Source organism: Lygodium microphyllum, chromosome 13, assembly GCF_053477565.2.
Source record: "Lygodium microphyllum isolate KBCC chromosome 13, Lygodium_microphyllum_v1.1.10, whole genome shotgun sequence".
NCBI lineage: Eukaryota > Viridiplantae > Streptophyta > Polypodiopsida > Schizaeales > Lygodiaceae > Lygodium > Lygodium microphyllum.
In genome coordinates, this window is record NC_141147.1 from 19786227 (window position 1) to 19858315 (window position 72089).

At 39.0% G+C, this 72089-nt stretch overlaps 1 protein-coding gene across 1 annotated transcript; it reads right to left on the reverse strand.

Moving 5' to 3' along the window:
* Positions 1-38427: 38427 nt before the first annotated feature.
* LOC148026396 (uncharacterized) lies at positions 38428-39844 on the reverse strand. The gene has a single exon (XM_087690441.1). The coding sequence runs from the start codon at positions 39744-39746 to the stop codon at positions 39096-39098; it is 651 nt and encodes a 216-aa protein (XP_087546567.1). The 5' UTR covers positions 39747-39844; the 3' UTR covers positions 38428-39095.
* Positions 39845-72089: the final 32245 nt, after the last annotated feature.

Here is a 72089-nt window from a genome sequence, read left to right on the forward strand (position 1 = left end):
GAAAGAGTAGAAGCTTATGTCTCACTAATGGAATCCATCCTGAAGAGATGGACTAACCATAATTTAGATGATGGTATTCAGAAGGGGGTGTTTCTTAGAGGATTACAACCAAAAGTCCATAAGTTTGTGGAGCTGCAAAGACCAACCACACTGCAAGCTGCAACAGAAGGTGCAAGACTGTACGATGAAGTGGAAGCTAGATTAGTGATGAATACAAGAAGAGGAGTCCTACCTCCTCTGATGCCAGGAATGATGTATCCACCAAATGCAGTCCCAGGGATTGTTCCTTACCCCTACCAACAGATGCCCCTAGTATCACAGTACAGTGCACCAAATCCACAGTGGCCACAATCCATGCCTCAAATGATGGTTCAACCACAACAACAATGGTCCCAACCAATTTCCTCAATGCCAAATCAGCAGCAACAGTGGAATCCTACCAACTGGAGCCAACAGCCAACAGTTCAAACAAGAGCTCTGAATCAGAATCAGAACAGAGATTCCTCTGCACCAGCCCAACCTGTTTATGTAGTGATTACAGAGACTCCTCAAAACCCTCCTGCTAGTACATCCGGAGGAGAAAGCTTAAAGGATTACTTATCCAACTCAGTTGCCAACATCAAAAAGGAGTTGATGGATGTGATTACAGAGCAGCTACATACGCTGAAAGTGAATACTGCTAGCATATCCAACGTTGCAGGAGCAGGAAGAGATGTGATGCGGTCAAATACTTGGTGTGGTAAATGTCATCAAGCAGGCCATTTAGCCACCGAATGCACACAAAAACCAACCATTCCTGGAGCCTTCTGTTCCTACTATTTGCGAAAGAACCATACAGAGGACATTTGCTCTCTGAAGGAGATGCATGATAGGAGAAGGAAGGAAGAAGATGCAAGATTCAACTTGCTGGAATCCAAAATGACAACACAAGATATTGGACCCAAGCATAGAGAGTTTGTTCCTAATTTCGGACCCATAAGATTTCCTTCTCAAAGTTACAGAGGAAGACAGTCTGGCGGTGGTCAGAGAATAGAAGTGGAGTGTTACAGATGTGGAGAAAAGGGACACATCTCACCAACTTGTCCAAATCCCAGAAGGTCAGTGGATTACAAGCCCTTATGCAGTCGATACAAAGAAGAAGGCCACACTGCAAAAGACTGTCCAAGCTCAGCCCCAGTGAAAAACAGTGATACTGATAGTCCGGCCAAGGCCCAAGAGCCTACCTCCAATTTAGTGGAATTGGAAGTTGCTGCCATCACACGTGCAAAGAAGAAGGAACCACCTATCCAGAAAGAAAATAACCCTCCTGCCAGAACAATGAAGTTCAATCTTCCACCAGAAGAACATAACAGAACAGAGCCTGACAGTGCCATACAGAGCACTACAGTGCCACAGAGAGTTACAGAGACAGTTCTAGAGACAGGACCAGAGGTCCAGGAGATAGAAGAGGAGGAAGTGCCACAAGTGACAAAAGAGGTTCCCATGATTCCCCTGTTGGAAGAAAGAGGGAAAATGAAAATGGGTGTTGCTCCATTCCCTAACCGGTTAGAGAAGCCAGTGGATCCTATTAAGGAATACGATCTGGTCAGAGATCTAGATACCTTTAAACCAAACCTCACATTCCGACAATTATTGATGTTGTCTCCCAGTTTCCAAAAAAGGTTGAAAAGTATACTGACAAGAAGACGTGGATTAAGGATTGCTCCCTCAACAGCAACAAAGTCCAATAAAGCTCCAAAGCCTGTCAAAGAAGTGGACGTAGCTAACACCTTCCTAGATCCGGGTACCCCAGAGACTGGCGTGTGGATAGAAGGCTGCTTCATTGCAAATGCACTGATTGATGGTGGTTCATCAGTAAAGATTATGACGAATGTGACAATGAAGGATCTAGGCTTACAAGGTGTGCAACCAACCCAATGGCTCATCAGACTGGTGGATCAGAGCAGAATCAAGCCTTTGGGCATTCTCCCATATGTGAAGACTACAATGGCTAGAAAAGATTATTGGCTAACCTATCTGGTAGTGAAGCCAAACTCTTATGGTACATCCTACCCTCTGCTACTGGGTAGACCATGGCTTTTTGAAGCCCAAGCAAGGACGGATTGGTTCAAAGGAACCTTGACCTTGGGTAGAGGACCCAACAAAGTGGTGCTGAAACTGTATGGTTCTCAAAAAGGACATGGATCCACCTCCTTGGAATTATCTTATGACTCCCCTAATGAGGCTACAGATGGAACATCAGTAGACGAAGATGCTGTCAAACAGATCCTTCCCAAGAAAATAGTGGCACGTTCCTTAACAGTGGATACTGTAAGCCGACTTCCAAAAGATGCAAAGTCATTATCAATGGGAGAATACTTCCTGCTTGAACCAGGATTTATTTCCGAAATCACTTCTGACAGTGAGATAGAAGCATGGATGTACTGCTCTCCCTGTTACATGGCCATACCAGAGCTAGAGACAGAGGCAAAATATGAAATAGAGAACCTGTTCTTCTCTTACAGAGCTCCTACAGAAACAGAGATAGAGACAGAGACAGAAGGAGAAGCAGAGACAGAAGCAAAGACAGAAACAGAGGCAGAAGATGAAACAGAGAATATGGAAGAAGAAGGTTATGAAAGTGAACCAGAAGAATCTATCCCACCCGAAGTGAATATATATAAAGAAGAAGTTCCAGAAGCATCAGAAGCAGATGAGCTCATGCTATGGGACAGAATGATGATGGTACCATTTGGTCTGGTAAATGGATCTTCTCATATGCAAAATCTTTATAAGAAATGGGTTAAGAAGAACAAGCCGTCTTTCAGCAGTGGCTCATGCCGTCCTAACCCATCTTTGCCAAGAAAAGATGATGATGATGCACCGTGCCAACAAGCACCAGTCCCACAAACCCAACAGAAATCAGAGGGTCCCTGTTATGTGACGTTCCTAGATGTGTCATCTTCACAAGAGAAGTCTTCAAGCCAAGAGGTAATTAATTTTGAAACCAAACCCGAAACGGCTCTAATCCCATTTCAACATCTCAAGAAGTACCTTGAGTCTCCACCAAAAGAAGAAGTTGGTTCTAGTGGGACATCAGAAGAGGATACCACTCCTTTGAAGGAGTCGGATCTTTACCCAGAAGCAGTCCATGGGACCTTCATCCGTGAAGTAGAAGGTGAAAGGCAATTAACCTTTGTGGATTCAGATGGCACTGAACGCCACTTGAAGGTGGGTAGCAGCCTCCCAGAAGAGGAGTTGTCAACCTTGTACAACTTGTTGAAAGAAAATTTGGACGTGTTTGCATGGTCTTACAAAGACCTAAAGGGGATTGATCCCACAATATGTCAACATCATATTGACTTGGAGCCTGATGCCAAGCCAGTACGGCAATGACAGAGGCGAATGAACCCGAATTATTCCACATTGGTGAAAGCAGAGCTGTTGAAGCTTCTGGAAGCCGAGTTCATCTATCCAGTGGCAAATAGTGAATGGGTTTCACCCATCGTGGTTGTACCCAAGAATAATGGCAAGCTTCGAATATGTGTGGACTTCCGCAAGTTGAATTCCAAGACGAAGAAGGATCAGTTTTCTATCCCTTTCACAGACCAACTGTTGGATACAGTGGCAGGACATGAGCTTTATTCCCTTTTGGATGGATTCAGCGGATACAACCGAGTGCAGATCGCAGAAGAAGACCAATCCAAAACAACCTTCACTACAGAATGGGGGACCTACGCTTACCGAGTGATGCCATTTGGGCTCTGCAATGCCCCTGCTACTTTCCAATGAGTCATGATGGCCGCATTTCAAAATCATCTGCACGACTTTATTGAGGTATATTTGGATGACTTCTGTGTCTATAATTTGATCTGTGAACACTGGGAACACCTGGAACAATGCTTTGACCGATGCCGGGAGTATGGGATTTCCCTCAATCCCGACAAATGCATCTTTGGGGTCTCTTTTGGAGTTCTGTTGGGCCACATTGTTTCTGCACAAGGGATATCAATAGACCCAGCAAAGATCGAAAAGATTGTAGCTCTGACAGCACCCACCAACCTCAAACAGTTAAGGGGATTCCTAGGCCATGTGGGTTACTATAGAAGGTTCATAGCCCATTTTGCAACAAAGGCAACGCTTTTGAGGAAAGATGCAGAGTTTACTTGGATGGAAGAATGTGACAAAGCCTTCCACACTCTGAAGCAGTGTCTGATTGAGGCACCCATTCTGCAGCCTCCTGATTGGACGAAAGAGTTCCATGTACATACTGATGCATTAATTGAAGGCTTAGGTGCAGTTCTCTGCCAGAAGGGTTCCTCGAAGCTGGATCGACCGATCTATTATGCAAGCCGAAAAGTCACTGATAGGGAATGGAACTACACAGTGATAGAGCTAAAGTGCTTGGCAATGGTGTTTGTCCTAGAAAAGTTCCGCCACTATCTCCTCTCCACCCACTTTAAATTTTATGTGGATCATGAGGCCCTATCCTTCCTGATGAACAAAGCGGATGTGAAAGGATGAATGATGAGATGACTCCTTCTATTTCAAGAGTTCGACTTTGAGGTAATTACCAAACCTGGTCATTCCCATGTTTTGGCTGATCATCTGTCGCGTATCCCACAAACTGCAAACGAGGAGCAAGATGATCCAGACCTCCCTGATGCTTCCCTATTCTTGGTAGAAACTGTAACTCCCTGGTATGCAGACATTGCCAATCTACTAGCAACCCAAGAGTATCCTCCTGGTATCTCTAGTCGGGAAAGGAAGAAGCTTATGCTAGAATCAGCCCCCTACACCCTGCTAGGCGGCGCACTATACAATAAAGGCAAAGATGAAGTGCTTAGAAGATGTGTTGCAGGAGATGAGATTGGGATTGTTCTGAAGGCTTGCCATGATGAGCCATGTGGAGGTCACTTTGCAGGAGAACCCACAGCCAGGAAGGCTCTGCTAGTAGGTTACTGGTGGCCGACCATTCATATGGATGCCTATGATTACTGTAAAAGATGTGATGCTTGTCAGAGAATGGGGAAACCCACCAAGACAAGTGCCATGCCACTGCAGCCTATTCTTCCTTTGAAGCCGTTTGAGAAGTGGGGCATTGACTTCGTAGGCCCAATCGATCCTCCCACCAGAAGGAAGCAGAATAGATACATCCTCGTATGTACGGATTATGTCACAAAGTGGTGTGAGACTAAAGCCCTAAAGCGGGACGATGGTAACAGCGTGGCCCTGTTCATGTACGAGAATATCATTACCCGTTTTGGCAGTCCTTTAGAGCTGGTAAGTGATAGAGGCACTCATTTCCTTAATAAAGTCATGGAAGAGTTGATAGGGTTGTATAAGATCCGCCATTGCAAGTCCACTCCTTATTACCCCAGAGCCAATGGCCAAGTCGAAGTCATGAATCGCATCCTCTACTCGATTGTGACAAGAACAATTGCCGCACATCGTCGTGATTGGGACAATCGACTTACAGAGGCCCTCTGGGAGTATAGAACCTCCCATAAAGCAGCAACAGGACAGACACCCTTCCAACTGGTGTATGGTACAGAAGATGTTTTCCCTGTTGAACTGGAACTACCCTCTTTGAGAGTGGCTATCAAAGAGCGTTTGGGGGACAATGATTCACTGCAACGCGGTCTCCTGCACTCGGAATGTTTGGACAAAACTCGTAGGATGGCTCTACAGTGCATGGAAGCCATGCAAGCTCGACGCAAGGCTTACCATGATAGCTTCATCAAGCACAAGGAGTTTAAAGAAGGTGATTTGGTCCTAGCCTATGATTCACGATTTGGCAAGTTTCCTGGCAAACTCCAACAACGGTGGATGGGCCCATATAAGGTACTTGCTGTCAACCCTAATGGCTCTGTCCAAGTGCAGACCATTGATGCTTCTGATGATCCCTTCATGATCAATGGATATCGCCTGAAGAAGTATGTCCCTCCTTGGGGATCTTGACAATTACGGTCACTTGATCCTTTCCCTCGTTGGCGTGGCACTGTACTTCTTATGATGCTACTTTTGATAGCCGTTCTTCCGTCACTTCTGATGAGATGGACGCAACCCTCTGTCCCCTCAACTCCACCTTCTAGCCTTGATCTCTTATCCTCTATTTTCCACCAGCGACAATGGCGAGGTTGGTTCTGATACATGGTCTTTCTACCATTCCCTTGCTTAATTCGAGAAAAAAGAAATATACATATCGGTCATGGGAGAAAAGGACTTAGGTCCCTGTCATGCCGATCTATTCTTTGAGAAAAGGTGGAAACACCCTCAGGAATAGGGGGAAACAAAAAAAAAAGAAGAAAAAAAAGGGAAAAAAAAACAAGATAAGAAAAAAAAATCTGTTATGAGAGAAAAGGAATTCCCTGTCATACCAGGCCTCGTTCCAAGAAAAGGTGGCACACACCCTTACAGTGCAGTGTACAGAACAGGGTGACGTGTCCTGTATTGATAATGGTAGAGACCCATCCCGTGGTGCATAGGAAAACGGAAACATACCTTACTCCAAGTATCGTAACATCCCTCAATCTCATCTCTCGGTAATTGATTGAAGAAACTCCAGTCACACTCAGCCCACCCTCTGTCTCACGCTCGGTTGATAGATACAGGAGGGTAGCCTTTTCCTAAAACCCATTGATGTAATCCTCATAGTCACGTGTGCAAAGGTTGTATGCCTTGTGCGCATTGGATGGTGCAACTATGCATCCCGCCCTGTGTTGGCATACGGTGCGAGAAGGAAGGCCAGGGAGCCTTATAGTGCAGTGCACAGAAACAAATTGTGCTTTGTGCATTGAGAGGCCCATCCCGTGCGTGCAACACTTCATTCATACTACTCACCTCTCATTTGATTTGAAGGGAAAAGACTGGTCACTCGCCCCACCCTCTGTCCTACTCATTGTTGAAAGTTACAGGGGGCAACCCATACTCACGTCCCCATCCGGTTAGGATGAAAGCTCACGTCACTCAATTGTTTGTCGATGAAGACCGCGTCGTCAGTTTTGTTGAAGAGGCGTACCCAGGGAGGTAGCCATTAAATCGAATGTTGTGTTGGACAGGAACATGTCGTCTGCTAGAGGACATGTAGACACTTTGCAGAGAGACCCAAGACATAGCGTACCAAGGGAGGTAGCTTCGGAATTGGATCCTGGGGATATCAATTAATGAATCCACTTTCTGGACTGTTGGGTGTTGCCACCTTTTCCATAGCCAGCTTCTCACGTCGTTAGTGATCGTGACTCTCTCTTCACATCACACTTCTGGAGGGCTACTTAGCATCCCCAAACTCAACTCTATTTCAGTACAACTTACCATCCCCAAATTGATGGTCAAACAGAATGAGTCAATCAAGTCATTGAAGATATGCTTAGGGCATACTGCTGTCGCAAACCCAAAAAGTGGATTTAATATTTATCACTGGTTGAGTTTGGCTACAATGCTTCTTACCAACACAGTATTCAGATGACCCCTTTCTAAGCATTGTATGGGCATGATTGTCGTATCCCTTTGAACTTCTCGGATCCAACTTTGAGGGTAGAAGCTTCTAGACAGATGCTAGAAGACATGGATGATCAAATCAAATCAATAAGACAAGACATTCAAGCTGCCAAGGATAGACAGAAGGCCTACGCTGACTTGAAACGGCAAGACAGATCCTTCGTCGAAGGTGATATGGTCTTCATCCATGTACATCCTAAAAAGAGTTCACTATCCTTGGGAGAGTACAAGAAACTAAGTCCGAGGTACTGTGGACCTTATAAGATCACCAAGTGCCTAGGGCCTAATGCTTACAGACTACAGCTACCCGCAACTCTAAAGATTCATAATGTATTCCATGTTAGCCTATTGAAAAAGTATCTACCTAATCCGAATCATGTACTTGATGATCAGCAAATTGTAATGCCTAGCCAAGGAGTCCTTGAGCTACAGCGGCCTGATAGAATCCTAGATGTTAGGGAGAGGCATTTGAGATCACAGATCTTGAGAGAATACCTCATCTAGTGGAAGGATTATCCAGAAGAGGATGCCACCTGGATGGATGAAAATACTCTCAACCAACAATACCCCTAGGTCTTCTCGAGATGAGGATATCTCGACTCCTCTAAGGGAGAGAGGATGTAATATCCCATGTGCCTCCCCCCATGAGAACCCCCCCTTTAAAATAATTTTTTAAAATTTAGGATAAATTTTTTACTCTCCCTCTCTCTCCCCGCCGACAGCATGTTAGGGAGAGAGAGAGAGAGAAAGAGAGAGAGAGAGAGTAATGAGAGGGGGGCATGCAGCCCCCAAGGTGGAGGGTGGCGGCCATTAACGGCATTCTCCCTCCCCTCATGAAGCCCTCCTCCTTGGTTGTCAGCACACAGCCCTAACCTCCCTTGTGAACGGTGCCCCCCCTACCGTGATAAAAAACGCCGCCCTGTTGTCCTGAGAGAGAGAGAGAGAGAGAGAGAGAGAGAGAGAGAGAGAGAGAGAGAGAGAGAGAGAGAGAGAGAGAGAGAGAGAGAGAGAGAGAGAGAGGGGGGAGAGAGAGAGAGGGAGAGAGGGAGAGAGAGAGAGAGGGAGAGAGAAAGAGAGAGAGTGAGGGAGGGAGAGAGAGAGAAGCTTATGGAACCTTCTTCTTCCCCATCCTTAAAGAGAGGTCACACATCCCTCTTGATATTTCTGAGAATACGCCCCTCCCCCTTCATTATCTTTTCTCCACTCAAGGAGAGGCGGTGAGAATTTTGCATAGGAGAGTGTGGGAATTCAATCTCTCGTACATGCGTCTTCGAGTATGGCCCCGAAGCGTAGTTCCACAAGGATGGCCAAAAACCCTGCAAGTGTGGATGGAGGTTTGAATCAAGATGGCACCGCAACCATGAATGCTTCATCAGGCATCAATACCACTGGAATCAAGACATCGCTCCAAACCTAGGTTATTCTATTACTAAATCATGGATTATAATTATCATGGTGAAAATCATATTCACATGCAACACATTAATTTCATGATTGATAATTTCCTAGGTATGAACTTAGTTGTGATGTATATAACAAACAAGATAATTTTCGTTGTAGGATGACATCATAATAGGTGAAATTGATTAGATAATTGCATCGTAAATTACCAAAAATGTCTTGCGTGAATTCTTGCATTAAGTGCATTGCTCCTTGCACAAATTCTTGCTTAAAATGCATTTCAGAGGACATTTAAAGAAACAAAAGTGCCTCTCCGTATCACAAGAAGGATTCTAAGGTACATGTAATAATCTACAGAAAAGATTAAAGTGCAGCTAGACTCATACAATGATCACATAACGTTAGATCACTCAAGAAGGTTATAGATTGTGTAAATAATTACTTAGAGGATCATGGTAAGATTGCATGCATAGAAAGTACCTTCGCATGTGTGGCATAAAATAACACATGGATTATATTAAAATTGTAAGCATTGATAGGCACAGCATTACGTTGTGTGCATTAAAGTCGTTATGAAAATTCAACATTGTTGGTAATTTACCAAATGGGATTGAGATCCATGGGATCCATGTCAAAGTCCTTGGTGACTTCAAGAGGGATAGGTAAAAGCTTAAGCACTTGTGAGTATTATTAAGAGGGCTTAAGAAGATTATACTTAAGACGGAGTAGGACTGTTTTAAACAGAACCATCTTGACCAAGGGGATAGGCAATCTTGATCAATTAAGATCAAAGATAAAGGTACGTAGGTACTACAAGGGATCTAGGAGATAACCAACAAGTTGACCAATTGAGGATGATGGGGTTGTCCATGATTTATATTACAAGGAGACCTAAGGTAAGGATAATTAGGGTTGGTAGGGTACAAATCCTAAACCGAAGATAAAGGGGAAACAAGAAACCTAGCTTGCCAAGCCCTTGGAATCTCTCCAAGTCACGAACGATCCAGGATTGAATGCAAGGAGCATCCGAGAAAAATGAATCACACCTTAGCAGTTGGTCATACGAACAACCATTGAAATGATCGTGATTGTACACTTAGATACATTGTTTGAACTTCTTTACTCAAGGAACTAATTCAAGGAAAAATACTTAATGCTTCAGGTTAAAGGCATTGAGGGAGTGGCAGGTTCAGTTACCTTTGACTGCCTGTCTGGCCCTATCTAAGGGGGTTGTTAGCCGCGCCGGGTATATGGACCGAACCCATTGCAAGAGGTCTCTTTGTGGGTGCTGCTTGGAGCGGGAGGACACTTGGGTGCCAGGGGAGGCTCTGGCTGTAAATTCCTTGTCTCTGATCCCGCACAAGAGGTCGACGTGACTCGAGATGGGATCTCGAGGCCCATATACTAGTCTACAGGCGAAATTTGGAGCAGCAATCCTGTTGATTGCTGGGATAGCCTTCGGGCATGATACTTGATGTATTCCGGGACTATGATAAATAAAGATAAGATATTTGGAAAAAGGAACTTTCTTGACATTGTTTTTGTGTCGGTGCCTAAGTTACATGAAGGAACCTATATTTAAAACCGATTAATTAAGGAAGCTACTTTTGCATGTCAAACATAATGTGGTAGGTAATTAGATAACTAAGCAAACTGAGGAAAGTGCGGTGGACGTGACTTGGGTCTGTCCTATGAAAGGGTGGTCCCGGTTAGTTGGGAACTTTTCTCAAAAGATGTGAAAACGATACTGTGAAGACCCTAGAATCAGTGGAGTTAGAACCCCCAATTTATGCTGTTTTAGGGGAGCGGAATGGGACTATGTCTTATGGGCAGACAGGTCGAGCTTCGCATCCCTCTCGTTTCCCATTCTCCATGAACCAAGTGCAGCATAAATCCGCTTTGACTATGTTGTTCTTACCCAAAGTGGGTCATCTGGAGCTCGACTATAGCTACTTCCTAGAGACTTTGCTGATAGGAAAGAAACCCTAACTTCAGGTCGATCCTAAGTGGGAACGACCGGATACTTCCACTCGGGGCAGACTCAAGAAGACCTAGATCGCAAACCTTGTGACATTCCTTGTGAGTGCCAAGTGGCGCTTTCTAGACTCTCTTCCCAATGGGTTGCTATGTCGTGTCCCACAGGTGGACAAGCAGACACATTACATGTAATTCTTCTATTCTTTGACTACAATAGTAAGATTTTGATTTCAACTTTGCTTTCCCTTTCTCCTACTAAAGGAAGAATGGTGGCTACAGTTCTTTGTTGCAAGTGTTTTTATTAATAAGAGAAACAATATGAGAGCTATTTTCTCTATATTGTTAATGGTATATGCAATGTGTTAGATGTTTCTCATTAGTTAGAGAAGGAAAATGGGAGTTTTGGCAATCGAAGTATTGGTATGTTGTACTACTCTATTGAAGGTTGAATAGAGCTTGGAGAGTTAGAAAAGAAGGCCAAAGGGTTGTTACAATTGCTCATGTTAAGGCCTAGTAATTATTCTAGAGTATTTGTTGACATATGGAGGCTGCTCATATGTTGATTTCAAGAGAATATAAAGATGGTTTTCTTGAGATCGATGAGACTTCCTAGTTGAGGCCTCCTCAAAGGATTAGTGAGGGCTTCTACTTGCCCACTTTTCTAGGTGTAGTTGGAGAGGATTGTGATGCTCATCCTATGAAATTACATGCCATGGGTCAAGAATGTAGAAATTACATGGCACTACAATAGATAGAAATTACATGCCTCAAGTTACTACCAGCATAACTGCTCTATCTAACCCTCGAGGAGACTAGTCATAAATATATGTATGTATCAAGTGGATTCAACATAAGGGATTTTTAAACTACCATTTTTACATGTTTTTTTACATACAAAAGGTTCCCATATATAAAGGGTTACTTATAGATTAAATAGAAAAGGGTTATGTTCTATTAAGGGAAAATTCACAGGTAAGGATATTTATAAATAGGTTTTGAATGCATGTGATATAGAGGGTATACATATAGTGAATTCCCCGAGATCTAACCCAAATGCTAGATCCACAAAGGTTACCTTTTGCTATCTAGTCACATAGACCTCATTTGACATACAAGTCAAGGACCCACCCAATGTTCGTGCTCACATATGGATTCTCCTCATAATGGGGGCCTTGCAACTTTAAGCACCATGGATCATTGGTGGTACCTTACAAGGGTGGGGGATTGAGCATATCTAACAAAGAATATTGTATGCTTGGAGGAGTATGAGTATGAAGGAGCTATTAAGTCTAATGATGAGAGTTATTTAGTGATAATAATACTTGATGTGAAGCCTAGTATTAAGATTTTAGTCCCAATGTTATAGATATTTATGTATTCTTATTGGTGAATATGTCATTATACACCATGCTCCATTTTATGTTGGTAGGTGAATTGGGTGGTTTGCCTCAATCAACTCCCAAGACTATAGGACAAAAGCCAATAATCTCTCTTAGTAAATTTTTTAGGAATGACATCATGTAAGGAAAAACAAGGTTTTTCGCATCAATTTATTTCGATGAGAGCTCAATTTAGTCTTACAATAGCCCAAATATTGAGATTTACTAGTCTTCTTATTTTTAGGAGTGAACTTGCAAGTAACTGCTACTACTAGGTGAGTACCTCTACATGTACTTCAATATTGCAAACGATACAAGATTTCAGGTAGAAAATTATTTCTTTTTGTTTCAAATATATATTTAGAATGAAAATACATATATTTCACCACACTCTTCCCAGATACATACTACAGAGCTTTAGAACCTACTATGGAGTGGTAAATACCGCTGCACAGACTATGGAACTACAAAAATGTGGGCTTGTGGGTGACAAATTGTTGTTAATGTCAAATCTATATATCAACATGGAAAAACATGTATTTTAGTATACTCTTGTGTAATGAAACACCACAAAGCCCTCAAGACTTGCAAAACCTCAACAACTAATAGAAAACTTGCATTATGCGAGTATGAAACATAGCCATAGGAAAATGTATTTTCATTCCCAAAGAAGCCTAGTATGATTTTGTTAGTTTTGTTACTATGAATTTTACAAAGTTTCGATTAACTCAAGTCATATATTCAACCCTCAACAAAGCATTACATGGTTTTTGCAATGTACCAATCCTTTGATCACCAAAACTCCCATTTCCCTTCTCTAAACTGATGAGAAATGTTTGACGCATTATATATACCATCAACAACATAGAGAAAAACAATCATCTTGCTATTTCTCTTATTGACAACACCACCTCTAATAAACTATAGCCACTGCACTTTCTTCAATAGGAGAAAGGGAAAGGGAGAATGAAATGAAAACCTTGCTATTGTAGTTGGAAAACAAAGGAATTACAGTAGTAGAATTTATCCCACAACTCCATTCTTCAACTCGTTGCCATTATTTTTGAAAACCATGCAATCTTCTATCGCCATCAAACACTTAAAAATTTCCACCCAAGATCCCAATACTGCATCAAGACTGCAAATTCTATTAGTAGGTTTGCACTTCCTATAGTAGGAATGTATTTCAAAATTCAGTGACAAAAATACGTGGTAAACATGTGAGTTACCACTTAAGGATCCCCTTCATTAACATGACTCCCACTATGGGAAATCTTTGAAAAGTTAATTGAGCAACATTTTCATTACTTGTCTAGTTTGTTCGCATGTGGTGACATGCCCCCAATTAAGCATTTGCACACACCATGAACCCTTGGTTTGAAACACAAAATGTAAACAAACCTTTATTTGAAAATCCAAATCAACTTTGACAAAGATGTGCTTTGACTTTCAAAATCTTGTCAATCACGATACCTAGGCACAAAATTGATCATAACTTTTGATCCATAACTTAGATTTCCAAGTTTTTTGACGAAGGAAAGTTGTAGTTCCAATTCCAAACTTGAACTTGAAATCGAGATATTCTCATTTGAAAAAAAGGGTATTTTTTACAAGAATTACTTGAAAACTACGTAACTTTGTACATGAGTGACAAAATTTAGTATCGCACGTTTTGTCCTTGGTATATACCTTCTAGATGGTACAACTCATTTAGGTATAGTTGATTAAAGGTTTTGTTACATAGTACCTAAGGATATCTTAGGGTTTTAGGACAAGATCTTACAACTTTTAGGGGTGGGATTTTTTTCTGACTCTCTATTGGTAGCCAACATTTATCATATATTAGGTATTTAATCCTCTCTTGGGTTTTGTTCTCGTTCTTGCTTCTCCTTCTCTTGAGAACAAGTAGGATAGTTAGTCTAGAGGTGTCGAATCTTGTTACACCCACCACTAGTAACATCAACTATTGAGACTTTGAGTTGTTAGAAAAATTATCTTGGAGGTATCTCATCATGTTAAACTTAAAGCATTGATGATAGATCTATTTCTTTGATTATGTCTTGTCTTGTCACATTTGGAGCAATTGCAATTATGGTTGCATATAGTGCCATGGACCTTCTTTGTAAAACAATAGAAATATTTCTGCATAAGAAGTGTGGCATTATTACTTACACAAGGTGATTCACAGTCAACATCATAATTTTAGTTTATATTGCATTACATCTTTAACTTCTCTCTGACAAAGTAACATTTATCATATTTTCTTTGATATCATGCGAGCCTGGGAGGAAGAGGATGATTGATAGTTTCTCAAATGCCTTCCCTAAGCAACATTGTAAGGATCCCTTAGGATTCAAATGCTTGGATGATTAGTTGACTTTCAAGTCTACATTGTAAAACAATGTCATGGTCTTGTTTGACTAGGATTAATGTAAGAACCCTAGCTAAGAAAGGATTTTTTGCAAGAAATGATCAAGGCTAAGAGTGAACTGATACTATACTTGGTTCAAAGAGAATGATGAGCAAGAATTGAGCATTAACCCCTCTTCCTTGGCACAATATCACTCCAATCCCCCTAAAATGGTATATTCAGGATTAATGAATTGACCTTGGGTACCATTGTTGTTGTTTATATGTATTGCATCAACACCTATTTTTTGCATAGAGGATTGTTTAAGTTAGCCAATATTTTTCTAGAAGAGGACTTCCACACCTTTCTTGTAAAATCTTTCAGCCATATCTTGCAGTCCAAGGCCAAATCCAATCCTTGTAACTTTCAAATATGCATTTTATTTCACACTTTCAAGAACTATGAATGACATATATGCACCAATTGACTCAAAAAAAAGTGATTCATTTTTTATAATCTATAATTACTCTCGTGCTTGCATGTTTTGCCTATGAAAGTTTGGTTGTTGGAATAGAAACGCCAAAATCATCCTATGAGACAAACCATGCACCCTAATGGAATGCTCTATACTGCCATAAAGAAAGCTAAGTTTCCAATGTTGATATCTCACACTCCATGGCCAAAAGTTTCTCCACTTTTTACCACAAGTGTTTATGATCCTCTTGGGAAGAAGGACATATACATTTTTTAGTGTGCCTCACCATGCTTGCTCTCAATGGAACACAATCTCCTTTCACTCTTTGGCACTCTCTTATTAGTATCCTCGAAGTACATTGAGTGAACAAAAATACAATGAGCATTGGCCTCATCTACCATAAAAACTTTGAATTTTGTTTTTCAAAGCCCTTACTTTCACCACAATCATTATTCCAAGACAATTTGTACATATCTATCCTCCATGAACTCACATCTTGCTATGGACAATAGCTCTCACATGTATGGATCATATATGTGTGCAAACATTGTTGGTCAATCTTGAGAACCCTATGAGTATGATGAAAATGCAACGACATGCCTTGTAGATTTCCATTGGGCCACATTCTATTGATCAAGTCCAATCCACTTGCATGATCAAGAGTAGACATTAAATATGTGGTTGTTGGCTATCTCACCCCAATTGCCTTAGGAATAATATACTTTAACTAAAAGGGTAGCTACATCTATTTTTGAGATCCAAGATTGCCTTAAAACTCTTTGATATAATACTTGGGTCTTTTGGCATATTCCGCATATTTTACAATTCTTTTTCTACTTGACAGTGGTGTTATATACTTAATCATGTTGGAAAACTCATCATCACTAATTTTTTATATCCTTTTATATCTAGTCTCCATAAGCATGTCCAAAATAACATCTTTAGCCATGATAGCTGAAATGGGGAGGAAAGGAGTAAGTAGGCCAAGGAATATTTCTTCTATCTCCTTGGATATTTATGGCTCCCAAACTAACACACTACATACTATTAGTAGAGTGCTTGAGACCGATATTCATGATGCTATGGACACTATACTGGAGGCAAAGAGTCGATGTGATGATGAGTTAGGAAGTGGCCTTAAAGCAAGAGAATGCTTGCAAATTGTACTCATATTGTGCAGAGCCTAAGGTTGCACTATTGAATGATAGTGAAGAGGAGGTCAGTATATGCATGGATAAGGGAGAATTAGGTTTTTCAAATGTTTCAACCATCCTCCCATTCCTTTTATTAGATTTATACCCTATGCTAGAGCCTTGCGGGGGTCACATAAAAAAACGTAAAAAAACATAAGTGTACCATGTATGATCAACAAAAAGGTATTTTATTTAGTAAAATTTATAGGCTTATACTTAGGGATATTTAAATTACAATTTGAAAAAAATCCATAAGATTCTTAAAGGAAAAGGAGTATTATGTTTAACATGCAAGGAAAGTGTATTTTCTAATATTTAACACACATGATATGGAGGGTTTACATCTAGTGATCAGAACCTATCATGCCCCCCCTTAGAGGCTAGAGCTAGGGGTCTGAGAGAAGATATAAATGGTTTACAAACCAGTTTTGGAAGATAGGGGTATGTGGTAGAGAAGGGTGCATTTATTGACTTTGTATGGACTTATTCTAGTGAGGAGAGAGTAGTCACAATGAATGTCATTCTACAATAGGATGCCAATTGTCAGGAGGTTAACATGAAATTTTAAGAGAAGCTACACAAAAATAAGAACTTCAAGTTTTGTCAAGAAAATGGTTTACTGTCTATAGGAGGGCAGTCATTGCATAGTAACATGGACATAGACTATCAAGGAGTCATATGGAAGAAATAAATATAAATAATATGGAGTCCTTTGCATAGTGACTAATTCCACAATAGTGAGTGAAATCTTTCCTCCATCAAGCTTGCAAAGGATGGGGATGTGTGTGTTTTTAACCTTATTCTATGCTTTGAACTTTGCTAAAAATGGAATCTTCATTTTTTCATGGCTCATTAGGTCTACTTGGTTGAGTACTATAAACATGCATACATTACTTAAAACAATCTTGAGGGACGAAATTGTCAATTGTGCAAATATTTGCAAGGCAAGAATAGATGACTATCTAATAGACTTGCTAGATAGAGATCATAGCAAATAAGGATGAAGAACACAAAAGCTAATGATCCATGGTATCCCTTGACAAGGAATTACCTCTAGCAAATTTTGTTTACAATGTAAGTATACAACACATATTCCCATGTCCTCATTGCTTGACAAGGCATTACCTCTAGCAAAACTTTTCTATAATGTAAGTATGCAATACATATTCCATGTCTTCATTTCTTTCAATCATCTTGCTTCTTGAATGGTCTTCCTTGTTCTAAAAAGGTTCAAATAAGTTAGGCTCTTGTGAGTACAATGGATCAATTGAAGTGTAGTTTATCTCAAAGTGAGTTGAAAAGGTAGAAGAGACCCATGCCAATGAGTTGGCCTCATGTTATGGGTAGAAAATATCAAAGGTACAAATTTCTATTGTTTGTCACATTTCAATTAAGTATGTTCTTCTTTCTTGGTAAATTGATCTGCTATTCTTGTTGATGTCTCTTTTCTTGAACAATAAATTGAAGATTCTTAAAATTATTGATCCCAAGCTAGGAGGTGAGTGGCGAGAGAGACTATTATCTCTCAAGTGGGATACAGATAGCTATGTCACATTGAAAAAGTTAAGCACACTTTCCCTTTACTATTTTTGTTTGGCAACAAAGACATATTGGATGTGTTTTTTTGAATCAAATAAGGCTATGAGAATCTCATTGGGCCTTCTTTGGGGTGCTCATCACTATTGATTATATATGCTATATGTTTGCTTTGAAAATATTAAAGATTGTGTGTTTTACATTAATAGTTAACAAACTAAGGATATGTTAATTAGATGCTTTGAAGACTCAACTCAAGAAGAGCTTTAAGTTGAAGGACATGGGGCATGCCTCACAAGTACTTGGTATGTGCATCATGCGTGATTGTTCTAAGAGACTCTTATACTTGTCCAGAAAGAGTACATATAGAAGATACTTGAGTGATTCCATATGTAGGGTTGTAGGTTCTATTGGCTATCCTTTACCTTCTCATGTGAAGGTCATTGAGGAGAATAATCTCCAGTCACATGATGAGAAGGCTAAGATGGCCAAGATCCCTTATGTATCCATGTGGGCTGTTTGATGTATACCATAATAGCCACTCAACTTGACATAAGATTTGCAGTAAGAGTTGTGCCTCATTATGTGGTGACACCCAATTGGTGATATGGGGATGCCATGAAGGGTATTGTGAGATACCCTAAGGGCATTTCAGATATGTAGACATTAGGAAGTCCACCTCTAGGTATGTCTTCACTTTTGCTAGAGATGCTATTTCTTAGATGTCCAAAGTGTAGAAATGTATGTCATTTTCTACCACCAAGGCTAAGTACATTGTAGCCACAAAGGCTTACAAGGAGGGCCTATCATTTGGAAGTCTGGTGGTAGATCTTGGAATTATTGATAGGATTTCTACATTGTATTCAGAGTCTCTAAGTAACATTCAATTACACTTATAGATTGCCATTTGACTCCTGCATTGTATTCAGACTCTATGAGTACCATGCAATTGGCACATAATCTGGTCTTTCATGTAAATACTAAGCATATTAAGCTCCATTACCACTTTATTAGAGAGGCGGTTGAGGATAAGAAGATAGAGATTGTCAAGATCTTGACTGACAAGAATCCTATAGATCTACTCATTAAAAGTCTCTCGGTGGAATGATATACCTTCCTCACAAAGTTGATGGGTGTAATATGAGATTATGTCTTTCCTCATTCTATTGTACTCTAGGTACATGTTGTACTATTCTTTTTTTCTTAAAAAGATCCTCATTCTTGCACATTCACCTTTAAGTGGAAACTTATAGGGGGTAAATGTGCCTATGTCTTAGCTGCCTTATATTTACTCTATACATTGTACCTCCACATCTATACACTACAAGTGGTGGGTGCCCATCATTATCACTTTATTTTTTATTCTTTACATGATAATAGACTAAGAGGAGGCCAATCACACATTGTGACTATTGGAATTTTGACATAGTGTGTCTCTCTCTTTTCATCTCTTACTTAAACCTCCATAGCTTCTACTTCTCTCTTGCTTCTAGTTATGCTTACACTCTTGCTTCCACTTTTTTAATAAGAATATTTATATGAAATAGTCTAAGGGCTTTGTGGGAAAAGGTAAGGAACACCTAGTGTGTAAGTTAATAAAGAATCTCTATGTACTTAACTAGGCACCTAGGGAATGGTACCACAAATTTGATACTTTTATGCATTCACAACATTATTACCATAGTGGTATGGATCCATGTCTTTACATGAACAAGGCCCTCATGGTAGCCTTATCGTTTTGGTACTATAAGTGTAATTAAATGGCAAACATATAGCATATATAATCAATAGTTTGGACATACATTTCTACACTTTGGACATCTAAGAAATAGCATCTCTAGCAAAAGTGAAGACATACCTAGAGGTGGACTTCCTAATGTCTACATATCTGAAATGCCCTTAGGGTATCTCACAATACCCTTCATGGCATCCCCATATCACCAATTGGGTGTCACCACATAATGAGGCGCAACTCTTACTGCAAATATTATGTCAAGTTGAGTGGCTATTATGGTATACATCAAACAGCCCACATGGATACATAAGGGATCTTGGCCATCTTAGCCTTCTCATCATGTGACTGGAGATTATTCTCCTCAATGACCTTCACATGAGAAGGTAAAGGATAGCCAATAGAACCTACAACCCTACATATGGAATCACTCAAGTATCTTCTATATGTACTCTTTCTGGACAAGTATAAGAGTCTCTTAGAACAATCACGCATGATGCACATACCAAGTACTTGTGAGGCATGCCCCATGTCCTTCATCTTAAAGCTCTTCTTGATTTGAGTCTTCAAAGCATCTAACTCAACATGAGCTCTCCTAGTAATCAAAATGTCATCGACATAAATCACCAAGATAATAAGGCTAGCATCATGAGCCTTCTTCATGTAAAGACATAGATCCATATCATAGCAGGAATAAGACTACGATTTCATAAATGCATCAAACCTATGATACAATTCCCTAGGTGCCTACTTAAGTCCATAAAGACTTTTCCTCAACTTGCACATTGGGTGCTCCTTGCTCTTTTTCACAAAGCCCTTAGGCTACTGCATATAGATGTGCTCATGCAAGTCTCCATATAGAAAAGCTATTTTCACAAACATTTGTATAAGTCCACATCTATATGTGCAACCAATGCCAATACCAAGCATAGAATAGTTATCTTGACCGCATGATAGAATATCTCATTAAAACCAACTCCCTTCTCCTACTTAAAACCCATAACAACCAATCTAGCTTGATATGCTCTCTTGGAGCGACAAGGGTACTCTTCAACTTAAATGATAATGCATGTTTTCCAAGAGGAAAAGGAACAAAATCCCATGTATGATTTTTTTGTAGTGAATCATACTCAGATTGCATGGTCCTCTCTGAAGAGTGAATATTGTTAAGACTTCAAGATCTATCTATTTGTCTATGTGAGCATCCATTGGCACATAGGTGGAGGATGAAGACCCGGTTGTAGTTGCATTAAATGGATTGGGACCTGAATATAATCTTTTGATACTTCCATATCTGTGCGGGCTGAAATGTTGGATTTTAATGAGCTTGTGGCATTGCTCATTCATGAGGAAGTCAAATTGGGATTGGCTCTATTAGTTCTAGCAGCTTTAAGACCAAGGATGCTATGTTTTACTCGAATCAACACGGCTATGGCAGCTGTGTTAGGGGATTCGCTAGTGGTGGAGGAGCACCACATAATATGTCTCATGGCTGTAATACCCAGCATGGTTCAAATGCACGAGGAGGTGGCAATTTTAGAGGCAGGGGGAGATCTAGCCCTAGGAGTAGAGGCTCTTGGCCAGCCACAGCGTGTCTCTGACAATCCTAACAAGGATAAGGATTGTCATTATTGTGGAAAGTACAGACACATTCCCCATGACTACTAAAAGAAGTAGGGCAAGTACGAACACATTATCCACCGTCTAACCATACAGAGGATGATTCCATAGATCAGTTGTTTACCATGACTTATGTGCAGAACAGGGCTACTAAGAAGTCAAAAGTAGATGATGTTTGGTATATTGATTTGGGAGCATCAAATCATATGACACCTCATGGTGACTGGTTCAAAGATATGGTGCTTGACAAGAGTGGCTATGTATGCATAGGCGACGATACGCAACATAGCATTGAGAACAAAGGCATAGTACCTCTGGTGATTCATGATGGCAAGAAGAAGAACCTACATGATGTGTTGCATGTCCCATCCATTACAAAGAATTTACTATCTGTGGGTTAGATGATTGAGCAAAATTTGCAGGTTTGTTTTAATAAGCATGGTTGCTTCATTGAAGGGTTTGGTAATGGCTACAAATTGATTGCTCGTGGTCATAGACATGGCAGGATGTTCACATTAGATGCTACTTTACCACATTTGAAATCAATAATGTTTGCTCATGGTTCACAAGCACAGTCAAAGACCTAGAAATATGGCATAAGAGAGTGGGGCATGTAAATATTCATGGCTGCAATTGATGCAGAAGAGACATCTTATTATTGGCTTACCAAAGTTTACCTACACTAATCTTGGTCATGTATGTGATGCTTATCAATTTGGTAAAGAGACACGATTTCCTTTTGTCAGGGCATGTATGAAACAACATGAGACCTTTGCAGTTGGTCCATTCTGATGTGTGGGGGCCAGCCCATAATGCATCTATGAGAGGTTCTAAATACTATGTGACCTTCATAGATGACTTTGGCCACTATACTTGGGTTTATATATTGAAAGCAAAGGATGAGGTGTTTGCTAATTTTTAGCACTTCAAGAAGCAGGTTGAGAAAGAATTTGATTGCTACATCTCTTGTCTAAGATCTGACAGCGGTGGGGAGTATATATCATTTTGACTGAAAATGGTATTCGTAGGTAGCTTACATGCAGCTACACTCCACAGCAAAATGGAGTAGCTGAATGGAAGAATAGGGTATTGATGGAAGCTTCTTGTGCTATGATGAATGAGAGGAATATGCCACTTTCCTATTGGGCTAAGGCTGTTATGATAGCCATGTACATTTTGAACAAGACTCCCCCTGCAAGCATTTATGACGCAACACCCTTTCAGAAGTTGTATGGCTACAAACTTGATGTTAGTCACATGAAAATATTTGGTTGTATTGCTTATGTGCATATTCCTGATGAAAAGAGAAGAAAGTTGGATCCAAAAGCACATAAGTGTGTCTTTATTGGTTATGCGCAAGAAAATAAGGCATATAAATGTTTTGATCCCTCTATCACGAGACACTTGTGAGCAGGGATGTTATATTTGATGAGATGGCTACTTGGTATGCATCACCTACAACAATACCATTTGACATGCCTTCTGCGAATGCTTCTACGGTTGTGGTTCGTAGCAAAGTATTGCATTAATAGGTCCTAGTGTTACGAATGTATCATCCCTTGTATCTCTATGGACAAGGAGATTGTGGAGTTCTGTCTCATTGTCCACTGACACTACTATGTCAGTGAGGGGGAGATATAACTTGATGGACAATAAAGGGAAATAAAAAGTTTTTGATGATACATTAACACCATTATGTCAGTGAGGGGAGATATGACATGATGGAAAATAAAGGGAAAGAATTTTTTTTAAATGATACACCTGGCATGGTGACTTCAGGCTATGACTTGGCTGATAGTCTTGACAGTGAACTTGGTATTCCTATTGTGTACATGCTTGGTACTCAGCAAAGTAGGTACATTGCATCTCATGAGAGAGGGGAATCTAGTAGTGCACAGCTCAGACACTCATAGAGGGTTAGGTATCCTGTGGATAGATTGACTTACAGTGGTTAATCTATGAGGCATTATGCTTATATGACAAAGGTTATGGAGGTTAAAATACCTGACACTTATGTTGAAGCAATGATGGATAAGAATTGGTGCAGAACCATGAATGAGGAAATGGCTGCCTTGGCTGAAAAGAGCACTTGGGATCTTGTTCCATTACCAGATGGGAAAAAGACCATTGGCTGTAAATGGGTTTATAAGATCAAATGTAAGTTGGATGGCAGTGTAGAGAGGTACAAAGCCAGGCTGGCCGCCAAGGGATATGCTCATCAGTATGGTCTAGACTATGAAGAAACTTTTAGCCTTGTTGCCAAGATGGCAACCATACGAACAGTGTTGCAAAAGGCTGGAAATTGCAACAAATGGATGTTAAGAATGCTCTCCTCAATGGTGACTTGGAAGAAGATGTTTACATGGATCAGCTTGAAGGGTATGCAAACCCTAAGTTTCCACACTATGTCTGTAAGCTAAAGAAAGCTTTGTATGGGCTGAAACAGGCTCCTAGAGCATGGGATGCAAGGATGAGTAGTTACTTGCAAAGTTTGGGTTTCATGGTTGGTAGGGCTGATCATAGTATGTTCACAAAAAAGATAGATAGAGGATTGGTAGTACTGGTTATTTATGTGGATGATTTAATAATCGTAGGTGATGATATGACTTTGGAATACAAAATGTCATGAGTATGCTGAAATTTGATTTTGATATGAAGGATTTAGGTGAGCTGAAATTCTTCTTGGGTATTAGGGTGATAAAGGTAAATAATGGTTTATGACTAATGCAAAAACACTATGCCATGAAAATATTGAAAAAATATGGTATAGTTGAATGTAAACCACTTGATATATCTTTGGATCAGAACGTTAAGTTAAACATAAACAATGGAGCTGAAATTGATGATGTCACTATGTATAGGGAAATGGTTGGAAGCTGTTAGACGGATTATGCGGTATGTAAAGTCCACTGTAGATCATGGGCTATTCTATGAGAAAGATAAGGCCCTAAAACTCATTGATTACACTAATGCGGATTGGGCAGGATGCTCATATGATTGTAGGTCTACAAGTGGTTATGCCTTCAGATTTGGAAGTGGGATGACCAACTGGAGTAGCAAGAAGCAACTGACTATTGCATTGTCTAGTATTGAGGTAGAGTACAAAGGTGTTGCCTTGGTAGCCTGTGAAATTGCATGGTTGCTTAAGCTAATGTGATTGATTCAGGCATGCAAGTGGATGCTCCAGTGACTTTATTTTGTGACAATCTTAATAGTGTACTTCTATCAACAAACTCAGTTTACCATGCCAGAATGAATCATATTGAGGTACACTAGCATTTCATCCGTGAGATGGTTCTTGTAGGTAGAGTGGATCTTATGCATGTGAAGATGGATGAGCAAGTAGCAGATATCTTTATCAAGTCTTTAGGTAAAGATAAGTTCAGTCGATTCCCATAGCTACTTGGTGTACAGGTGTTATCTTAAGCTTGAGGGGGAGTGTTAAGACTTTAAGCTCTATCTATCAGTCTATGTGTGTGACTGACAGTCTAACTGTATGTCTAGCTGTACATAGCAAGTGTAGGACATTTAATACGTTGATGTTCTTTGACTTAACCATAGTTAGTACATTGGCTAGATGGCCTAGTTGTAACTATTCTACTCTTTTAATTACTTGAGGTAATAATGAAAGAAATGGGATGAGCTGGCTGCTCACTCTCTGTTGCTCCAAAACCTACTCAGTCATTTAACAACTATTACCTCTATGCATAGCCTCCACAAAAGTAAAGGAATCACAAAAATCTCTCACCATAATATAATCCATAGAGGGCTCAAAATGATCAACAGGATGAGAAACTCTAGTAGAGCATCTGAAAATAAGTTGTGGAGCTAGTTCTCTATATCCAACATCATGATCCAGTGCAATAGGTAGATCTTGGGTGACTGGAGCACCAAATATAGGTTGTCTAGCTCTAACTATACTGTAGCAGGAGGCATCTCCTAAAAAATCACACTCCGTATCTCAACTATTTGCTTAGGTTGCTTATGCATCTTATCCTCATGAAACACAACATCATAGCTACAGATAACCTTCCAAGCTTATGGATCCCAAGGTGATAGCCCATCTCACCTGCATCACCATATCCAAGAAAAATGCATTTATAGACTTAGAATCTAGCTTGTTGCATTTATCTTTGGGAATGTGACAAAATGCATGGGGACCTATTAATGAGAAATAATAGTAGTAGCTGCCTTAATCCAAAATGATGTGGTAAACCTGAGTGAGTAAGCATACTATGGAATCTCCTCTAAATAGTCCTATTCATGTGCTCTACAATACCATTCTGGAAGGTCAATTAATGCTTGATATCCCTATCATCCCAAAATTTCTCAAAATACTTGGAGACATATTCAACCCCATTGTCAGACTATAGAAATTTTAACCTATACCTTGATTAGTTCTCAACCATAGCAAAAGAGTATTGAGACATATGAAAAACATCTATTTTCTCCTTAATAGGATAGACCCAAACTATGTAAATAATCATTTATGAATGTAACAAAGTACCACTCCAAAGGGTGAGAAAATGTAAGTCAATGATCTCGGGGGAATTTCCAACCAATTCAAGAGCATGTAGTGGCTAATATCTATCTTGAGGAGCACTTGGAAAGACTCAACCAATCTTTGAGAAGCCCTAGAGTAGACCTCAAATAAGCTTGGAGAAGAAGGAAGCTCAATAGAGCTAATACATACCTCGAAGGGATAATAAAATGGTTACAATGAAAATAGGGAATGATGCTTTTGAAGTAACAAAATGCCTATGAATATCATTTAATTCCCATTTTGATACGAATTGAAAGGTGGGAGAGAAAGTAAAAGTAAGTCAAAAGTAGAAGCTATGGAGATTCAAGCAAGAGAGTAAAAGAGAAAGACACAGTATGTGGGAACTCCAATGTTTAAAATGTGTGACTGGCATCCCCTTATTGATCTATTACCATGTAAATAATAAATAATAAAGAATAAAGTGACAATGATAGGTGCTCGCCACCTACAGTGTGCAACTGTGCAAGTACAATGTATAAATACATAGCACCTAAGGCACATGCATCTTTACCCCCCACATTCATGCATGTCTCCATATAAGAAAGATTTCTTCACATACATTTGATAAAGATCCAAATCTTATTATGCAACCAAGGCCACAACCAAGTGCAAGGTAGTCATCTTAACTATACGAGAGAATTTCTAATCAATGTCAACTCCTTTTTCTTATTTGAAATCCTTTGAAATAAAATGGGCCTTGTATGCTAGCTTAGGGTGACTAGTCCAACTCTCTTTAACTTACATATCCATTTGCACGGCAAGGTTCTGTATGATTTGAGTCTATGTGGCCTATTACTTTAGTATCCTAGTTGTCATAAAAAATACACATATTAGTAGTGCCATTAAGGTATCTCATGATACCCTTCACATCACCCCAATGTCATTGGCTATGTGTCACCATATAATGAGCCATAACTCCCACTACAAATGCTATGTTAAGTCTAGTGGCTATCATGGCATACATCAAGCTATCCACTACAAATGCATACATGATCTTAATCATCTTGGTTATTTAACTAGGGAAAATTTGGTAAACTAACCTTCATATGAGAAGGCAACGAGCAACCAATGGGCTTACCATCTTGCATATGGAATCGCTCAAGTACTCTATGGATGTACTCCTTATATTAAGACAAGTAGAGAAGTCCCTTAAAATAATTGTGCATAATACATATACCAAGTATGTGAGAACATGCCCCATGTCCTTCATCTCAAAGCTCCTCTTGAGTAGAGTCATAAAAAAATCAAAATTTTTATGAGAGTTTGTATTTTCCTACCATAAAGACAATGATCACATGAATCAAAATATGAGTAATCAAGAGACGAAGATACTACAAATGAGTAAGTGATTTCATTCTTTTCAAAGACATGCGTACAAGGAGACAATGCCATAAAGATACATGTGGAAGATCGATCCTAGCAAAACAAGGTCAATAGATCTAGAGACAAGCAAGGGATAATGGCTGCCAACCTTGGCACCTCAAGCAACATCAAGACTACCAACAAGTAACCTTCCATGTAGAACAAAAAGAGACATGATACTTCTCATCATCTAGTTGTCTTGTGGATATCAAGATTTTAGTCAAAGCTAGGGATATGGCATATGTAATGTAGAATAGAAAAGGCACTAGTATCAAACTACAATCATGCATCACCTATTCCAATGATATCTAATGCAATGTCACCTTCTAGTCCAACCAAACCAAAAATATTACAGTAGCTATAAAATCAAGCATGATGTGGGGCAACATGAAATGAAGCCCCCGAATTAAGAAGCCAAGACTAAGAGTAAGAAGATTGCACATAGGTCAATTGAGTAGCATCAAGTGACGAAGCTACAAATATGTAATCGTCTAAACTATCTTCCAATGCATTTAGCTCCTCTATCTTCAGATTGAACTTAGGTACAATCTCAATGGACTTTACATTTTCCTATATTTTTTTCTTACCTTTCTCATTATGCTTATCATTGTGCATTTTATAGCATTGTGGCCCAATTTGACTCTATTTCTCACAATAATGACATTTCAAATAGGGCTTACAACCATGGGACTTATTGCAAGACTATCCATGAGACTTGAAGTGAGACTTTTATGACTCTAAACCATGGCAGTTATTTACTACTCTTACCATCATGTCTATCTCTAATAGTAAGTGCATAATTAGTGTGGGTTGCATTAATATTTCTCCTATTCACTTCCTTTGTAAGTATAACTTGTCCACTTGTTTGCTCGTAGGACACGTCTTAGCAGCCCATCGAGAAGAGAGTCCAGAAAGTGCCGCCCAACACTTCCACTGAATGTCACGGGGTTTGCGATCTAGGTCTTCCCGAGTCTGCCATGAAGCGGAAGCATTCCGGCCATTCCCACTTAGGACCGACCTGAATCAGGGTTTTCCTAGTGGTCAAATTCCTAGAACAACAGCTAGTGTCGAACCCAGGCGAACTACTTTAAGTAGAAACGTCAGGGTCGAAGCGGATTCATGCTGCACTTGGTTCAAGGAGAATGGGAAACGAGAGGGATGCAAAGCTCGACCTCTCTGCCCATAAGGCATAGTCCCATTCCATTCCCCTAAAAGAGCATAAATCGAGATTCTAGTATCCTAGATTCTAGGTCAATGTTCCTTGCTGTTCATTTCCTTTGAGAAAAGTTCTCGGCCAACTAGGACCACCCATCTGTAGGACAGATCCATGGCCACATCCACCGCACTTTCCTCAATGTTGCTTTAGTTATCTAATTACCTACCACATTTAGTTGGACACGCATAAAATAGCTTTCTTAATTAGCCCATTAGTCACCAGTCCCTTCACGTAATCTTAGCACTGACATAGAAAAACAATGTCAAATAAGTTTCTTTTCAGCTAGTTATCTTATTAAACAATCTTTGGAATACATCATAATAAACTAGCCTGAAGGCTATCCATAATCCACGCGAAGGCAATCCAGCAATCCACAAGGATTACTAATCCAAGAAATATTTATGGCCAGAGCCCCCCTCTGGCACCCAGGCATTCTCCTGCTCCAAGTAGCGCCCAACAGAGAGACCTCTCGCGGTGGGTTCGGTCCATGTTCCCGGCACGGCTAACAACCCCCTTGGTTAGGGTCAGGTAGACAGTCAGGGGTAATTGATGCTGCCTCTCCCTCCAGGCCTTCAACCTGAAGCAATTCATTATTTTCTAGCCTTAGATTCCTTGATCAAAGAGTACAAACAGTGCTCCTAACTGTACAAGCACAATCAATCTAGTGGTTGTTTATTTGGCCAACTGCTAAGATGTGAATCCTTTTCTCAGAATGCATCCAACATTCAATTCGGGATCAATTGCGACTTGGCAAGATCCTGAAGGGTTTCTTTTTTTACCCTTTTATCCTTGGGTTAGGGCTTATACCCTATCAACCCAATTAACAAACACCTTAGGTTCCTTAAATTAAGACAATAAATCTTGGGCAAGCTGGTCGCCCAACTTGAATGATCAATTTCTTGCTAGGCAATACATAACTTTCCCTAACTTGGCAAATCAGCCCAAGAAGGGTGATGTAACAGGATGACTACTCATCCTCTTGCAAGTTAGACTTGTGCTAGAATCCTGCCAACCTTGTTCCAAGGAGTGGCAAATCTATCTTGTGATTTCAACACGAAGCCATGCAACTTTGCAACTTGTGCACAAGTGTCACACTTAACTTGTGAGATCATTTCTCCCATCAAACGGCTTTTCTTGGTCAAGATATATGTTTGGCCAAGATGTAGGGTTTGGGAGCCCTCTTGACCCAACCCAACCCTAATCTTACTAGGCTGACAATGTTTGGGTCTAGGGTTTCTAAACTCAATCGGAGTTTTAGTATTAGGTTGATCGATCCTTAGGGTAAAACCCTAGATCGTTATTGTATGGGCGTCCAATTAACCCAACATTCCCTTAATGTGGGTAGGACCTTTGGGATCAAAAGTCTTGACTTGGCGTCCCAAGTACGATACTAGGCAAAATTTTCAACGTGCTAAACCCTACCTAGCACTTTGAAGTGTTCATCGTACCATCTAGTTAAGCTTTTACAAATCCCTTGAGGGTTATAACATTACAAATGATGTACCTAAATGATCTAATTGTCTTGCAACAAGAATGATCTTTGCTCAAAGAGATGCAAATACTTTTTCTAAGAGATGCAAATAAATAGATTCAGGATGCAACGTTCCATGTAAATATACAAATCATAGACTTTTCCTTCAATGCAACTATAGGGTTTGCAATTGACCATTTTCTTTCCTTGCTAGAATCATAATGATTGACAATTTTGGGGGTAACTCACATAAAACCTACTTAGATTTACACTAAGAACTTTGCCTACAACCTTTCATTTAATGCAATTGAATTCCATGCTTTAATATGACATGCAACCTTTCTAGATACAACTTTGATAAATGAAGTTCATGCATAACTAATGCCATAAGACTATGCTGACTTAATCCGTTCTATGGCAATTAATCCGACTTAAAATGCACGTATCCTCGCATGTAATAGGCAAGTTCATGGTTTCCTTTTCATGCCATGCAATTCTTTGAACAACATCTAACGGATGTTAATGATTTTCTCATGCGAATCATAACAAGGAAGTTAATGCCTAAATGCAAAATACACTTGTTCCTTCTTGCAAGGAAGACAAGGGTGACTTTAAACAAATTTTCATTCTTTCAACCTATGCAATATGCGTCTAGGAATGTCACTTTGGAAATGCACGAAAAGGGCAACATGCAACTAAGCCCGTAAGACGAATAAGTAATTTACATTCATAACTTTGGGAATGCAGGCAAAGGGCAACATGCAACTAAGCTTGTAAAAAGAATAAGTAATTTACATTTATAACTTTCCCATGAATTTTAAGCGTGCCCAATGCGGAATTAAACTTCTAAGAATGTGGGTATGAGGACTCGCAGCGATGTCCACGTGTAAACTTGGGTTCGAGGCTCCCGCACGTGTGCCTTGCGTCTTTGGCTTTGGAGCCATCGTTGATGTAGTGGACTTGAACTCCAAAATTTTTCCACACCTTTACACGATTCTCGAACTCCCTCCAAACTTGGCAAGTCAGCCTCACAAACCTGTCTACTTTCCCCTTGCACACGAATTGGGCTTATGAGTTCGGTTTTTGAAACCGTGGAGGCACGTGAAAACGAGGCTTATGGAAGCCCAACCTTAGAAGCTTCTACTTTTGAACAGGATTACGTGGAGGGGGGGGGGGGGGGGTAATGATTGGAGGAGAGGAGATTGATGACAAGAGGGGGGAGATTATGACGTTGATGGCGGTGGATAGGCGACTGCAGCGTGGCACCCGGCCGGGAGCAAGCGGACCTCAAGGCGGCAGCCCCTTGGCGTGGCGATGGTGATAGCACGATTGGCAAAGTCCCCCTTTTCTCTCTCTTCGTGCCTCCCCCCAAGCTTAAGGGGGAGGTTATATAGCCTTTGAGGGGGGGGGGGGGGGGAGCTTAACACACATGGAGGGCTTTCATGCCTTCTCCCTTCTCCCCATGCACTCCACCACTACGCCTTCCTCTCACACTCCCTCTCCCCCTACCATGCATCGGCTGAGTGGAGGGGGTAATTATTAAAAAAAATTTCCTTAATCTTACCCATTATCCAATTTTCCCTTTTTCCAAGAAGGGTGTTCTCACACGGCTTTGCAGTCTTCAGAAGGTGGGGTATTTAGCCCAAGTTTCTTCTAGTCATGGGGAGAATATTTTAAGTTGCTTTTGTGCGGGCGTGTAGAGGTTAAAATTCATTAATATTTATTGTGGAAATATTACATTCTCTCCCCCTTAGAGGAATCGAGATGTCCTCATCTCGAGAAGAACTGGGGGTATTGTTGGTTGAGAGTACTTTCATCCATCCAAGTGGCATCCTCTTTGGGATAATCTTTCCAATGGACGAGATATTCTCTCAAGGTTCTGGATCTCAAATGTCTCTCTCTAACATCTAAGATCCTATCAGGCTGTAGCTCAAGGACTCCTTGGCTAGGCATTACAACTTGTTGATCATCAAGCACGTGACTAGGGTTAGGTACATACTTCTTCAATAGATTGATATGGAATACATTATGAACCTTTAGCTTCTCAGGGAGTTGAAGTCTATAAGCATTAGGCCCTAAGCACTTGAGGATCTTGTAGGGTCCACAATACCTTGGACTTAGCTTCTTTCATTCACCTAAGGACAAGGAACTCTTCTTTGGACATACGTGAATGAAGACCATGTCTCCTTCAGTGAAGGATCTATCTTGACGTTTCAAATCTGTGTATGCCTTCTGTCTATCCTTGGCAGGTTGGATGTCCTGCCTTATTGACTTCATTTGGTTATCCATATCTTCCAACATTTGCTTTGAAGCTTCAACTCTTAGGGTTGGATCCGAGAAGTTTAAAGGACTTCGACAGTCATGCCCATACAATGCTTGAAAAGGGGTCATTTGAATGCTTTGTTGATAAGAAGCATTGTAGGCAAACTCAACCAGTGGCAAGTATTGAATCCACCTTTTTGGTTCATGGCAGTAGTGCGTCCTTAGCATATCCTCGATGACTTGGTTGACTTGCTCTGTTTGACCATTGGTTTGGGAATGGTAAGATTTACTAAAACAGAGTTGTGTCCCAATGCATGGCTTCGAAGATAGCTCTCCAGAAGTGTGATGTGAAGAGAGAGTCATGATCACTAATGATTCTTCTAGGAAACCCATGCAGTTTGAATATCTCCTTGATAAATAACCTTGAGATGTCTGAGGCTTTATAGTTTGTCTTAATAGGGATAAGATGCGCAACCTTGGTTAGCATATCCACCACAACCATAATGGAGTTGTATCCTCCTTGAACTTCGGGTAGGCCAACAACAAAGTACATACTGATGAATTCCCATTTCATTTGGGGAATGTCAAGTGGTTGCAACTTCCCTGGCATTTTGACATGCTTAGACTTAATGCGTTGACAAGACAAACACTTGGTGACATATTTGAGAACGTCACCTTTAAGCCTTTTCCAATAATAGCTCTTTCTAGCTGCATTGAGGGTCTTGGTGTAGCCAGGATGTCCTAAGAAAGGGGAGTCATGAGCTTCACAAAGTATCTTTTGCTTGAGTGACTGGCTTACCGGTATACATAATCTCGTTCTATAGTAGACAAGTCCACTATTGATAGGGAATTCTAGATACTTTGCATGTAGCTTCGAGTCTTGATCCTTGATAGGGATCTCCCTTAGCCACTTCTTATAGGTTGGATCATGGCATGCCTCTTCTTTAGCTAGCTCAAGAATTGGGTTGTTTGGCATGGATAGGCTAGAGATCTGGCTGTTGATGGATCTTGCAGGATTAGAGAATTCAGGAATGCCTTGCAACTAAGTGCATCGGCAACTACATTCTCCTTTCTAGGCCGGTATTTGATTTCAAAGTCATATTCTTCCAGCACTTCAATCCATCAGCATTGCCTCATATTGAGCTCATTCTGGATCCACTTGAGACTTTTATGATCCGTCACTAGGGTAAACTTGTTACCTAGTAAGTAGTGTCTCCAAAGCTTGAGATCATGGATGACAGCTAATAGCTCCAGATCTTGAGTAGCATAGTTTCTCTCATGGCTCTTCAATTTCCTTGAAGAGTATGCTATAGGATGACCCTCTTGCATAAGCACACATCCTAAGGCAAGTGTGCTAGCATTAGTTATTACTTCAAACTCCTTACTAAGGTCCGAAAGTTTTAGGATAGGTGCTGATACCAAGCTTTTATTTAGTTTATCAAAGCTAGATTGTTCAGTAGTTGACCATACAATCGATGTTTGCTTCTTCAGTAGATCGGTCAATGGCGCTACAATCAAAGCATAGTTTTTGATAAAGACCCTATACCATCCTATCAACCCAGAAAACTGCGTATTTCTTTGATAGTTGTTAGTATTGGCCACTCCAGAATGTCTTTGACCTTGGCCGGGTCTACTCAAATTCCTTCCGCTGATACAATGAATCCCAGATATTCAATTTGTCGTTTGAAGAATGCACACTTCTTCTTCTTGGCATAAGGCTTGTATGCCCTCATTGTCTCAAGGACAATGCGAAGCTGGGGTTCATGATCTTCTTCCTGTTTGGAGTAGACTAAGGTATGGTTGAAGAAGACGAGTACAAAGACATCAAGATATGGTCTAAAGATATCTTGCATTAACCTATTGAAGGTGGCAGGTGCATTCGTCAGCCCGAATGACATGACCAGGAACTCAAAATGTCCATATCTTGTGTTGAATGCCGTCTTTGGGATATCTTCTTCCTTGATCTTTATCTAATAATATCCAGACCTGAGATCAATCTTGGAGAAGATCTTTGCACCTTGAAGATGGTCAAGAAGTTCATCTATTCTTGGAATAGGGTATTTGTTCTTAATGGTTGATTGATTCAACCCTCTGTAATCAATACATAGCCGAAGCGTTCCATCTTTCTTCTTCTGGAACAGCACTGGAGCTCCCCATGGCGAACTGCTGGGACAGATGTAGCCCTGATCTAACAGTTGCTTGAGTTGCTCCTTGATCTCAATTGCTTTTGGGATGGACATTCTATATGGCCTCTTTGCAATTGGTGCAGCTCCTGGCACTAGCTTGATTTCATGATCAACTTCCCTTTGAGGAGGAAGTTCTGTTAGCTCTTCAGGAAATACGTCTGCGTACTCCATTAGCCATGAAGGTTCTTCACTAGACTCCTGATTCTGATTAGCTTATTTAGCTTAATCAAATAGACATGTAGTCCCTTTCTAACTCCCTTTATTATCTGAGATGCTTTGGCCAATTGAATTTTAGGCTTACCAGCCTCTCCTTGAGTTGTGACCAATTCCCCTTCTACGTAGAGGCTCTTTAGATGGAGTCCTATATTAAGCATGATCATGCAACAAAAGCAATGTTCAAGCCTTTCTTTAAGACTCCTATCACCATGTTTAGAAACTTGCACATTTCTTCAATACACAACTTGTGGAGTTGTTAGATGGACAAGTGAGAATAAGCCCCTTTTTAGCTTCCCTCAAGCTAATATTAGGAGGAACACCCTGAATTTGACAAGCTAGAAGAAAATAAAGAAATAATTAAGAGACTTTCTCTTAATCTTTAATAGAAAAAAAGTATGTCACTCTACTTCATGGAAAGTCGTAGCCTCAAACAAACAAGAAATGATTGATTCTATATAGAGAAGCTAATTGACCAAGTCTTCCTTCTTTGTTTTTTTTCCTATACAAGAGTATTTTGAGGGGTTAAGATGGTTGTAGAGGAATTATGTCAGACTTCAAATTGCAAGCTAGTAGCCAATTGAATTATTAGTATTTCAAACTCAATAGGAAAGAGTAAAAATTGGTTAGAAATGATGTTAGAGGCCCACTAAATGAAAATTTCATAAATTTTTGAACAATGATGGAGAAGGATATTTTCTTTATCTAAGCACTTGGAAAAGGAGGCTCATGCATGTTTTGAAAGCTACTCTAAACATACATACATACATACATACATACATACATACATACATACATATATGGTAGCACAAACCCTAAACCTTAGCAATTTTTAAGTATGCATTTGTTGTGCATTCATTATGACATTAGATAGAGCATTAGAATAATCATTAAACAAAGTGCTTAAACATTCATTATATCATGTTAACATATGTATTTAACAACACCATTATTTAACAATGAAATTTGTAGTAAGCCACTAAACTTACAAGGAGTTGTTGAATGCCTTGTAGACTTTAGTGAACCTAAAGAAAAATGGTATGATATTAATGATTATGAGGGATTGTTCCAGATTGTTGTAGTATCTATTTTTTCATGGTGTACCTCCATCATGCATTATCTATTTATAAGCCACATGGTGGAAGATTTATCTAGGTTAGAAAAGAGGAAAATAATGCAACAAACACTCCACTTTACCCTAATTATGGATTTTGTATAGAAGATGAGTTTATGAAGTGCATTTCTAATGTATATTACCTAAAGAAGTGGTGTTCCTTCTAGACGAGTGCCACGATTTGGTATATGGAGATCATCTTGCTAGACTACTTATTCAAGAAACCATAACACATAGTTAACACTATGTTTATGCCACATTTACAAAGTCATGAAAGAACTTGTTTACGGAGCCATTTACAATAGTGTTAAAGCTATCATCCAACAATGGTAAATATGCATTTTTATAGTCATTCAAGCAAAGAAATAAGATAATTGAAAAGCAAACAACAAAGAAGATCTACATAAGCGAAACAATTTATAAAATCTGTAGATTCTTAAGACATCCAAAGTGAGCTTAAAACCTTGGATCTTTTGAGAAGAGGAATCTCCCCACTTTACAAAAGCTTCCATGCCTTGGATACAAGCTAGAACACCTCATAGCACCTTGGGCAACTCTCTCTCTCTCTCTCTCTCTCTCTCTCTCTCTCTCTCTCTCTCTCTCTCATATTCACTTTTTTAATCCCACATGTTGCTCCTTCTTTTAAAAGGCTTCTTGGAATGCCTAATTTTGACACCATGGTGGTTTTAATTGGAGCACATGAAAAAGTGCATTAAACCTCGAGTGTAAATATTCACTCTTAATCATGTTTCTATATGCAGGTAAGTGTGGGTTCTTTCATTGTTTCATGTCCATGCCACTTTAAAGGTGTCATGTGCTGCCAGGGAGGTAAACACGCCCACTTATTTGCATCTAACCTCCACAGCTTTGCTTTCATTCTATTATAGTGAAGGCTTGACTAGTCTATATTCTTATTTTGGCAAAATGCTTAGCATCCATTACCAATGTATTTAGATAACAACTTTGGTAAATATTTCATTTTTCTTGTTTATATATTTCACTATGTATTGTTAAAATACAATTTCACAAATTTGTCATTAAAAGTTGTCCAAAACTTAAAATTTTGGCTATAAATTATACCAAAAATCACCCCTTATTGCCAAATGTGGCTATAAGCCAAGTCATTTCATGTGTTTTATTGCCAAATTTAATAGACTGCAATGTAAGAGGGATAGTGAATTGAAAACTTTTGAACTTTCATGTATAGTTTTAACAGAAAGTGTACATTTCATGTATTTAACAGAAAATGTTAAATAAATTAGATGAGTGTGGGCTAATGTGATATGTATATATATTGCATTGTGTATATGTATGTATGTCTTATGGATGATAATTTTAGATGATAAATAGGTTTTGATCACCAAATCTTCAAGCATAGTTTTTAGTAGGGCCTCCAAAAAAGAACATAAATCTTTTCACTTATATAGATTTGAGTTTACTATATCCTATTTTAATTGCTAAACTAGTTCATGTTGTATTGATACACTAAAATTATTAATAGCTACATTCTATTCTTATGTATACTTGTGCGCCATATCATTGTAGAAAACTTTTGTTTAAATATAAATTGATGTATTTATGGGTATGTTACTAGTAAATGATTTTAGTATCACCCCTAATAGCTAATGGGTTTAGCATATGTAAACCCTTACTATCACATTTATTCAATGTTTAATTAGAAAAGCCCTTATCTTTGAGCTTTCCATGAATAAAACAGATCCTATTTTTGTTCAACTTGATATGTATATTTCACTTGTATAGATTTAAGTTTTCTACATCTTATTTTGATTTCTAACTACATGTTACATTGATACACTCAAAATTATGGACGGCTACATCCTATTCTAATGAGTCGTCACTACACTAGATCATTACGTCAAGATTTTGTGTAACAAAAACTTTGAATATCTTATTATTAAATTATATCAACCTTAATAGCCAACATGTTTAGTATATGTAAATTGTTCTATCATAGTTGATTCAAGTTTAATTTAAAAATCCCTTATCTTTGAGATTTTCATGAATAAAACGTATCCTTTTTTATTCAACATATGATTAGTAAATAATACCAATTAACATCATATTGGGAATATGGGAATTTCCCATAAGTTTGGGACACATGGTCAAATCTTTGGATTTGTCATAACTTGAACACTATAACTCCAAATCGAGCGCTCTATAGCTCAATAGATTCCATTTTTCAACCGCTTTCCAATGATAGGTCACATCATATGGTTTTGAGAAACTTATGGGCATGTTATCCAGGTGCCACCTTTTTAGTATTCAAAAAATGGGAATTGGGAGATTCCCAAACTCACTAATATTGTGTTAATTGTGTGTAATTTTTTAAAAAAAAGAGTGTTTTAAAAATCCCTGCATTGGAGCCCTCACTTGCATATTTGGGAGTGACCTCTCCCTCCCCCTCTCCCCCCCCCTTTAATAAAAAACCAACCTAAGTACATGCCTAAAAAATAGCCTCAATATATATTGATACTATTTTCCAGTTGTTTACCAATGTATTTATATCAACACAAGTTCCAATGCAAATTGGTGCAATGGGGTTTAGTACATTTGGTAAGAAATAATTGTGATTAGATCAAAATCATAGTTAAAAATCCCCCCATGTGTAATGATTCTTGAAAATTAGGGGCCAATCTAATAATAACAAGGAATTTTCATTTTCTACACTACAAACTAAGATATGTGAACATTTTGTCGGTACGCTTTGTGTACAAATAAGGCAACCTCACACAGATAGGATACATTTTACAAATGAAAAGAGTCATATTCAAAGGCTTAGGGGATGCACCAATAAGAAATCATCCATACAACGTGCGTTCGAAGGATAAATACAATTTATTTATATGTTATGAGGCAATGAAATAGTCCCATTTCCTTGAGAAACTTACCTTTTTCTATTCAAATCCTACTTTAAAAATCCCCTTTGTAAATATAATATTGTAAAATTTATTAAATAAAATAGCTCTTATGCTGATTGCACGTAATACATGTACATTTTTCAGTTGCTCCACCCAACCTCAAAGGTAAAAAATGGAACAAGGAGTGGAGGCCTATACTTTGAACTTTATCAACAGTGCTCAAAGGTCAAAAGTATGGTGAGAAAGGATGGAACAAGGAGTGGAGGTCTATACCATACAATTTATGAGAGCAAGGTTCATAACTATGACTTACACAGAAAGAGATTCATTAACCTGCTTAAAGGATATCATTCGACTGTACCTAGACTATATCTGCAAAGTTGAAGAAATTTGATGTCAAATAGCTCAGCACTGAGCAGATCAACCTTATGATAATGTCCCGAACCTCCAGGATAAATATAGTGCAAGATATCTAGATAAGGAATGCCTTGAAAGCCAATATATTCAATGTCTCTATTGCACAAGAACACCCATAATGTATGCAATGAAACTGAGAAGAGCAACTGTTTGGTGAGGTACTCGTTGACTTACTAAGAGCTTGATCCTTCTCGATGATGACTGATTATGCATAATCTATGCATGATCGTCTGTTATATCTCATAAGGGTTGATCATTCATCGAAATCTGCCTGCATCATCACGTTATCATTACAAGCTGCGGCCTAACGTCTGCTGCAGGGGCTGCTGAGAATTCATACAATGATCATCATATATAAGCTCATCGATGGTCCTCTCCCAGGACTCAGTATCTGCAAGGATTTTCTTCCAAGGGCTGAGATATTTGACATTGGGACTGGCCGGATATTCATCGTCGATATATTTGAGGTATTCACGGCCATGATCATCATCGACTGCATGCAAGGACTGGTTCCTCTCTCTATGTACTGTCGATGTCAGACTGCAATTGGATGCGCTTGATGCGTCGGCCATGAATTGCCTTCCGGAGCTCTTAATGTCGATCACGGCCTGATCCGACATTGCGTTAGCTTTCGCATCGTAATCATGATCATCTTGCTGCGCCTGCTGATGATGGCGATAATGATTTCTGGGGCGCCATTTTCTTCGTGTCTTGGGCCTGTCGATGTCGGAGTGGATGCCGGTGAGCTCCTGAACCAGCGCCCGGAAGTTCTGCACGTCCGTCTTCACATTGATGGGGGAGAATATCTGAACTATCTTGAGAGGCCGTCTATCAGAATTATAAACATTAATAATGTCGAGAGGATCATGATCGTTGTGAACACTTCCGCTGCTCGACGCATCCTCAGTGCAATCTCGGAACTGCAACTGTGTGGCTACCATGATCGCACTAGCACAGAGAGAGAGAGTGTGTGTGTGTATTGTAGTTACTGGAGATTGACGGCACAAGATAAGACCACCAGGCCTGTGAGCGTGCCTATTTTTGCAGAGAGAGAGAGAGAGAGAGAGAGTGATTACAAACGTACACATTCGCGTTATATAATATAAGCAATGAGGGGGACGTAAAATATCGCCCATTTTGACAAGGGGTAGAGTTCTTCCTTAGGACTCCGCTCGGTGGCATTGTGGCCCCCGGGGATTATCACATTTATCTATTCAAGAATAATGAGAAAAGCGAGAGCAAGTAACCGCATTTTTGAGACGTATATTAAGTGTGTAATTAATTAAAGTATGGATTAGTCTAGGTGCTAAAGAGAAGCAAGGTTTAGTAGGTGCAACTTCGACAAGAACCAATTGGTAACAATATTGAGCTTAAGACAAAGTACTATTGCCCTTACCGTCCAACATAAAAGGGACATACTCCTTTACCTAAGGATTTACATGGTGTTTGAGTTGTAGAAACATTACAATATATAGGGCTTATATCAGTAGTTGTAGCCACGTTTTTACTCTATGGAAGAATTACATCTATCCTCACTATATGAATGTCACTATTAGTGTTGCCATAGAAACTTCACTTCTATTAACATTGCTATTGGCATCACTACATGGTGCCAATAGCGACGGTCATAGCAAAATAGCAATGCTAATAGTGACAATTACACTAAAATTTACAACACTAATAGCGATGGCTTTAGAAAAGAAAAATTGGGTGCTAGGGCTACATGTAAGCATGTGTAGCCCTACTACCCTTCTAGCCACATGGGCTCAATATTCTTCCATATTGTATTTACAATCAAACATATAGTTAAGATTAAAAGATCGTACAACATGATTTGATAGACTATAAACATGTTACCAAAAACAAGTAATCCATTGATTGAATGTCTAAGTACAATGAAACAACACCTAACATCTTTACTATTAGTTAAGGGGAGGTTGGGGTGGATGCCACGTGGCAGCCCCCAACCTCCTCAGAAAGAAACGCGGGGGCGGGTGCCATGCGTCCAGCACTCGCCCTCGCCGCAAGAATCGTTCCCGCCTTCGCGCCGGGGCGAGTCTAGGCGCAAAGCGCCTAGTAGAACTGTAATGAGCGATAGGATAGAACAATAATATAAAGTCATTATAAATATCCCTCAATGTGAGAAGCATATAATGAAGAAAAAATATGTATATAAAAGTAAGCTATATACAATAAGTTTAAAGAAGTGTATATAGAATACAAGGCTAAAAAAGAGAAGGGTGCTCTAATAATCCAAGCTCCTACAACTAGGTCACTATTTGATAGCTCATTTGGATGCAACGGATCATCAAAAGGGCTCTATAACATAACCGAAGATCAATCCAAATTAGATAATGCATCATAAAACTAAAAATTTGGTACATTGTCAAAAGAGGCATGACATACTGGACCACCATGTATAGAGCTTGTTAATAAGTGTAGTCAAATTATGTCTTTTTGCATATCATATTTCAAGGCCTATAAGATTGTGATTTGTAATGGAATGTTGTTAACAGAAAAGATAAATTAGTATTGTTAGAATTAGGTTAGTACTATAAGCAACGTAAAAAATAAGCAAGCCACCATAACAAATAGAGAACCTTCAAAATTGTAGAAGTTGGTCATGTGGTCACAACTCCCAAGGTAATGCATGACTTCCTTCTCTAGTCGTGCTCTCGCCGTCTGTTGCTGTTGTCACCATCATTGTGGAGAGAAAGTGACCTTCTCTCTCTCTGAGCTTCCTTTAGTCCTCCAAATCTATCCACTCATGCTTCCCTATGCCCTTTTTTACAGTCTTTTACGTATTTGATTGTTTGTGGGACATATTGGCATGCATTTGCTCCATCATCCATCCTATAGATAAATGATAAGTCATAGAAGGTACTAGGATTCCTCATACAAGGATGCTATCACATAATCCTTGTTGGCCTTTAGTATATTTTTCCAGTTATGTAAAATGTTGTGCCTAAAGACCTACTAGCACAATGCACACATATGTGATATTAGTCTCTTTCCCTTATCATTCACGCGCACAACATTATTAGAGTGTATAGAGGTAAAATGTGAGGACGTTGATGACCGAGAAAACTCTACATGTACTTTGTCTTTGAAGCAAACCCCTCATTTGATCTCCTTAATTTCTATCTCTTACCTTCTCTCTTACACTCTCTCTCCCTCTCTTACTGTCTCTCTTAATTTCCCTCCCTCTTTTTCTCCCTAGATAGTGAAATCTTTTGAAAAGTTAGAATACACTAAAATAGGAGCTCAAGTAAGCGATTTCTTTAACTGATTAAAGCTTCAATAAGTTATGGTATCCCAAAAGAAAGAGCTTCTTTCTTGAGTCTATATGTTGAAAGTGATACAATAGTTACATAGTATCTAATAAAACTACGATAGAAAGAAGATAAACTAAAGAAGCTACAAAGAGAAGTGGTATTTATAGTTGTTAGCTATTCTTTAATACACTACACTTTCTTATGATCAGCCTTAACTCCTTCCTCATTGATAGTGTGTGTCAAATACTCCACCTTAATCTGCAAAAATGAACACTTAGTCTCCTTAACGAACAACATGTGCTGTCTGAAAACATCAAATGTCTTCTTCATATGTATCAAATGATTCTCCAATGATTTGTTGTAGATGAAGGTATCATCAAAGAATACCAATATAACCTTAAAAATTAAGGGCTATAATATTATATTTATAAGGCTCTAAAAGGTGACTGGAGCGTTTGTTAACCCAAATGGCATAACTAGGAAATGATCGAGCTCTCAAGCAATCATGAATATTGTCTTTATTTCATCACCCTCTCTCATGTGAATTTGATGATGGGTTGATCTTAAATATATCTCTATAAAGTACTTTGCTCTCTCAAGCTTATCACATAAGTCATCATTAACTCTGGAGATGGGACACTCATACTTAATAGTGATCTTGTTGAGGCCCCTATAGTCAATACACATTCTAAAGGTACCATCCTTTTTCTTGACCAATAAGACCGAAGATGCATAGGGTGAAGAACTAGGCTTAATAAACCCCATCTCTATCAAATCCTTAATCTACTTCTCAACTTTCCCACGTTCACATTTTAAGAGTCAACCTCAGGTAAGTTACTCATGAATATATGCGTTCATCACGTGGGTTCAAAATAAGGTATTTTTTTAATGCCATTTTTATACAGTTTTTACATACAAAAGGATAAAATATAATGGGGTTATTTACATATTGAATAAAAAAGGGTTATATTTTATTTTAAAAAAAATCACAGATAAGGATATTTATAAATAGGCCTTGAATGCACGTGATGTAGAGGATATACATGTAGTAACTTCCCCGAGGAGTCAACAAGACGGCTTATTAAAAAGTTTTGAGTGAGGTTCCAAATTTATAGGGTGATCAATTGCTATCTTGGGAGGTGGGCTCTAGGCACCTAGAAAAACTCTGTATACTCCACTAAAAGATATTACAATGTTGAATTCTATGTTTATTCCTTGGAGTCATGAGTCATTTGTAACCACTTTATAAAATAAATATTTGTGAGTGCTTCTTGAACTCATTTTTAAGCCGCTTTGGTATATTTGTTATGGATTCCCTCTCAATGTATGAGCTATCCCTCACTAACAAACTCCATGTTCAGCTGAAAAAAATCCACATTTTTTCTTCATAATTGCATCAGCCAATCACAGTGTAGAATTACATCAATAGACCCCATCTCTAAAATAATGATGTCCATCCATGCTTCATGCTTTTTAGCAAAGTGCAGGGGAATTTACAAGCATATTTGGGTCGTGAAATCCTCATTATCCTTGGCTACTTGAACATTTATGGGCTAGTATGATTCAATGGAAAGAAAATACAATTTGTCAATTACTTATTCACAAAACTATGTACATTACCCACTATCCACCAATATATATATAGACTTACCATGGAAACTTCATTGGATTATTAGTATGCTTGGGTTTATGGATCCCGTTTGTGCATTGTTGAGATATTGATCTCTATATGAGCTAACATCCATTACATGTCTTGGTGATATGGTAGGATATTGTTGATTGGTATGTTAGGTGATGGACATGAGGATACATGAGTGATTCTAAAGTTGGACTATACCCACATAGTCCATTCTTGGTTATGGCAAATTCATTGTGCCATCTCTTCTTTCCTTAGCACGTTCACACTTAGTGACCATATATATATATATGTTGTGGTACTTCCATATTAGTCTTTTATTATATTGTAGACTTAATTCTTTTGTATGAAAAAAGAAGAAAGAAGAAGAAGAAGATTTTAGCCCTATCTCTCTATGTGCTCAAGTCTCCATTATGTTTTGTATGTGTGCTCTTGGTCTCTTTACCTCTTTTCCCTCTTGTCTATTGTCATGGTATTGGAGCTATCCCATGGCTACGAGGAGCTTGATTATAGGCTAAGGTGAAGGTGCTAGAGTAAGGAAACAAGCAAGCAAGCAATATGTAAGAAGCTTTGCTGCTGCCTTGCTTGATTTGCCTTGGGTTATAGTTGCAAGAGGCTTTTGAGACTGGCAAGGCTGTAGTCTCCAATTGTAGTGAAACTTGGTGAGTAGGAAGACAAAATTATATATTATAAACAAGCCCTTGAAGGCTTGCTCATTGTGATTTTTTCCATTTGAGGTTATTTTGACCTCCTTTTTTGGACTTGCAAGTGGTCTCAACAGCAATTTTTGGATACACAACAGTTTTGATTGTGTCAGCTGTTTACAGGTATATAAGTTATAGAATTCAAATTGTAAGGTTTCAAGTGTTTATTGGGTGTAGATACAGAAGGCATTTGTATACATATTATATATTGTAGTTATTGTTTTATGGAGAGTAAAAAAGGGTGCACGTTTCGTTTTGGTGCATCTTGTATAAGCTTATTTGCAAATTGTAGTTTTTAATAAGTTGTTTGTTTTGTCAAAATGTCTACCAACTTTGACCAAATTGTTAGTGAGAAGCTTGATAAGAATACTTATCCTACATGAAAGTTTAGGATGATAAATTTGTTGAAGGGCAAAGGTATTTGGAATTACATTGAAGGAGATATGGCAGTAACACTTGAAGTTCCTGCATGATATGTTATAGCAAAATAGGTAAAGGCTAAGAAAAATTGGAAGCAGGCATATAGTAAAGTCATGTATTGGCTATATGTCAGTATCACAGATAGAATAATGTGCTACTTATAGGAATCTGAAACCATGCTGAGCTCTAGGGAGAGTGTTGAGATGTCGAGCTTTACATGAGTTGGTATCCACAACGTGTCTTGGTGACTAACATGTTAGGTGACTAACATGAGGATACACCAATGATTTTATAGTTGGACTACACCCACATAGTCCATCCTTGGCTACGCCACATTCATTGCACCACTTCTTCTTTCCTTAATGGTACTTTTATATTAGTATTTTATCATATTATAGACTTATTTCTTTTGTGTGGAAGAAGAAGAAAGAAAAAGAACAAGATTTCAGTCCTATCTCTCTATGTTCACAAGTTTCCATGTGCTCTTGGTCTCTTCACCTCTATTATCTCTTGTCTGTTCTCATGCATCCATTGTATTGAATAGGTTGAAACAATACTATACAATGACTTACTATTCTCTTATCCACCCAAGCCAAAAGGTATGTATCCACCTGGATCAAAAGCAAGTCCTTCTTAAGGGTCATAAAATTGGTCTTTCCCCCACTCTCTTCATAATCTTCATCTTCAACATTGTCTATCATAAGTGGAACTTCTTCCTCTTCTCCTAACTCTTCAACAATCCATGGTGCTTACTTTAGCTTTCTTTTACGTACACTTATTGGCATGATCAATGGTATACTTTTTTCCACATTTAAAACATATGCCCTTTTACTTGTGCTCTTTGAAAAAATCTATAGGGATAAACTTCTATCCACCTTGGGCTCTCAGGAAACCCACCTTATAGAACATGTAAGACACCAACGTGAGTTCAAAAGAAAAAGGGGTATTATATTTACAAAAGGGATTTTTAAATTATAATTTGAATAATATATGTAAGTCTAGTAAAGTAAAAGGGGTCATTTTAAGGCCTTATAGCATGTAAAGAAAGGGTATTTCTTAATATCATTTGAACACACATTATATAAGTAATTTCTTATAGGTGGACTCCTTGGGCTTGGGAGACTGAAGTATTTCTTGATTTATTTTTAGCTTGTTTGCTCTCTATTTTGGGGTTGACTATTGTCTTAAAATTTACTTGATACATTTTTGTATTGAAAAGTGGATAAGTTGGAGCTTCACAACTACTGTAGGACATATTATTCCCTCCAAAAGTTCTTCCAAGCTATCACTACTTTATGATAGGTTTGTTCTATCCAAAATTTTGCTAAAAACTTGCATCCTTCTTGTACTTGCAAGCATACCTCTTAGAGCCAAGTCAATTGCTTTAAAGAGAGTGGGGGATTTTTGTACCATTACATCTACTAATAAGCTAGTTTTTAGCCCATAAATGTACTTATGCAAATTGGAATGATGAATGACACTTACTACATACATAGTCTAGTTCAAAAATTTGTTTTGTTGTATAGGCTTTTTTTATTAAGCCAATATCATTTCCTAGCTAGTTTTTCTTTTTTATAGGTGAAACAAATACTTTGGCCATTTGAGCTTTAAAGTATTCACACACATTGATTTGTTGATTTTCCCTCTTCACATACCTCGACCAGGTATGTGCAAAGACTTCTATATGAAGGGTCAAAAAGTTGATTTTAATGATTTGATTGTGGATAAATATCAAAATAAGGCTCAAATTTTGACATCCACTCTTCTAGGTCTAATGGGGATTAAGAATGCCCATTGTCTTTGGTCAAGATGATCTTGTTGCAAAGTTCTCTCTCATTAAAGTCTTGCTATGCCGTTAGAAGCTTGCAATGCATTATAATGTTGATCCACATAACTTCCACGAGGGTCTAAGCACTTCAAGAAACTCCTTATAAATGGAAGCTGAAATCTAGCCATAGTCGAGCGACCTCTTAATCCTTGGAAATTAGTAGCATCAGTACTTGAAATTGATTCTTCACTTTAGACTTATCCCAGCTTTCTCTATAAGTCAATTGTAGTCCCATTGATTGGGAAATTGATCTAAAAGTTTATCCAATGATTTCTTGGTTGATTGAGCCATATGATCAACAGACTCCTACATTTGAGAACTTTAGTGGACCATTTGTTCAACCATCTAATCAATCTTAGATACTAGTTCATGATATTTGACTACGTAATGGATTTTATAGTTACAAAGTTTTGTATCGAGGGAAGTTGCTCTTTCCAATCCTCATGATGATCCCCTTGAGTGTTCTTAGTCAGTGAGTCCCAAGTTTGTTGTTATAAGGTCTCATTTACCTTACTTTTACCCCTATTTCCTACCATTTTAGGTGCTCTCCACTAAACCTGTAGTCAGTAAAATGGCTACAAACTTTCATTTTGATGTCCAAATGGTAAATTTTTGGTTCAAATCAAAGATGGTAATTCTGTCTTTAAAATAAATTATTAAGTTCTTCAATAGAATAAGGACATAAAATTTTGGAAATAAAGCTTTTTGATTATCTATAGTAGTCATGTACCCTATGGAAGCCCCATTTTAGAATAAAAGAGCCCTATATATTCTATTTAAGGTATGTACACCCTATGTGAATCCTTCTAGAATCTCTAAATACTCTCTAATACTCTATGGCGCGTTATTTCACCTGTAGGAGGTCAATGATATCATGTCATACCTATGCACGATTGAGGAATGACATGTAAATCCCTATAACACTTGCAGCTTGTTGTCTACTACCTGTAAGGACTTATGAATTCCCTATAGGAGCATGAAAGTGCTGTGTTTCTTCACCAAAACTCTTATCTTCAATCATCACATGTGGGTACCTATATGAGGGATAAAATGGTAGATAGAGCTCTCTACAAGGACTCTAGATCATTAAGAAATGTGCAAAGTTCTACCTTAGGCCAGGTTTTCCACCCATTTAGAGTCCTAAGGAGCAAGGGAGGGTCACCTCTCTTTTGTCTTGCTACCACATCGAGGATCCATTCTTTTCCTTCATGGGTATTTCAACATGACACTAGCATTCTAATCTTAAAAGACAATGATGAAATGCATTGATGGAAAGAAAGCTTTAAGCCTTTGATAATGTACATGGAATTGGATAGATTCAAGAGATTAGAAAGAGGGATTACTTGAGTTAGTGACTCATTAGATTTCTAAATAACCTCTTTAAAAGATCTTGGGATTTATCAATGCAACAACCACAAAATATCATGGATTAAACAATGCATAGACATAAAATTTGATGGAAGAATGAATATGGGAAAATGCTACGATGTATTATTGTATGGACTCCAAAACTTCAGTAGTAAAGAATTACAACTATGCAAGAATGAAAATCAAGGCTATTATTGATCTAATCTCTCTTTCAAAAAGTGGATGATGGCTTAAATAATTGCATTAGAGAGATCTAAAATAGAAATTTGATGAAATACCTCTTCAGCGAGAGTGATTGGAAGCTTGAAGGTACCAAATAGAGTCAATCCTTTGCCATGAAGCTTCAATGATAGCTCCTAAGCACTCTTGAACCTCAATGTCAGTCAGTACCTTCAATCTTGAATTCTCAGGAATAAAAGAGTGAACCATTTCATCCATAATCCATAAATCCCTCCTCATAGTCTATTCTTGATGAAGAATAGACTTCAATGCTTTGAATCTCCACACAAACTTAATGTGCTACTACTATAGATGAAATTTAGGACCAATAGTTCAATAAAACTTGAATAAGCTGCCCTAAAACCAATTATAATGGTTGTTTCTATCAATCCTAGAGTTTCCATGAGGGAAGAATACTTTTACGAGAAGAAATAGAAAAAAATCTCAACACAAACTTAGAGTGCTAATGTTGTAGATGAATCTTAGGACCAAAAATTCAATAAAACTTTAAGAAGTGAAAAGCTTGAAACAAGCTTTAGATCGCCCCTATAATTAGTCCTAGGATTTTTTTATAAATTGTGCCATGTATGGTGTGCTTGTAGGTGGGCCCGTTGAATGTAGTGCAAGTTGTGACTGACAATGTATCCAATTGTCGGCGCATGGGCCGTTTACTTGAGGCTGAGTTTCCTTCGATCATGTGGACTCCATGTGCAAGTCATTGTTTGGACTTGCTCATGGAGGACATCGGAAAGCTAAAAGGGTGAAGAGGGTGGTACACAAGGCTATATATGTTGTCACCTTCTTCACGATGAAGATGAAGGTGCTTGCGATGTATCGGGAGCATAGCAAACTTGAGTTGAAGAAGCCTTCTTCAACTCAGTTTGCTTATATGTGAGCCATGCAGCGGTAGTGTCTTGATGAGCAATTTTGGAAGAAAGTCCATGCCATTGTGATTGCCGTGACTCCCTTTTATAGGGTGTTGCGCATGACTGATTGTGAGGGATCCACCATGAGCCTTCTCATTTTCAGAGCGGCATTGGTGGAGGTACGGGCTTGCATGATGATCACAGATTCTCAGTGTGCACACATAATAGAGATAGCAGAGAGGAGATGGGCATGGATGCATAGGCCCATCCATAGTTTTGCAGCATTGGTGCATCCGGTCAACAAGTCGCCAGCGATCATGGATCACTGAGAGCTCCGGTCAGATTAGCTTGCATATTTGACTCGTGTGGTCCCCATAGATGACCACAACAGAGTCCTAGAGGAGCTTGGATGCTATGCATATTTTTACCAAAGTCAATTCATGAATAAAGAAGAAGAAAAATATACTTCCACTACCATCAACAACTTTGACATATTGTTTTAAGGAATTTGTTCCCATAGTGGATCTCTATGTTTCCCTTAGTGGATTTGATTTGTAAAACCCTTGCCAAAGATGTAAAGTCTCAAGCTTTAACTTGACTAGGCTGCCTATGAGCTAGTCTTCCGGGCCATGTTATCATGTAGGGGGGGCAAAAGCCAGCAAGTGTAGGGACTCATCATTTGGGGGGGTGTTGAGAAATAGACAAATGATGTATGCTCCAAGAAGAGCTGTCCTGAATCCCATATGCACAATGAGGATAGTGGAGAAGTTGGAAAGCTATAAAAGCATGTACTTCGTTTACTTTTTTTGAATATTTTGCATCTGCTGCGCTCTTTTCTTCTGAAAGCATTCACTAACAATATGGCTAGTTTTACCACAATAATGACATACTACCTAACATTTTGATCCTTCTTCCTCTAAATTTATGCAAAGCTCTTGCGTAAGCCTTCAATAATTCTAGTCTCCTATTTGTGGATGGATTCATAGTAACATACTATTTTTTTAAATGAAATACCTAAAAAATTAATATGAAAATGATCAAAAAATGAATTAGAGATTGAAGCTTTGATAGAAAAGCATATCCCTACTATATCATTAGTAAAATACTATTGTCTTTAAAAAATGTAAAAATTTAATATTAAAATAGTTGAAAAATGGATTGGGGGGATGAAGGTTTGATACCATTTGTCAAGAAGTGAATTGAAAGAGAAGAAAGAGGAGAGGGAAGACTATATAAGAGAGAGAAAGAGAAGACATCCATGGAAGCATGCAATGAACTAAAGATGAAAGATAATTGATTTATTATTAAATGATGAAATTGAACAATTAAGAAGACAAGTCTCTTACACCTTTTATAGCAAGCCAATGGAGCTAGTATTTTTTTTATTTTTTCCCAAAGAAACATGCTAATATCTTGTCTTTCTACTCTTTACACATAATTCTTGTATCATATTGTGAAGTACTTGCCATGTTCTTAGCCATATCCTCTCCACAATAAGGCAAATAACTTTGATGGGTCAAATCTTTGAGATTTGTGACTACAATGGGATCTCCATTAAATCTAATAGTACAAAAGGCTTACAACTTGAATCTTTGCGATGCATATTCAAAACTCACTCATCCTTTACTTTGAAAAAATAAATTGACAGTCTCGCTTTGCTATTTCGGTAGAGTAAAAAAATTGTTGATTAGCATGTACCAATCATCATTACTCTTCAACTCATATTTGAACTCTTCATTCACCAATTTTCCATTTCTATCCCAAATCGAGACAACATTAATATCCATCTCTTACTGTGTATCACCTAGTAAGGAAACTATGAGGATGAGAGAAACTTATTTAGGGGTGTTTCTCTCATTCTCAAATGCCACCTTCTGAATTGAAAAATCTATTGAATTTCCTTAGATAATTTTAGCAATACAATGAAACCATTAGAGGAACTTTGTCATTTTGGATTGTTTTAAAGCTCCAAGTATTTAGGAACTATTGGTTTTGCTACTTCTAATTGAGGAACTCTCACTTTTTATTATCCAGGTCCTTTCACTTTTTCTTCTTTAAACACTAGAAGCTTTAGCACCATGGTTCTCTTTTGCTTTCCTTTCTATAGAAATAATAGTATTCTCACATGCTGGCATTTGCAATATATTGGTTGCCTTATTATCTCTATGATGCAAGGATAATTTTAATGGTTTATATTTGCTAATTTTCTAATATTTATTTATTTTCAATATTACATTGGATATTTGAGTAGGTTGAGTTATAGTTTTGAGATTTCATATACACCCATATTTTTATGGTATGTGTGAGTTATTAAATCACCTTTTGCCACTCAAATGAGAGAAAAATATGAGGAAAGAGGTTAAATTTTCCCAATATATAAGAACTTTAGGATAGATGTGGAGGCATTAGCTAAATTAACTTATACTTAAGGTTTATAAACTTTATGGTTAGTTAATTATGTGTGAATAGAAATAATCTAACAGCAAGAGAAGATCACATCAAATGTTAGCATGAATCTAGATCTATAGCTAAAAAGTTAAGGATAGATTAATATTTTGTAGTGAGAATCTTTGGAGTATTAATTCAAAGTGGGGCAAAGATAAATGGTTGAGCTTTGCATAAACAATGTAAGCTAATTTTATGCTCTAGCTTATCAATAAATTATCATGGATTTGTTCACTTTTTTAGTTATTGTGTATTTTATGATTTATTCCATTTCAATCATAATATTTTCTTTCCATTGATGGAACCTAGAACATGCCGGCACTGGCTCGTGCACTAGCCGGACCTCTATCTCACGCGCTCAACAACCCCACGGCCTCATGGCCAAGAGCGCTGATGACACATACATTGCCTTCCTAAATGTCTTGCGTTTGTATTACGTCGTTTGTAGTCCACTCTTCTCTCACCCACTACTCCTCAGAGGGAGTCCCTTACACATTGCCTAATGGCACGAAGCACAAACATAGGGGGTCCTCCAATGGCTGAGTGCCGCCACCCCTCTGCGACTCTCCTACACCTTGGGGATTGGCCCCTCGATGCGTTGCTCGACATATAGACATTTCGCACAAAATCCACTCAAGGTACCATTTAATCGTATACAGGAATGTACCATTGTCCTTACTTCTCTTTCCCTTAGATCCCACGACTAGCCTATGTCTTAGGGTGTCCTGTCTCTCACTCAACGTGGGTCAAGATCCTAATGAAAACAATTGCTATGCATCCAGGATTTCTGATACCTTTAAATATTTTCATGATTTATGCATGTTGTGGATGCTAAGTGCTCAAACAATTATGAAATCAATATGGTGCACATGTGGAAAACATCCTTTCAATGATTTTCAACTACCGTTCTTATGCGGCGTTGCACGAGCCTAGCACCGAGGAAACCCTCGTGCTACTAGGCTCTTATTTTATAATTATTCACCGATCTATATGACATGCAAACAAAAACAACAGTCTTTTCATCATTTTACTCCGCATTTAGACACATTTTAACTACTCTACCCTCCCATCGATCCAATGTTGTATTGTTGTAAGATTTATAGAGCATTTTGCCATCATTTTATGTGTAAAAAGCGGGAAAAACACACTAGAACAAGAAGGTGGGGTTGAACTGAGGATAATCCTCATGCTTCAGTCCCCACAAACATTTACAAACATTGTTCTTAATTATCACTAATTTTCGGCACCCAAAATTTATTTTTTCCCTATTTTTAGTGATTTTTCTCTATTTTCCCTTATTTTTGCATTATTTTATTACTGAAAATTCAAAAAAGGTTATGGGCTGTGGCCCTTAGTTCCTTCTTGCAACAAAAATAAAAATTTAGTTGGTGTTCCTATTCATTTTTCCATTTTTATGCCCCAAAACCATCATTTTCCCTTGATTTTCCATATTTTACGTGTTTTAGTGTATTATTTTGAAACACAAGATGCATGTTTTTCTGATTATCTGATTACGATCAACAAGTACTCATGGAAAATAGCAACATAACAATTTTTAGCCCACATGAACAACATTTTATCAATCAAAAGCCATGAGATCTCAAATTTCCTTTGAAAATTTTGAATTACCGCTTATTTGTGTGTTTCGGGTTTCATGTCCATGTTTGCAAATTTGAAAATCAGCAGCGCTTCATGCTCATGACGATCACAAGTCACCATTACCAGCCCGTGGAGCAATCCGATCAATGCCAGACAAGCCTCCATCATTCTTTCTTCTTCCTTTCTCTTCCCACATGAATTTACCCTTACAAGAGAGAGAGGGAGGAGAGAGAAAGACTAGATTTCCATCTCAGCATTCAGGCCATCAATTGACGGGCGAAGGGCGGCGATAGAGTCAGCATTCAGGAGGAAATGAAGCCCCATAATCCATTGGGGGGTTGTTTGCAGCAGGCAAGTTGCCTCTCCATCCTCCATGGCGCATTTTTCGGGTGCCATCTTCCTCCACGTTTTTTCATCCCTCTTCATTCTCTCTCCACGTTTTTTACTTCATAAGGTGCATAAAATTTTTTTTTGGGGGGGGGGGGGGGGTCCAAACTCAAAAGGCATGCTCAAATTTGGCCTCCCAAGTGTCCACCTTTTCATATCTTGACCATTTTGTGGTCATTTTCCCGTCTGGACTCCGAATTGAGCTCTGAAAAATCATGGGCATCCGGCTTGGCATCCCGCATTGGCCGGTAACTCTTGCCAACCCGCAGGATAGTCTAAAAATTTATGAAAAATCAACAAGCGTCGCTCGGGCACCTTTAAAGCACTTTAGCGCTTAAAATCGTCCTAGATCGAGTCGCCGCCTTCGACGTTGAATATTTTTCCCTTGATATTCATAATTTTTAGCTTATTTTAAGCACTTCCGGGCACCTAAATTCCGCTCTCATTGGCGACCACAGGATAGGGCGACTCAGCCCGTCGAATCCACAGACATATCTGCACATAAACAACCAAAGAAGCATCAAGCTGATACACAACAAATATACGATAAAACTCAGCACAATGCTCCCCCTACCCCTAGACAGAACCAAGGCATGATATCCACAAGGAGTAGGCCTAGCATCATCTAATAGAAGATCCGAAGTGAGTCGCTAACCAACTGCTCCAACACAGCCAAACTAAAAAACCTACCAAAGAGGTTGCCCTAAGTGGTAGTCTGAACTACTTACCAACTAAAGACAACACAACTAGGAGCTCCTACAAGGCGAGGACTCCTATAGCCTTTGCTTTCAATACATTTCTTCTTTTAGGGTTTTTATTTTATGAACATACTTGGGCATGTAAAAAGGAGGGAGCTGAGCGTAGTGACCCAAGGAGAACAGGGCATCGGCCTTAGGACCTGTCTCGGCACCCAAGAACCTACCAAGCCCTCGCAAGGCGACAGTTAATCCTTTTCTAATGCTCGCTTTTATTTTCACTCCAACCTTCCTTTTTTTGTCATTCATTCTTCAACAAGAAGCCACCCCTAGGAAGACAAGGTATCGGCCCCGGGTCTGACTCGTCCCTAGGAACCTACCAGGCCTTCACAAGGCAATGATCAACTGCTTATATATTTTCATTCCTTTTCTTTGATAGGGGTTAGAACCCCTTTTTACACACCTTCGTATTTATATTCATCTTGTCGGATGTACAGGGTTTCTTGGCATCATCATTATTATCTTCTGGCAGGCTTCTCTAACTGCCTCACTACTAACAAGAACTCCTAGAACGGCTGCCTAGCAAGCTAGCAGAACAGGGCCACTAGGACTTCCTTCTAAAATAGGTCTTTCGATGCCTGACAATGTCTTTACAGGAGGCAATGACTACTCCGACCTCCCTCAAACATACTTAGCCTAATCTTGGGACTTCATGCCTTGGTTGCCGGTCCCCAACAAAAATGTATCCCCTCGACAAATACAAATACACATATAACAGGAAAGAAAGGTACTCGTAAAGGAGAGGTATCACCTGGAGTGGCCACAAGAAGCTTCCATCGCGGCAAAGGCTCCTCCAGGCTCCACCAAATTCCACGAACCACGAAATCTGTCCAGCACAACACTTAAAAAAACCCGATTAAATGCACTGGCACTAGACAGGGAAATGGCCCTCTTGGCCTAATGAAATGAAACACTTCACTACAAAACTGAATCAGCTCTCTTGGCCTAATGAAATAAAACACTACTACACATAATATCCTCCTGGAAACAACTATGATAGACATCAAAGCATACCATTCCCAGGGGGACAGAGGCTCATAGCCCTAAAATAGGTGCATTAAATTATGACCCATCCCTCCTGCGTATATTGCAAGAGGTGTTCGCATCACATGTCGTCTAATTAGTCTATGAGTCCAAGATAATAAAGGAGGCAGATGAGTCTCGCTTACCCTCTGCATCACCCAGATCAACCATCGTCTGCCAAAGAGGGCATGTTCAGAAAGCATACCCCACAAACGACCAGGTCCTATCTCACCATCAATAGATATATCGGGACAAGGGCCACAATTAAAGAAGAGGTCTTCTTCATACGCAAAATTAGCCAATGAATCGGCAAACTGATTCCAATTTCGTAGAATCAGCTGAAAAGACACTCTATCAAATTCGTCTAGCAGGGCTAGGGCAGTATGATGGTACATGCAAAGGATGGGGTTTCGTACCATATACTTCCCATTGAGTTGATTTAAAACCAACTGAGAGTCCCCTTTCACCAATAACTGGCGGATACCACCCTTCTTTGCAATATTCAAACCCATAATCAGGGCTTTGTATTCTGCCATATTATTGGTAAAATTCACTCCGATATAAGCAGCTAACTTCATGACAATGCGTCGTCGGGAGTCTCAGATGACGACTCCTACACTTTCTTTTTTGCATGGACCCCTGGACGCCCCATCAAAGTACAAGGTGTATATCCATAAAGGGTTTACATATCCCGCCATCCTGAACTCTACTCGTAATTATGGTAATCGAAATTCAGCATATTCAACGGGTGGACTGTAGGCTCCATCCTTCCATCATCATTGAATTCAACAGGGATGCTCCTCAAAATTTGTAGGCAGTGATGGCAAAAGACCTTGATCTCCCAAATAAATGTCCCACCTTCTTGCTCAGTCATCTTATATCCTTTGCTCCACCAAATGAGCTTTCCCTGATGATACCTCTGTTCTAAATATGGGTGTTCTAAATAAGAGATCAGACGACCCATCAACCTCTATCACGATTTCCTTGCAGATGTTTGATCGAGCTCTCCTAGACCTGCAAGGCAGTCATAGTATTAGTGCAATCAGAAATAATAAGGTTTAATCTTATTAAGATTAACCTTATTTTTAAATTCTATCCCCTCAAGGTCAGCTAACAAGACTGTGGATTTATTCTTTCCTATTCTAACGATCCTATAGGGCCCGTCCCATTTGGGCTCTAGCTTACCTGGAAATAATTCACATCTGCGTCATAATACAGAACAAGCTGTCCTTTCTTGAAGGTGTATTTCTTGGCTTTAAGGTCGTGTAACTGCTTCATTCGGTGCTTTGCCACTTCTTGGTGCAATAAGCTCTGCAGCTTAAGCTCATCTAAATGTGCCAGTGTCGTCAAGCGCTCAAAAAGTGCGTCTTCATCACTCAAAGAATGATTGATGGCAAACCAAATAATCGGCAGCTCAATCTCTAAAGGCAAGACACACTCCTCCCCATATACTAACCTGAACGGGGTATGGCCAGTGGCTCATTTGAAGGTCGTATTGTAGGCCCACACTGCCACGTATAACTTTTTATCCCAATCCCGTTTCTTTTCCGACACAATTTTGGACAGGATGCCCACAAGCTGCTTGTTGGTGCTTTCAACTTGCCCATTGGCTTGCGGGTTATATGGGGTTGTCTTGTTATGCTTGATTTGCCACATCTCTGTCAAACCTTTGATCACCTTATTCAGGAAATGGATTCCGCGGTCCGACACTAATTCTTTCGGCGGACCAAAACGGCATATTATCTGCTCTAAAAGGAAACTAGCAGTTTCTTTAGCATCATCTTTCCTTGTTGCACGTGCTTCTGACCACTTTGTGAAGTAGTCAGTTGCTACAATGATATACCTCTTTTGCGCAGACGATGACAGAGTAATAGGACCCACAAAGTCTATTCCCCACTTCTCAAATGGAAGTATCGCCATAATAGGGGTAAGTGGTCATTTCCTATTCTCTCGACTATCATGTTGTTGACAAATATCGCATCTCTTAACATACGCAAACGCATCCTGGAAGATGGCAGGCCACCAATAACCTGCTCTTAAAGCCTTTTGTGCTGTAAGCCGTCCAGCAAAATGGCCGCCGCAAGCAGAATCATGGCACTCTTCCAAAATGAATGGCACCTCATCAGGCATCACACATCGGCGATAGATGTCATTAATCCCTTGTCGATATAATGTACCTGCGATCAAAGCAAACTTTAACGCTTGCTGCTTAATTTTCCGTTTCTCAGCTTTAGATAATTCGGATCCCTCCTCTCCCATCGATAAATAATGTGTTATTGCAGCATACCAGGAGGGAATAGATGCCGTATCTATTTTAAATAACAACTCCATGTCACTACCTTGAGCCATAGATTCTTTCGGCTCCCCAAAGTCCACTAGACATTCCACGATGCCTTGCAACCTTGGTGGCTTACTCCTGATTTCATAATCAAATTTCTGCAAAGTGATTAACCACTTCGCTAGACGATCAGGTAGCTGTAGCTTATTCATCAATAATCGAAGTCCCTCCGCCTTCGTATAAAGCACGACTTTCTCATAGAGAATATAATGCCTGAATTTCTTGGTCCTAAAGACCATCGCTAGACACAATTTCTCCATGTAGGTATAATTGATTTCGGATACCCCCAGCTTCCGGCTAGCAAAAGCAATCGGGTGGTACCACTTCTCTTCCCAAATTTGGGCTAAACAGCTAATACTATACATGGTGGCTACCAAGAATACATAGAACACCTCACCTCTTTTAGGTGCTTTTAAAACGGGTGCTCTTGCTAACTCCTGTTTCACGTCCTCGAATGCTATCTTACAAGGGTCACCCCATACAAACGAACAGCTAAAGGACAATAAATTTGTAAGCAGCAACGTTCTTTCTGCCCAGGCGTTTATGAATCTACGATAATAACCAACCGAAGACAGAAAGCTATGAACTTCTTTTGGAGTGCGTGGTGGACCCATGGCAACTATAACTTTCACCTTCTCGGGGTCTATCGCAATTCCTACCGAACTGACCACATGACCCAACAATAGCCCATAAGGTACTCCAAAAACACACTTCCATGGGTTTAGGGCGATGCAAAATTGTCTACAGCGCTCAAAGCATTTTCTTAAAATGATCAACTGCCTTTCTGTCACGGTGGCAGTCCCTAAGTCATCAATAAACACCTTCAACTCTTCAGGGGATATGTCACCGAATGTCTTATCTGATGTTCATTGCCATGAACCAGGCGCATTGCATAAACCAAAGGCCATCACATGGTACGCAAAAGTACCAAATACAGTGATAAAAGTTGTTTTCAACTTGTCCTCTTCTGCAATTGCCATCTGGTTGTATCCTGCAAAGCAATCCATGAACGAATATATCTCCCTACCCGCTAATTGATCCAAAATCTGGTCAATAAATGGCAACGGGTAGTAGTCCTTGACTGTCTGCTTATTCAGCTCCCTAAAGTCTACACACAATCGGATTTGATTATTCTTCTTCTTTCTTATCACAACCGGCGAACACCATTCCGTGTGTTGCATAGGAAAGATCAAACCCGCTTTCCGAAGCTTCTGTAACTCTTCAAACAGCCCGTCCCTCAGTTCGAAAGGCATACCCCTTACTTTCTGCCATACACGACGACTGCCCTCTTTCAACAGAATTGTATGAACAGCAAGACTAGGAGGAATGCCTCTCAACTCATCATAACTCCAGGCAAAGATATCACGGAATTCCTGGATCAGGGCCACATAGTCCTCCCTTTCTGCTGTGCTGAGCATAGAACCTAATTTGATTGGCTGTGAATCATCAGGCGTACCAAGGTCTAGCTCAATAACATCTGCATCTCTTATACGATCTTGGCCCTCTATGAGCTCGTTCAAAGTGATCTGATAGATGTCTTCCGTGGTGGATCCCTCTTTGGACTCATCACTCGATGATGTCTCACTGGCAGATAAATCTTCTAATGTCTCCAATTCTGTAGAAGATAGAGGAGCTCTCTCACTCTGCGGGGACTCAGGATAAGCATCAACCACCACACGCTGGGCACCTCTGCTTGGCAGTTCACTTGCAAGATCCAAGGTCGTCCGAGTAATACTTGGTAACTTGGACGGCCTGAGAATTGTGGAGGTATCTTTCTGGATCGCAAGACCCAACCTTTCCATCAATTCAGAACTCATAATGTTAACAGATGATCCCGTGTCGACAATGGCATAATCTACTAATATCCCATCGACATAGGCTGCAACCCTTGGGCAATGCTTCTCAGCATGCTCGAACCAGTCATCACCAACTCGCGCAATACCCAAAGGTTCTACGATATACCCGGTACGTAGGATCTTCCTAAATTCCTTGCGTACTCCTGGGGAAAGCTTAATAAGCTGTAGAAGATTCACATCCGGCTTGACTTCACAAAGAGAGCTCGCCAAATCAAATTCATGATAGCTCGATAGAGTTCGCTTTTCACGCCAAACCATCTACTCTTTAGGTCGCTGAACTAGCTTTATTGCCTCTTTTTTAACTTTCACCTTCTTCTTTGGTGGTTCCTTATCGGCTTTACTTTCTACGGGCTTCAAAGGTCCCCCTTCCATGGCAGGATCCAAAACTTGTGTTCCTTTGTCGCCTTGTTTAGGGTTTTCGTCGACAGGCTTATCCTTGTCGGCTTCTCTACCCTTTTGACCTCTTATAAGAACAGCTTGCAGATGAGAGGTTTCAGCATCATTAACGCGTACAGCCTCAATCAAACTAACCCCACTACCACTAGGTAGCTCCTCCACTGTAGTCTTTTGTCGTTGAAGTATTTGTTTAGGCCCATCTTCTCGCTGGAAATCATTTCCTTGGGCATGATGATTAACAGGCCCTAGTTGCCGACTACCTTGCTGGAGGGAACTGATCTTACTCCAGCAAGTAGCTGCTAAATGGCCCGATTTTCCACAAATGTCGCACTTAACATTTGGGTAATTTCTTGGATAGTGCTGCCCACCACACCATTTGCAATTAAACCTCGAAGGTGCACCCTCATCTGGGTATCTACTTCCTATCAAATTTTGTTGTTTTTTAGGGAAGTTGACATCAACGGCTATTTGCCGATACTGCTCCATAATCATATCGGTATAATGCTTCATCATGTCCTTAACCTCAGAACATTGGAAGAGCTCGACTCATAGCCTTGGTCATTACCATGTCATTTCATCGGCCTAACAATTCGATTAGGCATTGGTTGTTGAGCCACAGGCATGGTATTAGAATTGACCGCCTAGCCTCCACCATTTGGAGCCATTTGACTGCCCGTAGGCATTGACATGCTAGGGGGAGCTGGTAATAAAGGCACATTCTGCATCATGTTTCCTCTCCCATTAGGGTTAGCCATCGCTATCCCTTGGCCACTACTGCCATTGGCCATCGCCATATTGTTTCCCAATACTAAACCCATATTCGAATTACCTCGAGAAGCATAGGCTGCTTGTAGTCGGGATTCCACCTCTTGTGCTTGTGTAATGGCAGTATCTATATCCCCCAAGGGGACACTACTCAATTGCAATTGGATATTAAAGTCCAAACCATGTAGGAAATATTGCAATTGGGCAGCTGCGGGGATAGGAATAGAGGTGTCCAACTTACGGAGAACCTCTTTTATTTTCTTCACATAAGCACGAATATCCTCATGTGGTTCTTGGCGGGTCACATTGAGTACACGCAACCAATATTGCCCACCCCTTTCAGGGGCAAACTCCCTTCGAAAAGCTGCATAAAATGAATCAATATTCAATATGGTTCTGGCTTCTAAACCATGATACCATATAGCGGCTCTTCCTTTGAGAGTCATGTTAAAGAACATCATTAAATGTCCTTCTTCTTAGATGCGACAGTTAAACATCAGCTTTTGAAACTCCCTAATGTGGAGTTCCGCATCTTCCTCAACTAACCCATTAAAAATGGGTAGCGGGTAACCTAGAGCCGGCAAATCAGTCGTTCCTGCTGGAATTGTAATAGGCTGCGCCATGACAAGGATTGGATTTGCACTAGGAATAGGGGACGGTGGGGTTACACTTCCCGCACTTGATGTAGATTGGCTTATGGAAGGAAGGGGAGCACTAAGGCTTCCACCTTCTCCTAACTTACTGCTTGTGGCCCCAAGACCACTAGATCCACTCCCTCGTAAGGATTCAGCACCGCTACGCTTAGGGGAATATCTCCTAAAAATTTTAGCACGTCGCCTAGCTCTTTCGTCTCTTTCTTGCTTTTGGATTTCTACTAGACGATGCTTATCAATAAATAACGGATCAATCACAGTATCCTTTGGCATAAACTGCTAGTTGGTTCCTAGACAACCAGGATTCGAGGACTGCCACTTTTAAGCGGCTCCTGGCAGACGCACCACTGATGGAACCTAGAACGGGCCGGCACTGGCTCGTGTACTAGCCGGACCTCTATCTCACGCACTAAACAACCCCACGGCCTCGCGGCTAGGAGCGCTAATGACACATACATTGCCTTCCTAAATGTCTTGCGCTTGTATTACGTCATTTGTAGTCCACTCTTCTCTCACCCACTACTCCTCAGAGGGAGTCCCATACACATTGCCTAATAGCACGAAGCACAAACATAGGGGGTCCTCCAATGGCTGAGTGCCGCCACCCCTCTGCGACTCTCCTACACCTTGGGGATTGGCCCCTCGATGCGTCGTTCGACATGTAGACATTTCGCACAAAATCCACTCAAGGTACCATTTAATCGTATACAGGAATGTACCATTGTCCTTACTTCTCTTTCCCTTAGACCCCACGATTAGCCTATGGCTTAGGGTGTCCTGTCTCTCACTCAACGTGGGTCAAGATCCTGATGAAAACAATTGCTATGCATCTAGGATTTCTGATACCTTTAAATATTTTCATGATTTATGCATGTTGTGGATGCTAAGTGCTTAAACAATTATGAAATCAATATGGTGCACATGTGGAAAATATCCTTTCAATGATTTTCAACTACCGTTCTTATGCGGCGTTGCACGAACCTAGCACCGAGTAAACCCTCGTGCTACTAGGCTCTTATTTTATAATTATTCACCGATCTATATGGCATGCAAACAAAAAAAGCAGTCTTTTCATAATTTTACTCTGCATTTAGACACATTTTAACTACTCTACCCTCCCATCGATCCAATGTTCTATTGTTGTAAGATTTATAGGACATTTTGCCATCATTTTATGTGTAAAAAGCGGGAAAAAACACACTAGAACAAGAAGGTGGGGTTGAATTGAGGCAAATCCTCATGCTTCAGTCCCCACAAACATTCACAAACATTGTTCTTAATTATCACTAATTTTCCGCACCCAAAATGCATTTTTCCTCTATTTTTAGTGATTTTTCTCTATTTTCCTTGTATTTTTCCTTATTTTTGCATTATTTATTACTGAAAATTCAAAAAAGGTTATGGGCTGTGGCCCTTAGTTCCTTCTTGCAACAAAAATGAAAATTTAGTTGGTGTTCTTATTCATTTTTCCATTTTTATGCCCCAAACCATCATTTTCCCTTGATTTTCCATATTTTACGTGTTTTAGTGTATTATTTTGAAACACAAGATGCATGTTTTTCTGATTTTCTGATTACGATCAACAAGTACTCATGGAAAATAGCAACATAAAAATTTTTAGCCCACATGAACAACATTTTATCAATCAAAAGCCATGAGATCTCAAATTTCCTTTGAAAATTTTGAATTACCGCTTATTTGTGTGTTTCGAGTTTCATGTCCATGTCTGCAAATCTGAAAATCAGCAGCGCTTCATGCTCATGACGATCACAAGTCACCATTACCAGCCCGTGGAGCAATCCGATCAATGCCGGACAAGCCTCCATCATTCTTTCTTCTTTCTTTCTCTTCCCACATGAATTTACCCTTACAAGAGAGAGAGGGAGGAGAGAGAAAGACTAGATTTCCATCTCAGCATTCAGGCCATCAATTGACGGGCGAAGGGCGGCGATAGAGTCAGCATTCAGGAGGGAATGAAGCCCCATAATCCATTGGGGGGGTTGTTTGCAGCAGGCAAGTTGCCTCTCCATCCTCCATGGCGCATTTTTGGGGCGCCATCTTCCTCCACGTTTTTTCATCCCTCTTCATTCTCTCTCCACGTTTTTTGCTTCATAAGGTGCATAAAATTTTTTTTTGGGGGGGGGGGGGGGGGGATCCAAACTCAAAAGGCATGCTCAAATTTGGCCTCCCAAGTATCCACCTTTTCATATCTTGACCATTTTGTGGTCATTTTCCCGTCTGGACTCCGAATTGAGCTCTGAAAAATCATGGGCGTCCGGCTTGGCATCCCGCATTGGCCAGTAACTCTTGCCAACCCACAGGACAGTCTGAAAAATTATGAAAAATCAACAAGCGTCGCTCGGGCACCTTTAACACACTTTGGCGCTTAAAATCGTCCTAGATCAAGCTGCCGCCTTCGACGTTGAATATTTTTCCCTTGATATTCATAATTTTTAGCTATTTTTAAGCACTTCTCGACACCTAAATTCCGCTCTCATCCATTAACATGATTGAGTTATCTTTCATTGTATGCTTTTGCTACTTTTATCATTGAGAAAATTTAACCATTATAACTATAGAGATAAAATAACTTAATGTTCTGTATCTTTATATGCCTCATAAAAAGCATTCACACAACCAACTATAAAGTTTTCTTAGATTAGAGAATGATTCACCACAATTTCTAAAGTCTAAACTAGACCTTTCACCATATATTCTATGACATAAAATTATGCAAAGGTTCTTAAAGCTATCCCTACTTTGCCCCTCCTTTCCATATAGCTTTCTACAAAACTCTTTATTTTTCTTACACAATTTGCACTTGAGGAAGTCTTTCTTTTCACTATATCTTAAAATGCAAAAATTAAAAGAAGTCAAAACCTACTTGAATGTAGAAAAAATACCATATTGTGTAAAGTAGTACATTGTGAATTAATAAAGGACCACATCAATATGGGAGCTTTTGGTGTTGAGTAGTCATGGGTGCTCATGAATTCAAAAACAAACTTAAAATTCAAAAGATAAGGTGGCAATTGTTGATAACATTCTATTCATATAAGAGAGAATTGCACATGCATAAACATAGCTACACTTCATTTACAATTTCATTTAAGCTTTAGGGTTATGAGTTTTAAGTATCCTACTAACTCTTTAAGTTTTCATGTTATGAGTTTATGTGATAGTAAATGTATCCCTAGATAGGTGTATTAGCAAGCAATTTCATGCATCATCAAATGCACTACAAAACATCTATGAATAGTATATTCACGGTTTGGCAACTAGGGCTTTTCTTCTTCAAGCTTATCAATTTTAATATTATGAAAATGTTATAATTATTACGTAAAGTGTTTTTTCACCTTGCAATAAATGAGAATGATCTCTTCTCTTCGCGAGAGGCTAGAATTGATCTCATACACTTTGACTCATAGTCATGATCTTTGGTGATTGGATATTCACTCAAGTTAATTCAACAACTTTGAATTAATTTGAGTGAAATATTTGATCACACCAGAGAAAAACTTAAGTGAAATATTGTGGAGCCATCATCAAACCTTTCGAGTCTTAACTACAATGCATGAGATTATAAGAATGTAAGCTCACTTTAACTTGTCATTGATCTTGTATACTTCCTTTTTAATAATGAGGTTCTATTGAATACAATGTGTGAGACCATAAGAAGGTGAGCTCACTTTAACATGTCATCGATCTCGCATTCTTCTTTTTTAATAATGACATTCTATTGAATACATATTTATAAGTACATTATGAGGTTTTATAAACACATTTATAAATAATCGTAAGTTAAAAGGGATTTTTAGTTATGTTGAAAGAGAAAAAAGAGGGAAGAGACTTGGAGGGCACAAATATGTAGACATAAGAGAGGAGACATTTCTTCCATCAACAAGAAAGAGAAGGAGGTTCTTCTTCATATCTAGAACTATGTATACATTTTTCCCTTCTCTTATTATTATTATTATTGCTTCTCTACTTCTTATTTCAAAGCTTTTTTGAATAATGTGGATGTTTACTCTTCTTTCTCTCCTTTCTTTTTATAATTATGTTAGTTTAATTTTTTTTCTTTATTCAAAACAAAAAAAGAATATTTCACTTGCATTTCATTTATTTCTTTGATAAGCTTCTATTGATCTTTCTTAATAGTACATTCATTTTGCACTTTTTATTTGTTGATAATAGTACTACTAATAATGTAGGTAAATCTGTAGGTAATAGCAGAGGCAAATTACATGTAATAGCATAAATAAACACCAAGATAATACACTAGACAATAGCACAAATAATCATGCAGGTAATAGTGCATACATTTCTTAAAATAAGGTACTATTTGTCTATATTAATTTATTGCATGGGTTTGAAAATTTTAATTCATAAAAATATGTAGATATAAGAGAAATAAGCTGAGAGGAGGCATTTTCTTCCATCCCAAGTAAAGAAGGGTTGCATGACTGGCAAGAAAGTGGAGGAGGTTCTTGTTCAATTCAAATAAGATTTTTCCCCCCTTCTTTTCTTTTTTACTTCTCTACTTCTTATTTCTTAAGTTCCTTGAAGATATGGATATTTTTTTATCTTCCTCTATATTATTTCATGGTTTTGGTAGTTAAGTTATGTGTATTATATTTCATTCTTTTGTATACATGCATAGTTGCCATCTATAGCTATGCCTATCATTGTGGATATAGATGTGTTTAGACTACTATGATAGAAAACTAAAAACAAGACACTCTTTCTCCATATTACTTTGTATATATGGACTTGAATTTTGTCATTGATTGAAACTTTCAAACGCAAGATAGGTATGGGCTTGAAGTTTACCTTCTAGTGAAATCTACCTCCAAATAAAGGAGTGTTGCATGCATCAAGAAGAAAGTAAGGCAGATTCTTCTTCAATTTCTAAATTAGGTATTTTTCCCATCTTTTCTTATCTTCTTTTGGATTTTCCACTTCTTCTTTCTTGATATGCTTAAAGAATATGAATGTTAAATGTTATTTCTCTATGTTCTTTTATAGCTTTAGTAGTTTTGTTCTCTATTCTATTTTCTTTTCTGGCATAGGTGCATAGATTAAAACATAGACTATGAAAATGAATAATCTATATCCTTACCTTGAAGAATATGTTACAAGAGCTCACAGGAGAAATATGGTATTATAAGCCATCTTAGGGATGTTTTCCACTTACTTACACGTGCTATAGGGTATTAAAGTCTATACGGAGGTTGATTACAAGTTATTGTAGGTTGTTCTTAGCTCCCACAAGTTATACAATGGTTCACATAGGGTTTAGACATTATGTACTCGGGGGCAGGGGGTCACTCATGGATATATGCATGTATCTCATGGGTTCAAAATAAGAAATTTTTAAAATACCATTTTTATACATTTTTAATATACAAAAGGACGTAGTATGAAGGGGTTATTTACATATTGAATAAAAAAGGGTTGTGTTTTATTCATGGAAAATTCATAGATAAGGATATTTAACAAATAGGCTTTGATTGCCTTAAACCCCTTAAGACCATATATTGGACCTAGTAGTGGTAAAATCTCTAAAAAAGGGTATTTATTGGTTGGTGGACAACTCTGTATAGCCACAAAAGAATATTCCCAAAAAATCCAATGTTGACTCTAACAAAGTCTTGAGGTCTCATCTTTGGCTTTGGTTGGGCTTTGGTTGAATCAGAAAGCAAGTCATTTATGTGATATGTTTGGAAAACACTTGGTTAGCACACACAAATGGCAAGGAACATAGAAAATAATCAATCAAATGAGGATGTTCAATGCAAGAATAGGGGAATCTGGAGATATAATTACTAAGCAACACCATGAAGAAGAGGATTAACAAGAATATGGAACATTTAACACTCTAAATGCCACTCTATATAACTGTTAGACTAGACATTCAATGAGGCATCTTGAGCTCGTGTCTAAATTGGATAAGGTGGTTGAAAAAATGATACAATATAATGACCAAACCAAGGAATAAATTGAACATATGGCTTAATCTAAAAAATATTAGTTGGATAAGTTATGGTATCTACCAAGGATTCATTGAATAAGCATACTACCCAAATTTGATAGCTTATGGCAACACAAATGATTGATAGAGAAAGTATGGATAGATTTGAATCAAAATAGTCATTTCATCCCCTTAATCTAAATTTAGATCTTTGTTTTATTGGGTATAAATGAATACCCAATACCACCTATGAAATAGGGAAATCATCTTATAGGAATGAGGAGCCTATCATGAGCATCTATGTATCTAATCCTCTAGGAATAAGAGTTTAGCCACCTCCAAGAAGATTTTAGACATCTTATCATAATGGCTCTAGTAACTTAGTGCATTGGAAGTTACATGGACATACATTCCAAACATCTAATGAGAAGCAAGGTTTCTTCAATGGAAGAATCGGCATCCCCCTATTCTTCTCATTTGAAGCCAAAAATTAAGGAGATGCATTCTTCGGCCATAACTAGACACTTAGGTGTTTTCAAAACCCATGATAAAATTTCAAAGAGTTTCCATTGAAAAGGATTATGGAAGGATGTTAAGGCTTATGTCTCTATGTGAACCCCATTCCAATAGAATAAGGATAGCACTCATAAGCCATGCAGCCCTTATCTATTTTGAAGGAACATGGACACACAATCATGGATCTCATACTGGCTTGCCTACAACTAAGAAAGGATGGAATAGTATCTATGTGGTGGTACATAGACTCACCAAGGTAGCCCATTTCATTAACATAAAGGCCCAATTTATTGCATATAGGTGGGTAGTCAGTTCACAAAGCACATCTTCAAATTACATGGATTACCATAGGTTATTCTACATGACAAGGACTCTAAGCTCATGGATAGCTTTTGGCAGGTGGTATTTAGTTCTATGCATATTAAGTTAGCTCTATCCACATCTTACCATTCGTAGAGATTGATGGTGAGATAGAATGTAGAAAAATAAATTTCATACCCTTAGTTTAGTGATTTAGCTTATTTTAGGCTGCTAGGGTATAAAAATCAAGAGGATGGCAATGTAACACATCTTTTGCACATTTGTAAACTTCTCCATTCTTAGAGCTTGAGGGTTTCATGTTGAGAAATGAAAAATTATGTATGCTCCAAGAAGAGATGTCCTGAATCCCATATGCATAGTGGAGAAAAAGATGACCATCATGAGCCTATAAAGTGATGTACCTTCTTATCATTCAGTGATGGAATACAATTGTACTTTGTCCTTTCAATCATAGTTAGTGTCATACTCAAGATTGTGTTTATGAGCCCAAGCTTCCATCTTGGAACCTATTCACTTGAGTAACAGTTGGTCTATCTAATATATGTCATCATGAACATTGTCTTTGTGTTCCATCCGCCATAGCCATGCTCTAGATCCATGCATTTCAACATGGTATCAAAGCATGGCACATCTCCATACACTACTTCTCTAGTCTCTCTTTACCTTTGGTCATCTCTATCCCAGCTCACATCCAACTCATGACTCCATTTTCAACTTCACCTTCATCTTGACCTTTTGTCTGCCATAGCTGGAATAATACCTACCCTACTTTGAGTAGCTAGATCTCTCTCTACATGACATATCTTCTAGTGCTTCCTTCTATGAAAGTGTTTCTTGACTTCAAAACCTTCTCTATGGCACATCAAACACCAAGATTTCCCTAACCAAAGCCCAGCATTGTCAAAATTTTCCATCGATGTGTTTGAACTGCACCGAACTTTGGTTGTCATACTACTATTGCTACATGCACATGCCGCGATCCTCCCTGTGACCATAGGGCAATCAAAGTTGGGCTAATGAGCTTATTTCCCATCAAAGGACTCATCAAATGGTTGCCTCTATTGGCTGTTGTGACCAAAAAACTAGACAGGTTTGTCAGAAACCCTAAAGATTCCATAGCCAAAACCTCAAAAGCTTTACATTTTTCATTGGTTCTTCTCACTGAAGCTATCAATAGTGATTTTAATCACTAAGCTACAAGCACTGAAGTTCACAGCAAGATTCACCCATCAAATCAGCAAGAAGGGGAGACTTTGGAAGATTTGAAAACCTCAAGCATTGACATCCAACACTAAGCTCAAAGAATAGTATCCCCCATTGATACTCAACTAGTGTTAGTTTGACACTGATCTTTGTGTGTCTCTTGACACATCGAACTACACCCCTTTTGTTGGTTATTTGAAGCCCATCAACATGGCAGATCTTGAGAAAATAGTAAAGTTCAATGGAGAAAGCGTTCATGCCTACCATGTACCACCTTATGCGGAAGGACTTGTGGGACCTATTTGAGGATGATGCAGATAGCAAGAAGGAATATGATGAAGATGGGTTCATTGCAGAAGACTAGCTCAAGACAAAAAAGTGGAAAAAGATGAACAACAAGGCTCTAGGCATCATTGCCTAGGGACTATCTGATGATATATTGCACCATATCTCTAACATTAGAGGATGCTAAAAAGCCTTAGGATGAGCTTGACAGGATCTTTGGAAGTCAAGCAAAAAACTCTAAGGTCAAGTTGCTAATGCAATTCTATAAGCTTGACATAAAAAATAACACTTCAATGACTATGTATATTAACAAATTCAAAATTCTAAAAACTCAACTTACCACTCTGAAGAAAACAACAGATGAAGATGAAGCCATTGCTATACTCCTTGCTAGTGCAAACCGGGATCCTTATGAAAATCTTGTCTCTACTCTCAGCAATGTACCTAATTTTTCACAGAGAGATATTGAGCACTCTCTTCTTGATGAAGAGAATAAATAGAAGAATAAGAATGCAAAATATGGTGTCCCATCATCTAGGGAAAATCTCTTATACACCAAAGGAGTTGCTAGAGCAAAAGGCCGAGGCTGAGGATTCAACTCCGACAACAAAGATTGGATGACATGTCATTATTGTGGTAAGATTGGCTATATAGTGAGTGAATGTTTTCACTATTAAACTGCACAATAGGTGTAGAATAGTAACCATCAGAATTAGTTCATGAATGAAAGATAAAAAGAAAAAGATGCTTCCGCTATCAACAACGACTCTGACAGATTGTTTTGGAGAAATCATATTTTCCATAATGGATCTTATGTTTTCCCATAGTGGATTTTGTTTCCCTTAGTTGATTTTCTTTGTAAAAACAAAACTCTTGCCAAAGATGTAAAGTAGGCTACCTATGAGCTAGTCTCTCGGGCCATGTCATCATGTGGTTTTGGGGGGGGGGGGGGGGGGCAAAAGCCAGCAAGTGTAGGAACCCATCATTTGAGGGGGGCTGTTGAGAAATGACAAATGATGTATACTCCAAGAAGAGATGTCCCGAATCCCATATGCACAATGGAGAAAAAGGGGACCATCATGATCCTATATTAAAGTGATGTACCTTCTTATCATTCAATGATGGAATACAACTGTACTTTGTCCTTTCAGTCATAGTCATTGTCATACTCAAGATTGTGTTTATGAATCCAAGCTTCCATCTTGGAACCTAGTTCACTTGAGTAACAATTGGTCTATCTAATCTATGTCATCATGAACATTGTCTTTGTGTTCTATCCGCCATAGCCATGCTCTAGATCCATGCATTTCAACATTTCATACCATCCCCACTAACATTGAGGGTGGATACCCAATACCTACCATTGCAAGGGATGGATTTCTTGTAGTAGCCTCTCATCTTGATTCTCATTGTACCTTGATTCAAGTTAGCTATGGCTATCTTGTGGTGTAGTTTGATACAAAGTTCACCTATGGCATGGCTATGGCTAGTTGTTTCATATGTTGTTTCTTGAATTTATTAGAATTTTAAATTAAGATAGGAAAGGTTCATTTCAATGGTATCAAATTAATTTTGATCCAATGGTATCAGAGCCTTAATTTTGATCCAATGGCAATGTCATTTTTAAGCTTTGATATGGTTACTAAGCACTATTATGAGATAATTGGACTACAAGGTTGGGTCACAAGACTTGGTACAATTCGAATCATGATTATTTTTTAGGATCTTAGAGAAGATCTAAAGAAGAACGAGAGTTTCTTGGACATCTTAGTAGCTCATGGTCAATATGAGGCCTGATCTTAGTACTCTTTTCTTATCAGTAAAGTGTCAGTGTCATTGTCCACATATACAAGATTGTGTTTATGAGTCCAAGTCTCAATCTTGGAACCTAATTCACTTGTGTACCAAACTGTGTCTTTGTCTCCTCCATCATGAATTTACTCTTCTCCTTTCATCCACCATAACTAACTGCCATGTCCTAGATCCTGCTCATTTTGATATGGTATCAGAACCCAGACGGGCATGACACTACTCTCTCAGCTCATCTCCACCTCAGTCTAGCTCAATGTCAGCTCATGACTCCATTTTCAACTTGACCTTCATCTTGAACTGTTCTATGCCATAGCCAGGACTGCACCCTGCCTCCTTGGAGCTTCTTGATCTCCTTCCACAGTCAATATCTTGATCCGCTTTCTTCTGGAGATATCTTGCCTAGGTCAGGGCGCAACCTCCTATTACATCACAGTTCAACATTGCGTACATCAGAAGGCTGCATTGCAGAAATTCAAGCTCGCTGTAATTTCTGCCCCTGTTTCTAGTCCGTACATCAATTCTCTCTCCACGCTGCGTGATTTACTCTGCGACCATAGGGCTTTGTAAGCCCATGTCCTAAGCTACCTCCAGCTCGAGTTTGACGCCGGATGATCGTGTTTGTGGGCTACTATAGCAGAAAACT

Coding starts and splice junctions, on each gene's coding strand:
- LOC148026396 (XM_087690441.1), bottom strand. CDS start 39,746: ATGGTAGCCACACAGTTGCAGTTCCGAGATTGCACTGAGGATGCGTCG.